General features: G+C 38.5%; 2 protein-coding genes across 3 annotated transcripts; one reads left to right on the forward strand and one right to left on the reverse strand.

Annotated features, from left to right (window-relative positions):
- The first annotated feature begins 22,186 nt into the window (after nucleotides 1-22,186).
- On the forward strand, nucleotides 22,187-23,167 carry LOC137083935 (zymogen granule membrane protein 16-like). Its single transcript, XM_067449872.1, has 3 exons — nucleotides 22,187-22,196; nucleotides 22,458-22,611; nucleotides 22,831-23,167. The coding sequence occupies exons 1-3, from the start codon at nucleotides 22,187-22,189 to the stop codon at nucleotides 23,150-23,152; spliced, it is 486 nt and encodes a 161-aa protein (XP_067305973.1). The 3' UTR covers nucleotides 23,153-23,167.
- A 9,024-nt stretch (nucleotides 23,168-32,191) lies between these two features.
- cmtm8b (CKLF-like MARVEL transmembrane domain containing 8b) lies at nucleotides 32,192-38,279 on the reverse strand. Of its 2 annotated transcripts, XM_067449785.1 has the most exons (5): nucleotides 38,074-38,279; nucleotides 33,102-33,275; nucleotides 32,828-32,947; nucleotides 32,522-32,634; nucleotides 32,192-32,444 (listed from the first exon to the last, which is right to left on the reverse strand). In XM_067449785.1, exons 1-4 carry the CDS (start codon nucleotides 38,227-38,229, stop codon nucleotides 32,548-32,550), a joined length of 537 nt encoding a protein of 178 aa, XP_067305886.1. In that variant the 5' UTR covers nucleotides 38,230-38,279; the 3' UTR covers nucleotides 32,192-32,444; nucleotides 32,522-32,547. The 2 variants fall into 2 exon arrangements, with proteins under 2 accessions (XP_067305886.1, XP_067305885.1); XM_067449784.1 differs by having other exon boundaries at nucleotides 32,192-32,634.
- Nucleotides 38,280-72,089: the final 33,810 nt, after the last annotated feature.

A 72,089-nucleotide genomic window follows, 5' to 3' on the forward strand; every position in this document is an offset into this window, starting at 1 on the left:
GAGACTGTTGTGAATCGTTGAATAAATAAGTTCTCAGCAACGAAGTTGGTGTAGTGAGACTTATTTGACACTATGGTGGTTAATCTGCGAGCTACGTCGTTGTACGGGAAACGCACCCCTGTATGACTTCAGTGAGACACAAAATAAGATGTTTTGAAGAATGTTGGCAACCAAGCCATTTTGGTTAGACTACCATTTGAATATTGTATGAACAAAAAAACCGACTCAAATCATTTTATTTTATGCTAAACAGAAATAAATTCATTTAGGTTTGGAATGACATTGGGGTGAGTAAATGATCACATTTTGGGGTTGAACGATCATATTTTTCAAGAGTTAACACATCATTTAAGTAAGACACTGATATCTATCTTTCATGAGGCTATTAAATTTCATTAAATCTATTAAAAATAAGTTAAAACTTTTAAAGAGGAAAAAAAGCTTTGTCCTTAATTCATGTGATCCAGACTTTAAAGCTGTTTTATAGACTGTAGTTTAACTGTAGGCCAGTTTAATTTAAATGTAAGATCATAGTAGTCACAGGCTAAAAAACATTTGCTCCTTATTATATGGCTATATTCTAAAATATATCAAACATATATAATAAACTGTTATATTTGTAAGTAAAACAAATGTAAACACCTGTAGAAAATATGAAAAAACCTCTATAAACATAATTTATATTCTGCAATATTAATTTAAGTAATATAGCAAAATCTTTAATAAATGTTTCTTCCAAAACACCATATCTCTTCGCTGTTAGCTGCAATGTAAATTGTGGTTGTGGTAAAGTTAAGCGTTTGTGTGTGTTGCCGTTTTCCACTTTACCTCGTCATGAATAGGCTACATGCTCGCGGCTGTTTTCAGCTGATTCTACACAGAACCTGTAATGTTTCCATATCGCACGATTGAATAAAACAAAATTCAGAGTCAAAGTGCCCTTCATAGAGCCGGATCTAAACACAAGCTCAAATACTAATAAATAAATAAATAGAAAAAAAGGGCCTAATATGGAGGGGAGGTCTCTCTCGCTTCGGCTTGTCAATTCAGAAGACAAACCAATGGGCCACTGTCGCTGCATGTTGTCAGTGGCACAAAAAAGAAAAAGAAAAAAACACCACAAAGTGTGTCGGCCCACCGGGCAAATGCCCGGTATGCCAGATTACCAGTCCAGCCCTGCTGTATACTGTTGCGTTCATCTTTCTGTGGAGTAAAGATGGTAAAGAAAGACCTCTCAATAGTTCCACACAAACCATCGCTGTCAATACATTGAATAGACAGCTTCACTATACAGGTAAACAGTAGCCTAGAAATCTAGACGCACCCTAGCGGCAGCAAATTTAATTTGCCCGCAAGTGTCGTCTAGGAACTCTCAATACCATTCTGAGCTGTGTTCCTCACAATCTGGACGGCCCAATCACATCATGTATAGAGTCGGCGGGCGGGGCCATAATGACGACGGCCGAGTTGCGTTTGCGTGCTTCTAGTTATTATTATTATTATACCTTTATTTAACCAGGCATTAACAAGGACATTTAACAAGGTTTCAGACATAAAAACATATAACATATGACATCAACATATAACAATTTGTACAAGTAATAAATAATTATATTTATTACTACTAAGTCATAAGAAATCAGAATTTCACATATTATCGCAAACAATAAACAACGGCATTGATCGTCCATCATAATTGAGTCAGTCACAACATCTACAGCCAGTATATGTAGCTTCCATGTTTTTTAAAAGTAATTTAAAAGCAATCAATGAAACTGGCTCCTTAAGATTCAACACATTTTGCAGCTGATTCCAAGTGCAGGGGGCGGCATACTTGAAAGCCCCTTTTCCCAATTCTGTCCGGACTTGAGGGACAGATAATAAAAATAAGTCCTCAGAATTAAGACAATATCTTCCTGTACCTTTCTTTTTGATGTAAGATTGGAGGTATGGGGGAAGCAGACCAAGAACTGCCTTGTAGATAAAAATGTGCCAATGATTAAGTCTACGGGTGGAAAATGCAGACCAACCAACCCGATCATACAAAGAACAGTGATGAGTAAGTGCTCTAAAGTTTGTGATAAACCTAAGAGCTCCATGATAAACAGAATCCAACAGTTTCAAGCTTGTAATGGAAGCATTCATGTATATAACATCGCCATAGTCCAGCACTGACAAGAAAGTGGCAGCAACAAGCCTCCTTTTTGCCTCAAAGGAAAAACATGACTTGTTTCTAAAATAAAAACCCAATTTCAGCTTTAGTTTTTTTACCAACTGTTGAATGTGAGGTTTAAAAGAGAGTGAATCATCAATTAGGATACCAAGATACTTGAATTTAGAGACAGACTCAATCTCGGAGCCCTGAGAAGTAGTGATGGGTAAAAGGTTCTGTGACTTTGATTTTGCATTTGAGAACAACATAAGTTTTGTTTTGTCGTTATTCAAAACAAGCTTTAAATCGAACAAGGTACGTTGTACAGTATCAAAAGCAAGTTGAAGGCGACAAAGAGCTTGGTTTGAAGTTGATGCAGAGAAGTATATCACAGTATCATCGGCATAGAAATGAAAATTTGCGTTGGAGACATTTTGATCCAGATTGTTGATATATAAAATAAATAACAGTGGTCCTAGCTGTCACGGAGACGAACCCCGTGATTCCCTCTGCTGGCCAGCAGAGGGCCCCATCTCCCGAATACTAACATACACGCACCCATTCACCCATCTACACTGACTTGCACTACATTTCCCATAAACCCCGTCCTTGGACTTTGATCACCGCCCAGCTGCAGCTTATCAGGACCATGTATTTAACAGACTGTGTTCTCTAGGCAGACGCGAAGTCTTGATTCTGCCACGGCCATCATTTCTGAGCGTTATTTTCCTGTCTGATTCCCTGTTGCTGTTGTGCTTTGTTTATCGTCTACGAACCTTTGCTGCCTGTCTACTGACCCTTTTGCCTGCCCACTGGACTGTGATTCTTTGCCTGTTATCCCGACCTGTTTGCTTGTTTACCGACCACTCTTCAGCCTGTTCTACATTGTTGTATCTGCTGTTACCGACCCCTGCCTGTACGACCAAGAGTTCATTCATTAAAGCCTGCTCATGGATCCGATGTTGAGTTCTGAGTCATTACACTAGCACTGACCCCTGGGGCACACCCTTGGTTATACTAAGAGGGCTGGAGGTTAAACCATCTAACTGTACACACTGGGATCTATCTGATAGATAATTTTCAAACCAGCAAACAGTTTTTTCTGACAACCCGACACTGAGGAGTCTTTTTTTTTTATATTGCATGATCCACAGTATCAAAAGCCTTCGATAGGTCAATGAAAAGAGCTGCACAATGTTGTTTTTTATCTAAACAGTCAATAAAATCATTTACTACTTTTAGGGCTGCTGTAGTTGTGCTGTGTTTTTGACGAAAACCTGATTGAAAATTAGACAGAATATTGTTGATAGTTAGAAACTCTTTCAATTGTTCGTTTACCAGGGTTTCCATAACCTTGGCCAGGACAGACAGTTTCGAGATGGGTCTGTAATTATTTAAATCAGTCGGATTGCCTCCTTTTAACAGAGGAAGAACAAATGCAAATTTCCATATAAGTGGAATTTCATTCGTGTCCAGAGAAAGATTAAAAAGATAAGTCAAAGGCGGTGCAATAAAATCAGATGCTAACTGTAGAAAATAAGGCTAGTAAACACAGAAACTGGCGTACGGCGGCGGTCTTTCGAATCAGCTTTGACCGCGACTCTGGAAGACTTGGAGTTAAGCTTTTCTCTGAGAAAAGAACAAAGAGCGGCACTGAAGTCATTCTTAAAAAGGGAAGATGTGTTCGTAGTTTAGCCGACCGGATACGGCGAATGTTTAATCAGTCAGCGAGCTCTGCTTCACCTTCGTTGCTCTGGTTGGTGTAGCGCTATCCTATCGCGTGCAGAGGGAGTTTGAAAGACAACCGTTTATCCCGCCCCTCGGATTGAGCCCTGTCAATGGTGAGTTTCCAGACCAAACATCTTGATGTGGGTCTGGCTTGTCAGGCTAGGTAAACAGTACAGTAAGGAACATTTTGAGGAGATATTTTGGTAGTAAAAACTATTTATGCAATAATAATGGCCCATTAATGAGCACTTAAAACATTTTGTGTGCATATATATATATATATATATATATATATATATATATATATATATATATATATATATATATATATATATATATATGTCATTTAGCTCAAGACTAAGACTAAATTTAAAAATAGGTGACAAAAATAACACTAGCGTTTGTGTTTGAATCAATTGAGAATCAATTGCTTTGACTGCAAATTGTGGTGTTTGATGGAAATATTAGCTTAGCATTGTTGGTTGACTTTCATCATAAAAAGCATATTACACACCCATGTTCTTTATGATGGAAGTCAACAATGCCAAGAAAGGCACTTGAAAGTCTAGAAATACCAGCCAAGAGCTGTGGGAAAGAAAGGTTTTCATTCCTTACGAGAAGTTTATCTTGAATCATTGCCTTTTTATAACATTGGCATCTGTTCTTTGATTTTCCTCATTGCTCTGAGCTAAATGCAGGATAGTTGCCATGAGCAGGGTTAGTTACCCCTGATTGTACTGCAAAAAGACTGTTGAGTGAAACGTCTCGGGTTATGACTATAACCTATGTTCCCTGTGAAGGAAACGAGACACTGCGTCATCACGACGACAGTTTGGGGTACGCCCCCAGCGTGGCGCGTCTGAAGCGTGAATGAAATAAGTCAATTTCTGATTGGGGCAGTCGGCACAGCACAGATAGCATTCTGCAATGAAGCGAGCGCTCTGTACCAGATTGGTGTGGTGACAAGACACAGTGTCTCGTTTCCTTCTCGGGGAACATGGGTTATAGTCATAACCGGAAACGTTCCCTTTCAAAGGGAACTTGCACTGCGCTGTTGTGACGACAATTTTGGGAATGAGTACCCACTATGCCACACCAATCACCCCCTCCTAGTGTGAAGCTGGTACCCAGGCACACTTAGGAGGCGAGCACTCTGGCGCCAGGCGTCACAGGGAGGTGCAGACTATCTTATGAAGGTCCCTCAGTGGCATCATTTCACACTCACCGCATGCCGCTCCCTCGAGAGCGGCCCGGGAGTGCTAAACGCCGAGGCACTGCACACAAAGCTACAAGACTACTAACAAAAACCAAATAAGACTCACAAACACAAAGCGCTAACGCTGAAGAGCAGAAAGCTATCTGTGCTATATGCCGGCATCCCTTTACCTTCCGTGTATGCCGTCAGGCCCGTCACATACTACATCATGACGCAACAACAATCAGAATTTGACTTATTTCATTCACACTTCAGACGCGCCAAGCTGGGGGCGTACCCCGAACTGTCGTCATGACGCAGTGCGAGTTCCTTTGAAGGGGAACCTTGTATCTATATTTTATCAATGTGATTTGTCCTCTTTTATGCCTGTGTTTGAGTTTTACAAATAATCAAGCAATGAAAAGTATTAAAAGAGCTTGTGACTAAACCACATAACTCCATTGGCTTCTTTAACTGTCTGTGAAATGTCAAAAACTCCACCCCCCTCTATCATGAATGAAGTGTTGTGCACAGTCAGACACACACACACACACACACACACACACACACACACACACACACACACACACACACACACACACACACAGTTGTGTTTTTGTGAATTGTGGAAACTCTCCATAGGCGTAATGGATGCTTTCAGAAAATGTGTGGGTAAAATGTAGAATAACGGTCATTAGTTAACATTAGTTAATGTATTAACTAATGTCATGAGCAGTACATTTGTTACTGTGTTTCTTAATCTTTGTTAACGTTAGTTACAGTTTTTACCTGTTGCTTGAACACATTTTGCAAAACTTTGCTCGTTGTGCCAAAACTCTACACACAAGTAAACATGACACAACACTGGAAAATATACCATTCACATCTGCTATCAAAACCTAACATTCCTTTGTCAAAATGTAACTCTGATGACAAAATGATACACACTTGCATCATATGAATACACTTTCAGATCAGGGGGAACACACTAGTCTACTTTATATAAAACACTGTAGTCTTTATTTTTCACTGTTTTTATTTAGTTCATCAGTTAGCATTCTATGAAGCAATGCAACACTTATAGTTTCTTTTTTTCCAACCAAAGTTTTCCCAACAACCAAAAATGAAAGTACTGAAATGTTACAAATGACATAATACTGTACATCACAGTACTATACTTCACATTACAGTACAATCTCAATGGTACAGTGGAATATACTGTACTGTATGTAACACAAAACTACCATTTTTTTGTTACTAAAGGAGAACTAGCCAACTTGCAATACAGTAATGTGATACGGTACAGTATGTAGCTAAATAGAGTCTGGAATGGAAAGTTCCTGTTCTCTTTCAGTCGGTCACGTTCGACGTACGTCAGAACTAGACCGACGAATGGGGATAATTTCTGGAGACCCTATCAGCTTCGAGATTTAGAAAACGGGCCAATGGACATTGGCGTGCGTGCTTTGCATAGCGCACCCCGCCCCGCTGCGTGGGTATAAAGCGGAGGTGCTCACCACGCACCATTGTCATTCACTTCGGAGCCAAACGGCGTTGATGAAGCATCTGACTGCCTGCTATCAAGCAAGAGAGAGAGAGAAATCGTGTGCCGGGGGAAATTGCTCTTGTGTTGGCCAGACCATCTCACTGCTGCTGAGAGAGCTGCAGTTTTCACAGCAAACTGAGCAAGTTGCACTTACACACACACACACACACACACACACACACACACACACACACACACACACACACACACCACACACACACACACACAGTTGGTTCGGTGGGGGTGTTCCTTTTTCTGGTGAGAGCAGAAAACAGGCTGCACACAATCCTGTCATTTCTGCCACGGTCGATCCCTGGGTGCTTCAACACCTAAAGGAGCAAATTTTCCTCACAAAAAGAACTACACGGAGTCCCCCTACCCATAGCTCAATCTAGGTCTATTAATCTAGGTCTCAATCTAGGTCTATCTATCAATCGGGGGTGCCCCTAGAACAGAATTCCAGGCATCCGAATGTCTCCACGGATGCCTTATCCATCGGCTGGGGTGCCACGTACAACGGGCTTGCGGTTGCGGGTCTGCGGACGGGGCCTCAACTGCAATGGCACATCTACTGCCTAGAGTTGTCAACAGTTCATCTTACCCTGATCGGTCTAGTTCTGACGTACGTCTCCGTTCCCTCCTTCAGGGAACGAGGGTTACATACGTAACCGAGACGTTTTCCAGTCTGAATGTCCCTATGACGGATGCAACTGTGAACCGACTTAGATGTGGGTGGACTCTCTGCCCAGCTTAGCTCACTGTCAGAGCCATGACTTACCACATGAACCACCAAAGTTGCTCTAATATCATCTGAAATATTGTTCTATGTATAGCCTCTTTGACCATCTCTCTCTCTCGCTTCAAGTTGTGTTACTTTAGTCTAAGCATAGGTCTACAGTGTTCAAGCAACGGGCAAAAACTGTAATAAAAATACAGCTGTTAATGGTTTGTTCATGTTAGTTCACAGTGCATTAACTAATGTTAACAAGATTTTAAAAATGTATTAGTAAATGTTAAAGTCAACATTAAGAAAGATAAATAAATGCTTTATAAGTGCAGTTCATTATTATTTCATGTTAACTAATTTTGTTAACTAATGTTCACCAATGACCATTATTCTAGTGTTACCAATGTGTGTAAAGAATCGAGAAAAACTGTTATACAGCAAAACTGTAGAAGCCATTCAACTCAAGGCCACACTGATTTTGAAAATGAAATTGTGCACATGCAATCAATCTAGTATGCCACAAAACAATGGCCTATTCAGCTACGGAGACTGCTACAACAACATCTCCATACAAGCTCAAAGACATCAAGGCAAATAAACAAGAAGGAATGTATAAACCAGTGCCCCTTAATAAAACAAAAATGTTGTACTAAATTGTTTAAATTACATACATTACTTTGTTATCTAGCAAGACAATCATTATAAAAATGCAAATATGTTGCATTTTTGTGCCTAAACCAATCCCTGACTCTTAGGGTGCTTTCACACCTACCTTGTTTGGTCCGGATTTTCGGACTTTTCAGTTTGGTACGAACCAAAATTACAGGTGTGAAACCTCCCTTGGACCATGGTCCGGACCAAACAGACAAAATTTGGTCTGACGAAAAGAGGTAGTCTCTGTCTGGATCAAACTGAACAAAGGTTCGGTTCGTTTCTTGTGTGAAAGCATTTTCTGTATAGTTCGGACTTTCAGACCATTTACAGGAATTTCTGGTGGTAGGATTATGGATGTACAGTATTATGTCATTTGTAACCTTTCAGTACTTTAATTTTTGGTTGTTGTGAAAACCTTTGTTGGAAATAAAGAAACTATATAAGTGTTGCATTGCTTCATAGAATGCTAACTGATGAACTGAATAAAAACAGTGAAAATTAAAGACTACAGTGTTTTATATAAAGTAGACTAGTGTGTTCCCCCTGATCTGAAAGTTTATTCATATGATGCAAGTGTGTATCATTTTGTCATCAGAGTTACATTTTGACAAACAAATATTGGGTTTTGATAGCAGAGTTAAGGTTTAGATAGTAGAGTTTCAATCTGACACAGATGTGAGTGGTATATTTCCCAGTGTTGTGTCATGATTACTTGTGTGTGGAGTTTTGGCATAACAAGCGAAGTTTTGCAAAATGTGTTCAAGCAACAGGCAAAAACTGTAATGATATTTGAACTCAGAGATTATTAGTAAACATTGTTTTGACAAATGTATAACATGTTTTGCAATATGCATTTTCAGTAACCAAATCGAAATGTCTTTGGTAAGTATTAGGCTGTAAAATATTTATACTTGCAAAAATGTACTACAATTTTTAAATAAAATAAGAAATTAGAAACCTTTTTTCACCTACAAATCTTTCGTTAACACTCTTAGGATTGGCTTACTCAAGGATTTCACCTTACTCTGAGTTAGTCAGGCCTGGTGACTTTCATTAAGTCTGTTGTAAGCTTCAATACATATAGCTGACAGCTTTAAAAAATAATGTTAAAACGTTATTTAAAAATAAAGTTCATAATTCACAATTCTCTATTTAAACATGCTTCAAATATTCACACAAATAAATCAGAGCTGGAAAAAAACTGGACACTTGATAGAATACAACAACAAAGTTATATTGTTCACTGTAGTAACTTCCTTAATGCAGAGCCAAAAAATTATATCATCCCCAAACAAACAGATGTCTGTGTCACACAAAAGTGTATAAACTGGTTTAAAATGGTGTATAAAGGGAACTCAACACCGTGTCAGATTGGAGCTACACTCTTAAAAATAAAGGTTCTTAAATGGTTCTTTGGCAGGGTGTATGGTTCTTTGAAGAACATTTAATATCCAAATAACCTTTCCATTTCACAAAAGGTTCTTTTTAGTGCAAAAAGGTTCTTTAGACTATAAAATGGGTAGAATTTTTTTTTCTTTAAAGAACCTTTCACAAAACGGTTCTTCGGGGAACCAAAAATGGTTCTTCTATGGCATCACTGTGAAACACCATTTTTGGTTCTTCCTGGCACATTTTTTTTTAAGGCTGTATGGGAACGGCTCTCTGTGAGTAGGTGTCTGAAGCGTGTGTGTCAATGCACCAATTAAAATGACATTGAAGTAGTCATGTGACAAACGGTAAGCAAGTCAGTAAGACTATAAATACATGCAAAAACATACGTCATCAGCTTCTTTGTCTTCAGGAAGCCACTTTGTTTGATGTATGCTTGTCATTGTTTGTCCTTAGATTCCATCAATTAGAAGTTCTTATGGTAACAATTTAAAGGATGTGCCTCTGTGCACAGAAATTCTGACAGAGGATGATACACACAATTGTGTGTACTTTATTTGGGAGTGTGAGCATTTCAGGCGGAGAAAGCTCTGCTCCTGCCAGGCTCTCTTTGATGGTGATGGGAGCCTGGCATCTGCGTCTCACGGTTCGATCCCACGGCTGCTGAGGGAGGCCGATGAATGAGTAGAGAGTGGCTTGATCGCTGATCTCCCGGTTGCCCACTCTGGATCTAGCTCAGAGGTGCGTGTGCAGACTTTATAGTTGGCACGTTCAGGTTTCAAAATGCAATTTGAAAGTTGAAAAGTTGAAAACTAAAAATATTTTACAGGAAAAAGTTTACTGTATGGCATCAAACATCTTTCTATATTCCATAACACTTGTGTTTATAATGATCTGATGTCATATAATCATTTACAGTTTTTTGGGATTGCTTATGCACTAAAATTAAAAGTAGTACACTATTAGCAAAACCTTGCACTCAACAAGCAAAACAACACTATAAGCACATTGTCAACCTCACACTTGTTGCAAAACTTTAAACACAGTGATTTGACTAAACACACTTAACATACTTTACACACAAAAATCTATCACAAAGTCACTTCCTTGCAATACCAAAGCACTGACTGTCAAATTACCGCACCGTCTAAACAATTGGTTCAACACAGTCATCCCAGGTGTGCAAACACTTGTTTGCTTAGTTTTTCTCAATCGATTTGACACATTACTCCAAATGAATGTAGTTGCTCTCAAAACTATTAACACAGCAAATTAAACACACTTATGTTGGCAAAACAGTTTAGAACAAAAACAAAACAAACAGTCAAGTATTCACTAAATAATGCAGCACTGCAGTTTTCTCCCAATAAATGACCATGATGGATGGATGGATGGATCAACATCATAGCATATTATATTTGCAGGAGTCATGCATTGTGGGACTGGATCCATCCTTGACCTTCAACAGGCCTCTTTCATTGCTTGAAGAAGACTTACTTGGTTGTTAGGGTTGCGATATTTTCATCTCCAAGAGGAGAATTTGCTGGAAGGAACATCATCCTGAAATCTGGGTGATGCTCGAACCATTCTTGCACCAGTGCTGAAAGGTGAAATTGGATATTGTCATAAACTACTCAATTTCAATCAATTTGCTCCTGAACACCCGGCGGAAAGGGGGATTTTAAAGGGGATTTCATTGAGGAAGTTTAAAAATATAGGAGTGTTGAACATCCCCAATAATATTCTGTGTTGAACATCCCCAAGACAGAGTTGTGTGCCACAAAACCAGTTGATTGCAGCCCTTGTTGTCCAGGGACATTGGCTGTGGCAAGATGTTTATATTGAGCTAAACTTTCTGTCCAGCTTCGCTCAAGTAAAGACCATAATTCATGACATGGTCAGTTAGGGTGGCTCTGATTTCATTTGAAACCTGTCTGGACCCAATCCTTCTACCTCTCCTCCTTCATGTTACATTTTGATCTCCCCTTCCGCTCTGTCCATGTCTTCTTATATTTTATTCTCTCACTCACTAATGCCATTGCCTTCCACTGTACCATCTCTTCTCCCTCTACTCCCTCTTCATATGTCCTCAGCTCTTCTTGCTTCTCCTACATCCTCAGCTCTTCTTACTCATCTCCTCTTCCTATACAAACTTTTCCTGTCCCCTAATCTCTTTTTACCTATTACTCTTCCACTATCCTCTCCAAAACCTCTCACTCTTACACCCTCCTACACTCTTCCCAATTTAGGTTTTTTATTTTAAATGTTTTGTATTATTTTGTTTATTTGATTTGTTTTTTTGTAATTGAAATAGCTGTGTTAACAATCGGGATATTTGCATTTCCTGTGTTGGGTGTATTACTAACTCATCAGATATCAATCTGGGGTTAACTGAGGACATTCTGGGCCCTATTTTAACGATCTGAAACGCAAGTGTCAAAGCGCGAAGCGCAAGTAACTTTGTGGGCGGGTCTCGGCGCTGTTGCTATTTTCCCGGCGGGATAAATGGCTCTTGCGCCCGGCGCAAATCTAAAATGGGTTGGTCTGAAGTAGCTTCATTATTCATAGGTGTGGTTTGGGCGTAACGTGAATAAACCAATCAGAGCAGCATCCAACGTTCCCTTTAAAAGCAGGTGCGCAAGTTCTATTATGGATTGCTATTATTATGGCGTATTTACCAGGCGCACGCCAGGAGCGGTTCACAGCCGAGGAGACTGATGTTCTTATAAGAGCAGTGAAAGACAGAGAAGTTGTGTTGTATGGGGATGGGAGAAACCCACCCAAAATAGCGTCGGTTAAACAGTTTTTTCAGTTTTTCAGTCAGTTTTTTTTTTCCTGGTTCTTGACAGACAAACCAATTTGTCAGATGTCCTTATATACATATATGTCTTGCCACTATTGGGCAAACAGGTCTGATCCTTAATTACTACAATTAGCCTGAATAATTTGTAAGCTAGATTTATGCCTAGTTTTTCACATCTTCGTGGCACACCACAATGACTTCTGTCATCTCATGTGTTAATATTTTTTTAGTGTAACAATTTATGATTTGCAAAAATAACTGTTGCATCTGTGTAGATTACATGAGCAAAGTGTATGCGCGTTGTGCACGCTTTACATTATGGTCAAGCATGCGCCCTTAAAATAGCATAATGAACAACGAGCAACGCGCCACTGACTTTAGACTAGGTTTTTTCTGCTCAGTGGCGCAATTGTTTAATGAAACAGCAAAATAGCACCAGGGATTGTTTGCGCCGGAACACGCCTCCTTTTTTGCGCTGAACCGCCCAGGGAGCGCAAGTTCATTCACTAGTTCAATCAATTCAATTCAATCAATTCACTCAAAAATGCAAGTTATTACCTGTTCGTGGTCATTCAATATTCAATAGCCGCATGTGGTGTTCAGGTTAGTTATTAAAAACTAAATATTTTTGTATAGTGATTTACTTAATTTTCCTTCAATTCAATACTTCAATTCATCTCCCTCTTGCTGGTGTAAATTTGGATATTGTGTGATGTCCAGTAGGGATGTCAATTTTCACAAATTCCCATGATCGATCATCGTTTAAATTAACGATCAATTAATCGATTAATCGTTAACCATAATACTGAAATATGTGTCTACAGCAGTGGCTTATAGCCGACAGCATGACAGGATGTGCAATATGCTGCTCAAAACGCCATGTTCTTCACCAAATGAATGAGAAGGACTTTTTTTATCTAAACAAAGGGCTATGGGACTGTAAAATTAGTCAATGTTATTTATAATTTAATGAAATTACTTATTTAATAACCAAATATAACATGTAGCCTAATACAACACGAACGCCGCCTCAGATCTGTTATTCAGAATTTTGTGGACGCACTTGCAAGAACAACGTGCTGAAACGTCACCTAAACCCAGTTAATTCAAAACGATTTATTAAAATATTGTTTTCATTAATGTTATGTAATGTGACAGTCCCAATCATAGTTATTATTAGTCGTGCTTTGATGTTTGAACTGCGTGAGCTGAAGCGGATGCGCTGAATCAACACTGGTAAGTTACACTGAAACTTTGCTAGCACGTTATTTAACTCAACAAAAAGCTTCCTATTGGAGATTAATCAGATTAATATAAAGTTAACAAAATATTACAAATTATATATCTTCACAAAATGATGCGAATGCACAAGTGAACTTGAATTGAGTTGCTATTCATATTCAGAATGGGAGACGCGCTCTTCCTGGAACAAGGCTCTGAACACGGCACCTAAACCCAATGACTTTACAACCATTTATTAAAATAGTGTTCTCATTTCTGTTAAATAATATGACTGTCCCAATCATCGTTATTATGCATTGCTCTGTATGCGCTAAAGCCGAAGCACTGAATGAAAAGCGGTAGCCATCACTGACTGAAGCCTTTTGTTAGTGCGTTTTATTTCGCTGAAAGAAACGCATCCTATATGATTGATCACATATATAACGTCACAAAATAAATGTAATATTACTAATTACTTCAGCACAATCTGATCCGAATGCACAAGTGAACTTTAATTAAGTTACATGCGCGAGTCAGAATGCGTGACTCATGTTGTGCATGCGCTCTTCCTGGATCAACGTAATAAAACACACGGCAAATAAACCCAAATAATTAACAATCACAATGTTTTATTACAATAGTGTTCTCATTAATGCTGTGTAATATGACAGTCCCACTCATATTCATTATTAGTTGTGCATTGCTGTTGGAGCTGCACGCTGAAGCTGATCACCGCCACACTTTTATTACCGCTCACCTCTAACGTTAATTATTAACCAAATGCATCCTTATGAGATGAATCAGCTAAAGATAGGCCTGCACAAAATAAACACAATATTACAACTTACATTTGCACAAAACAAAAGGCTGCGAATGTACATGCAAGCTTGCAGTCATGATGAAGGTGTAACTCCAGCTGTAAAATGGTTCCAAATAGAACTCGGGCACGCTCGCATCATTTTTCCTCCCGTTTCCTCACGCACGCGCATGACCCTGCTTAATCGATGATCGATAAATCTTATCGATCAAATGTCGTATCGACAATTAATCGATCATCGATTAATCGTTGACATACCTAATGTCCAGTGAAGGCGTAGGGTGCTCAGCCTCTGTGCTCGCGCTGGCCAGTGGAAAAGTTGCTAAAGAAGGTTTAAAGGCTCTGTCATTTCAAATAATAGCACAAAGGCAAGCACGTCCAAGAATGGACGAGAGACAAGGCGTGTGCTGCTGAGCCAAACTAAAGTATAAACAACACTTGGGTGAAGATGACAGAATAAGACTAGACTACTGCACACCATGACACCGTCATTTTGATTTTTTTATAGTAATGAAGTAATTTATTTCAATTAGAGAACAGGCCGTTCAAATAAAAACTGAAGGTGTCTGCTAAGCATGATCCGAATATGTCGCAGTAAACGCAGCAGGAGTCAGATCTTTAGCTGGCAGATGATCGCGGAAGATTTGGTTTCAAAGTGAAATGTAAAAGCACCTATTACAGTTTTTCTCGATTGCTTAAACACGTTTCTTAAAACTATGCCTCGTATTCTCAAAACTATAAACACAAATCCATAATGTCTCACACAGTTTCCCAAACAACCTATTTTCAGGTCAAAATGAAGCTCTACACTCAAAACCATTGACTCTTGCTGAAAAACCAAACTTTGCCCCCAGACAGGACACACAAGCCCTCAAAATCACACACACTACAACATAGTCTAACACACTGGTGCAATAAATTCAAAACAACATTTCCAAAACTGGTAAGTTATGTTACTTGTGGTTCCCCTCCTCACAAACCTTTACACATGATGAACAAAAGACACAACCAATGGATACATTGGCACATTTTTATTCATTCATGTACTACACAGTACAACAACAACAACAAAACAGATTATTCCGCCTCAGCCCCTCCCGTCTTTGGTCTGGGTCAGGCCAGAGAATCTCATCCACATCATAGGCTATATTAGCCCTAGCCAGGCAGCGGGGGTAAAATCCTTTTGCATGCCTGATTCACCCCTGGCATAGCCTGACAAGCCAGACCCACATCAAGATGTTTGGTCTGGAAACTCACCATAGACAGGGCTCAATGAGGGGCGGGATAAACGGTTGTCTTTCAAACTCCCTCTGCACGCGATAGGATAGCGCTACACCAACCAGAGCAACGAAGGTGAAACAGAGCTCGCTGATAGATTAAACATTCACCGTATCCGGTCGGCTAAACTCTGAACACATCTTCCCTTTTTAAGAATGACTTCAGTGCCGTTCTTTGTTCTTTTCTCAGAGAAAAGCTTAACTCCAAGTCTTCCAGGATCACGGTCAAAGCTGATTCCAAAGACCGCCTCCGTACACCAGTTTCTGTGTTTACTAGAAGGAAGCACGCAAACGCAACTTGGCCGTCGTCATTATGGCCCCCGCCCGCTGACTCTATACACGATGTGATTGGCCCGTCCAGATTCTGAGGAATACAGCTCAGACGTGTATTGAGAGTTCCTAGACGACACTTGCGGACAAATTAAATTTGCTGCCGCTAGGGTGCGTCTAGATTTCTAGGCTACCCCTGGCACGCATCTACTGACACATCTTGGCAGGCTTCTTCCATGGCCTGGATGAGGTGAACATGCTTATACAAGGTTCTCGATCATACACTTTCCACCGCCATGCCGAAAAAAACTCCTCTATTGGGAGAGGGAAAGGGAGAGTATGCAGGCAGAAAGAGGTTTGAAAATCTCGGGTTATTGGTAAACCAGTCTCGAACCAGAGCACCGCGATGGAAGCTGACGTTATCCCAAACAACAATGTAGTGAGGGTGCTCTGGTTGTGCTGGTTCCCTGTGGTCCAACTGGAACATATGCTCTCTTAGACCGTCAAGGAAAGCAACGAGGAGCATAGTGTTATAGGGTCCTAAAATGGCATGGTGGTGGAGTACCCCTTGTTGGCTGATGGCTGCGCACATAGTGACATTCCCTCCACGCTGACCAGGGACATTTACAATAGCCCAATGGCCAATTATGTTCCTCCCCCTTCTTCTTCTTTTGGTCAGGTTGAAACCAGCCTCCTCTACAAAGATAATTTCATGGGGAACAGGCCAGCCTTCAATCTCAAAGATTCTCTGCAAAACACATGAAACACTATGTAAATCACTATGCTGAAGCACAGTTCAAGAGGGCACAAATGGCAGCATAAACTGCTATACTCTGATGGTACACAATAATCCATGCGATATCAAAATTCATACCTGAACATATTCCACTCGTTGGTCTTTCACTCTGTCAGAGTTTCGTTCAAAAGGGACGTGGTATACCTGTTTCATCCGGAACTGGTGCTTTCGTAAGATGCGGTCAATTGTGGAGAGGCTGATGGCATTTATACCTCGAAAAATAATTATTATGTCACGGAGTGACTTAATGCGGCAGGAACCTAAAATGGCGGAAATGGTTCCGCCCGGACCGTTGTCCATGAGACACGCAACCAGTTCCGGTAACTCCGGGCAACTGAAACGGGGGATTATTGAGAAAAGGTGTGCGAATGGACATGGCGATTGGTGGTTGGGCAATTCAGAGAAAAGGAGGCATATAAATAAGGTATCCGGAGAACAGCAAAGGGCGAAGTTGATTTTGGCAAACAGGGGGTGTGTGAAGTTGATTCCGGCAAACGCTGTGGGTGAGACGGAGCGGTCGGTGTTGGAGGGACGTATTGAGGCAGATGGTACAGACTGGGCGACGTCAAAACAGAGTACTGGGCTGAAGGAAACACAGAGTTAAGTGTTTGAAGAATTCCCTTTGGAGTGATTGTGTTGATATGTATTATTACTGCCTTGAAGAGATTGTTTACACTGAGAAGTCCCCGGAAACGTATTGAAGAGAGGAAGGAGTGTGCTGAAAGGTCGTGGTCTTGACGTTCTCATATGGTCATCCTCTGTACTGACCCTTTCTACTATCCAGGATCTATTTCTCGGCCCAATGTGGTGATTCTGACCCTAATTCACCGTGAGTGTGTGTGGAGTACAGTGGGTGAGTCTTTTTGATATGTGTACACCTGAAGAATTGTAGTGTGGTGCTGTGCAAATGCTGTCAGTATCCCTCTCCAGGCCGAAGAGAAAGCCCTGCATTAGAGGAAGTGAATTGGTGACGATGGGCGATTGTTGCATATGTATATACACCCGACTGTGACTTGTCAACCTCTTTCCCCTACCTGGTGGTGGTGTGGCAACGGTATGAAGTAAGAGCTTGCAGTGAATAGTGTGTGGAGTATAACAGGAAGGGAAGTTGAATTGGCTGCTGTGTAGAAGGGGCTTATGTGCTGTCTCTGTATGATCCTATGTCTGTGAAGTGCTTTCAGGACTGAGCCAAGGGCTCTGCGTCATCGTGGGACTGTTCTACTACGTGTGGGAAGTCAACGTTAACGTGTTCCTTAGAAGTCTGTCCTAGTGAGGAAGGCTGGAAGTCCGCTGTGTGTAAATACGCACTCTCCAGCCACCCGAGACTTGAAGCGCTAAAGCCGACGTCTGTCTACCTACGGAGCCGTGAGTAAAGCTAAGAGCCCAGTTACTGTCCTGTATACTCACCTGTACGCCCAAAGCGAAGAGCCCAGTGTACTGTCCTGTATACTCACCTGCACGTCCAGAGCTAAGAGCCCAAGGTACCGCCTGTATACTCACTTGTACGCCCAAAGCTAAGAGCCCAGTGTACTGTCCTGTATACTCACCTGTACGTCCAAAGCTAAGAGCCCAGTGGACCGATCTGTATACTCACCTGCACGTCCAGAGCTAAGAGTCCAGTGTAACGCCTGTATACTCACCTGCACGTCCAAAGCTAAGAGTCCAGTGTACCGCCTGTATACTCACCTGCACGTCCAAAGCTAAGAGCCCAGTGTACCGCCTGTATTCTCACCTGTAAGCCTAGGCTCGTACGAGGAAGAGAGAGAGAGCTGGGAAGATCCGTTGAGAGTCAGAAGCGACTCAGATCCCAAGGCCCCAGTCCTAGAGGGCCGGTTCCCCTTTTTTTAGTATCCCTTTCTCCCCTTTCCTATAATCTTTTTAAATCAATAAACACTGTTTTAACCTACCTGTCCTCGTCTGTCTGGTCATTGGGGTGTTTTGGGACCAGCTCGGGGTGGAAACTTTGGGAGGAGCGAGACTCTCGCTAGTGGTGGTCCGCTCCGACCTGTGACAATTATCCTCAATCACTCTCCTTTGAATCTCTCGCAGGCGGATTACATTATTGGCAATGGCCATGTTTACAAGCTCCCTCTCTTGCTCCTCCGACAAAAGCCTTAGCCTGCCTCCACCAGGTGGTCGTCTGTGTGTCCTAAAAAAATAGAAGCACTACTGTAAGCATTACTGTAACTCTCACACATCCTTTTTACAGGAAAAAATGGAAACCTATTGAAACTATCTTTATGCAAGGCAATTTGATGCATTTCTTTATTACAGTAGTACATATTACATAGTGCAACAGTAGATGTGATGTCAAAGCACAGAGTACAGCACAAGTTACTGTACATAGCAGTCTTACTGTAAGTACACCTACCTGTTTTTCTCCCTGAAAGTTCTGATGATGGAGGCAACGGTGAAGCGACTCAAATTAGGCTGTACTCGTTGCCCAGCCTCCCTCATAGTCATGCCATGGACAAGGACATGGTCAACTAAAGTGGCTCTAATTTCATCCGAGCCTGCTTGTCTCCTTGCCCTTCCTCCTCCTCCTGCTCCTCCACCTCGTCTACCTTGTCCTTCACCACATCCCCCTCTTCCTCTTCTTACTCCTCCCTCCTCCTTCACCATGTCCTCTTCCTCTCCCTCCTCCTTCACCACGTCCTCTTCCTCCTCCTTCATCACGTCCTCTTCCTCTCCCTCCTCCTTCACCACATCCTCTTCCTCTCCCTCCTCCTTCCATGTCCTCTTCCTCTCCCTCCTCCTTCACCACGTCCTCTTCCTCTCCCTCCTCCTTCACCACGTCCTCTTGCTCTCCCTCCTCGACCTCTTCCTTCATTTCTTTGTGGATCCATCGTTCCAAAGCTCAAATGAACTGACTGTGGCACTTTTATGTATCTTGAAAGTTCTGATTGATGTGTGTGAAATTTTGACTCTTAGTGTTTTCACCAAGCGGCAACCTCCCGCAATCTCTCTTGAAGCCAATACGGAAGTAATGTAATCTGTAATTCCTTAACTGGCCACTAGAGGCAGGCTCCAGAAGGGAGTAGAATCTCATTGAGCCCCTTGTTAAAATTCTCAACTTTACAGCAGAGAAAAAACATGTTTACAGCCTGGTACAAATTGTGGTTTTGGCTTATAAGGCTAATATTTATCTTCATGACAACTGTTAGGGGGGTGAATTTTTTTATTAATAACTCATTCGTTTACGTTACATAAGTCTTAAAGTTCTGCATAATTAAGGGCGTGGTTAAAAGTGGACAGACATTTATCTGCCGTCTATAGTTATTGCGTCACCTCAGCTCCGTGCACATCCCGCCTTTTTGCCCATTTTCTGTTATCCGGGAGTGACACGCGATGACTCGCTCACAAGAGGGCAACGCCCAGCTTGACTCTACTTTAAGCTTCCGAACGGTTTATCGGCATCCTATGGGTGACGTCACGGACACTACGTCCATATTTTTTTACAGTCTATGGTTTTCACCTGGGTAATTGTGTGCTAATTGAGCTGAAACTATGCTGACTTGAGTGAAGAATATTGAATGGTAGTGCTTTCTAAATGACCACATGGTCTAGGCAATGAGAAATTAAGGGATTTGTGTGTAGAGTTTTGCATTGACAGTTCAACAAATCTGACTCATGTGTAAAAAAAGGGAATAGTGTTTATAGTTTAGTGAAATGGGTGTACTTTTTGATAAATGGCCTTATGGTTCTGAAATTTTAGTTCAAAAGCCTGGTTATAGTGTTTAAGCAATCGAGAAAAACTGTAAAGGGAATTTGTTGTGTTGTGGATTTCATTCAGAATAATAATTCTAAACCAAACATATCTGCTTGACCGCACAGAGCACGCATTTACTGACGAGCTGTCATTCACTGGCGCGTTTTCAGTTCATATGGAAGCTTAACTTTCATAGGAATTCATTGAAAGCACTCGCTTTGCATCTGCTCCCGTTATTAATGCTCAAGCGGCGGTGCGCATGTTCCTTTCAGTTAGATAGAATAGTGATTTAAAAGCCCAGTTACCAGTGTTAATTGTCACATCACACTTTGATTAACCGGTGAGAAAATGGCCCCACCGTCACATCTCTACTGTACATTCGCGAGATGGATGCGCATTGCTTCGTTTATCAGAGATAAGGACAAGAACGTAGGCTAGTCAAATGCAACCTTTGTCTAAAACTGAAATAACTATCAATGTCGCAACAATAAGAAAAGAACAAATGTGCATATTGTCATAACTTAGAGTTTTCACAGTTCTGTTGTGTCTATGAACAGACCTAAGCTATTCCCAGATATTGCAAGAGAATCACTTTACCTCTACAATACTTATAACAGAATTGGATCGTCATGATTTCTTGCATTTTCTTGAGCATTCACTTTGCTAATTCTCTATTGTTAGCCTGGATGGCCCATGTCATTATGCTTCATCATATCACCTTCTACTGGATGTCAAATTCTCTCTAGTAGCCTACATTTTAGAATGTTAAGAGCTACTTCTGTAGTTATTTTGGTGAAAGTAAATTAATAGTAATACAGGAGTAATGTAACGCATTACAATTCTGAGACAGTAATATTGTAATGTAAAGAATTACTTTTGAATAGCAATAATAAGTAATCTATAATATATTACAGTTTGGAAGTAACTTGCGCAACACTGATTATGAATGTCCATGTCAATATTTTGGGCGTGTTGAGAAAAAAATGAGTTTCTTCAATCTGCAACATAAGTCTTGTCCATGTGTAGTGTTTAGTGGATTTGCATTGTATTTGTACTTTTTTGATGGTAGCCTACTCTAATCATAGGGAAGTAGAAGTGCGAAAAGTGTTTTAGGTTTATCACAGTGGAGTGTAACTCGTGCAAACTTGTGCATTAATAGTATAGTAATGGGAAACGTGTGTTTCATGTGGTAACAAAGTGTGGTTTTTAAACAGAAGTGTATAGTTTTTACAAGTGTTTAATTATGCATAGGATCTGTATTATTTTGCTAATTAGGTGTGTGGTTGTGCTAATTGTGTGTAGTATTTTGAAAACAAGGGCCCTGTTTTGAAAATCGTGCTTAAGCAATCCAAAAAAAAATAAATAATAATAAATGTGTTCCAGAAATGTCAGGTGATTAAAGATAAACAAAAAGGAAGTTCCTTCTCAAAATATTTTTCTTCCATAAAAGCACAAGAAAAGAAAAAAAAAATGAAGAAGAGGCTGGACCAGCAAGAGTATAAATGACAGTTTGAATTGGCTGTCTTCATCACGGATCATCCAGGATTATCTACAGGTAACCGCATCAATTAACAATTACTTTACATCATGCATAAATACTCTTAAATGTTTTCATTTATCTATATGTGTATTTATTTATCTGTGGATACAGTTATATATATATATATATATATATATATATATATATATATATATATATATATATATATATATATATATATATATATATATCATTGTGATGTAATTGTCTTAAACTATTGTCATCTATGTCTTTCTATCTTCACAGTTTAATAATTCAACACCTGTTTGGTTTGTTCTAGATTTCCAGAGTGTAGTGAACAAACTAAGCATCCCAAAATGCTGTATTATCTTGTGGTATTCTCTTGCTTTTATGCCATGAGCATGGCCATGCGTGAGTATCAATAACTAATCTCAAGTGTTTTGAAGTCAGAAGTGTTGACAAATTGAATATGCAAGTGTTAGAAAAGGGCAAACACTTTTAAAAGTAGAATAAAAATAAATATCCAGGTTTTGACCTGTGTATAACTAAAACATTAAATTAAGGTTCCGATTTTTTTTTATAGAACAAAAAAGGGCTTTAGTAATATACTGTAAAAAAAAAAAAAAAAAGAGTTTTATGTTAGAGACGTATATCTGTTACTTCACTTTTCAGCTGTACCTGATTATTACTCGTACTCCCCTGCTGCTGGGGAAGGCGGTGGAACAGAATTTTCCACTGAACATGAGGGTCGCATCACTGGAGTCAGAGTTTATGAATATCCCTACAATGGATATTACAACTGGTATTCCAACTACTATATGAATGGGTAAGTTTCCTAAAACACGGCTAGTTACACATTTAGGCAATATTTGATCAATTCCAAAAGAACTTGATCTGTCATAGTTAGACTACCTGCACGTGATTCCATTTTGCAAAAAAAATATACACTTCATTTAGCATTTCCAACAATGTTTTTTTTTGTTAGTTATATGGTATTTTGCTGTGAATTATTTTAACAATAATGGCACACACTGTATCTGTTTAGGCTCCAGGTGCAATATGATGGTAACTGGACAGAACTGGTTTGCATGAACGGTTATGGCAATCTAAAGACGATGACACTCTTCGACAACGAATATTTCGTTCAGGTCTCTGGAAAGTATTACTCTGGTTACGTCTCTGAGCTTATGTTTGTCACTAATGAGGGGCGCTCTTTTAAAGTGGGGCAGCCAACTGGACTTTCATTTAACTTCTACCCAACCCATGATGGAAGCGAACTACGTTTCCTCAGCGGTCGACATAATGGCTTTGCCCTTACCTCCATTGGGGCTCACTGGGCTGTGTTCAACAATGATTTCCCAGAATAAATTAATCATAAATAATTGTGTTTATGAGGAAAATGCCGGTTAACAAGTAGTCTACTTTTTCCTGAGCTCTTGATAATAATACAATTGTCTAAACTTTCTGAGTAAAAATCAGTAAATTACTTATTTCAACACAATGGGGACTGGTTTAAACTTATTTTATTCTATTCTTTACACAATTCCTAAGACTTTAATGATTTTAGTACAAACTTGATTTGTTATCTAACAGTTATAAGATATGTTTAATACTGTTAACCAATAATAACCTAAATACACTTTTTGTTGTTGTTAATTAATGACATCACTCTGTCTAGTTAAAGTAGGAGTTAAAAGAAGGGCAACTTTATGCAATTATATGAAGATCACAATAAAACTGACATATTAAAATGTTTATGCCTTCATCATTTATTTTTGCTACTGCCATATGCCTTTTATGTTCAGATTTTGATTACCTATGATCCAGACTTTTAATCAAACTTCACAAATTCATATTAAAAATATAAATATGAATATTACATATTTAATACAATCTAAACTAGGTATGAACTCTGACAAAACATAAATCATTTCAATATTTACTGTGTGAAAACTGTTCATGGTTGTTCCGTCATTTCCATCACACCACACTTTTGTCCTAATAAAGTTTCTTTGAAATTTTGTGTCAAGTTGAGACATGTAATGTGTATAGATTTAATGGTCTTGGTCTGTTTTGGTTTTGTTTTCATTCTGTTCCCGGTGCAGGAACCAACATTGTATTTTTAAAACAGTGATATCCTATACTAAAGCTAACCTAATCTGACAAACTATACATCATTTGAAAGCTTACAATCTCTAGTTTTCTGTTTTACAAAATATATTACAAAGGGAACAGTAATTAATTAGCCTGTTGTAGTCATACTCAGATTCAAGTCAGAATATGAGTCTGATACTGCTCCATTGGGCTGTGATAATGGGGCTTGTTTCAACTAAAACAGGAAAGAAAATGTTGGATAGACTCAGTTGGATAGACAAACAACCAATCAGAGCAACGACTGACGTATTTTGCGATGTTGTCAACAGAACTCAACTACACGCACGCTGGAAGAAGTAGAAGAAGAAGATGTCTGTGTTGTAATAAAATTTTAAGGATACATGAAGTGAGTACCAACACGATCATGGTTTTTGAGAGAAATAGTAAAGGTGCATGCATTTACGAACAAGTTCTCTGTTTAGTGAACAAATTCAACCCAAGCACCCTTTGGTGACGTGGATGAATATGTTACAGTTGATCATCTGTCCATCATCGTATAAAGCCCGCTCTGACAATTTGATTGTTCCGAACAGCTCTGGTTCGAGCATAGTTGCTCCATAACGGATCAAGTCCAGATCAAACTTACTGACCTCAAATGTTGTGGGTGGGGCTAATTTTGGCTGGCATCCAGGCTTATCAATTTATCAATTTGCAACAAAAATATTTTCATACTCATACAGACCATGCACACTCTCCAAAAATGGCGCTTTAAATCTCTTGACTAAAAGATGTAAATTACATTGGTATGTATTCGAAATAAAATATACATAAATATAGATATACAGTATATATTGTACTAAATGTCACCTTGCTTATTTTACTCAAAATAAGGATTTATTAAGTCCAACAAACAAGAAACTATGCTTCTAACTACAGGATGAGACCTGTCATTCCAACCACACAATTTTGCTATGCTGTCTGCAACTATGGTTTTTGGAAAACATTGACTCGTTTTCACATTGACTAAAGTATCAATATGATAGTTTAGAAAACAAAAATCGTCATATTTCCACAACAAAATCAACAGCACCTCAGACACGCACACTTTTAAGAACTTTCAACTCTCTGCTCTGTCCCCCTCCACCACCTCCCACCACATCTCTATCTGCAGACGATCTTGCCCATTTTTTCACAGATAAAACCACAATCATCAGCAGTCAGTTCCCACCTCCACACACACACAATTTTAAATCAGCCACATCCACAGCCAAACATCTTCTCTCCTCCTTCTCTACACTCACTGAGGATGAAGTATCTAAGCTTCTCCTCTCCAGCCATGCCACTACCTGCCCTCTAGATCCCATCCCCTCACATCTTCTACAAGCCATCTCCCCTACACTCTTACCAGCACTCACACACATCATCAACACATCTATCTCCACCGGCATCTTCCCCACCACATTCAAGCAGGCTCGGGTAACCCCAGTGCTTAAAAAACCTACATTAGACACATCACTTGTAGAGAACTACAGACCTGTTTCTCTCCTACCATTCATTGCGAAAACACTTGAAAGAACCAGGTCTCATCTTTCCTCTCACAGTCTAATCAACTGGATGTAAACCAGTCAGGTTTCAAAAAGGGCCACTCAACTGAGACTGCATTATTGTCAGTTACTGAAGCCCTGCGGCTGGCTAAAGCTGCATCCAAATCATCAGTCCTCATCCTCCTTGATCTGTCTGCTGCCTTTGACACTGTGAATCATCAGATTCTTCTGTCCACCCTCTCATCACTGGGCATCACAGGGACTCCACTCCACTGGTTTGAGTCCTATCTCACAGGTAGGTCTTTTAAGGTTGCCTGGAGAGGAGAGGTTGCCTGGATGCCAGCCGAACTTAGCCCCGTCCACAAATTTTTTAGGACGGGCAGTTCGGTCTGGCATCGATCCATAGAGGAGTAATTATCTCCGAACAGAAACTGTTCGGACCAATGAAATCATCAGGGCGGGCTTTAGACAATGACGGACAGATGATAAACAGTAACGTAATCATGCACGTCATCAAAGGGGCTTGGATTATATTTACTCAAATCCTAAACGGAAAGCTTGTTTGTATGCATTCACCTTCACAATTTCTCTCAAAGATGATGATCATGTTGGGTAAGTACTCTGTGTATCATTCAATTCTTTTATTGTTTTACAACACCGGCTAAGATCGTTTATTCCAGCGCGTGTGCAGACAGGGTTGCCAAGTTTTTACAACAAAATCTGCCAACTACCCCTAAACAATAGCTTCTCGGGAAAATGGTGTTTGGGGGGTAAAATGTGTGTTATTTTGACAAGATTGCCTGCTGGGTGGAACGCAGGCAATGTAACGATCTTCTATCCTCCATACGCACGACAGAATCACTCTCTTCATTCAAAAAATTAATCTCTTCCATGAGCACTTAATCTTACATAAAAAAATTAAAAAACTCTTCCTCCGCTATTTCTCTTTTATTCTTCCCTTTTTCTGGTTTTTGCTACTCTGAGTAGTGTATAAATCTTGGTATTTGGGGCACTTTTCTTTTCTGCGTTTCTTTGCCTCTTCTTGACAGATCGCTTCCTGTACTCCTGAGTTGTAAGTCGCTTTGGATAAAAGCGTCTGCTAAATGCATAAATGTAAATGTATTGCTGAAATTGCATACATTAATAACTGTGAAACAAAACAATTTTAATGCATACAATTTCCATATTATATTATTAAAAAAAATCTATTTCAAATTACTTAAAAAAGGTAAACATAGTTCAATCTAAAACTAAACCTGCAACCAATAAACCAAAATATGTATAAGAATAATGCCTAAAAATTGTATTTATGTTGTGCAACTTAACTTTCATGTTTCATCTTCAGCTCAGGCGTGACATAAGCCTTTACTGTCTTATTTACTCTTTTACTGAAGCAAAAAATATTGGACAGGGGAACTTTAAATAAGAACAAGAGATGCACAGATCAGCTCTAACATCACCGAATCTGCTGTTAAAAAACAAACCATCCATTTGTATTTAATTCAGATAGGCTAAAGTACATCACACATGCAGATGGACATTTTGAGCTAATCATTCATCATTGTAACACAACTTGTTTTATCAAAGGGATACTTCACCTCTTTTTCACATTAAACTATGTTATTCCCTTAACTAAGACGAGTTGATGGACAAAGTTTCAAAAACTAAGTTGAACGTTTGATGGAGTATTTCTGTGTCAAAAATACTCCTTCCGGTTTCTCACAAGTTTCGGAGAGTTTTTTTTCGAGTTTGGGTCGGCTTGATGTCGACAGAGCGGAAGGTCCTTGTATGGGCCGTATGGGCTCTTCTCCCGGTAGGGTGCACGCACACGTGACTAGAGCGAGAGAGCAAATGCACACCCATAAACACTGCTCTGAAGGTGCAGATCCACTCGTCCGTGCAACACTTTTGTCACGCCGCAAAGTTTCTTTTGTCACTTTTGTCACGCCGCTCATATATGTATTAGTTGAATCTGATTGATAGCCATGGTTTATAGTAACGTTTTCTTCTCCACGCTTGAGGACGTCACCGCTTTGTGCGCTTGTCATTCTTTAGCTCGGCCCACTCGATATGCCTCCAGTCGCTCGTTTTTTTTTGTGGAAAGTCTCGGTAAAGTCTCGGTACATTTCCTTTGTAAGTATAATAAAACTAAAGACTTTTCGGAGATATGAAGGATGCAATACTACTCTATAGGTACTCAAGATTGAGTGTTTCACCCCCCACCTTAATTTTACCCTCACACACCGTCATGGCAATATCACGAGACAGCTTTTCATCTCGACGAGAAATCTAGTGCTTACTCATAGCCTTGGGCAGGATTTCCCGATAACGTTGTCTCTTAGCACGCTACGAAGACTCTAAAGGTATAACTTAACGGAAGGTATCCCATTTCTAGGTGCATTCCCCGAACTATACCTTATGAGGTTGCTTAAGGTAAACCTTCTTAAGTGCGACATTAGGAGGTGCTGTTCGTGGCGGTGGTGATGAATCGGCTTATATCGATGGCTCGAGAATAGATTATATACTCTACTTTAGTTCCACTGCATTATGTAAAAAAAAATGTTCTTTATAAAAGAAGCACTTCAGAAATAGTTGAACTTCCATTTATCATACAAAATTGCAACTAAATTTGACATAATTTTGAAATGAGTGCACAAACCAGCAATCTCATGCTCAATCGTGACATGAGTAAACCCGCTACACTAACTGGCAGTTTGAAAGAGTAATTTATATTATTACAATTATGTTCCATAGTGTCTTGATTTACTCCACAACCAGGGATGACTGCCCAGCAGCTGCATCACATTATTGTGTAAATAACTCATTTCTGTTATTAGATGGCCTACGCAATTAAAACGCAACACGCAAAACATATAATCAACTGATATGGCGGAGAAAAAAGAAAGGAAGAGGAGAGCCCCCAGCAGCTGGATTTCAGGGCTGAGGGAGTAGCTCCAGTTTCTCTCGACAAAGTTGGTCCAACAAGATCTAAAAGCTGCTGAATTTGCTGTCGTGGCAGGCAAAATTTATTTTGAATAGCAGCTTCTAAGCCTCTCCTGTCTAATGATTTGCCAGCTGATGTACCTTTGGATAATATAATTAAAAAGCCAACAACCATTAGTGTAATGACACTTTTTCAATGACAATTTTAATCCTTGTTTAAAAAAAAAAAAAAACAGCAACAACAACAACAAAAATCAATAGCCTAATTGAACACTGGGTGTATACTACAACTTTGAAATTATATTTGTATAGATTTACATTTAAAGAAGCTTTTTGCACAGTGGTGGCCACTAGTGGAATTAACTGTTAATAGTGATAAGGTATAGCTAAGAGTGGTCCAGACCAACCTTACGAAAGTATGATTTACAGAAGGTATTTTAACTAAGATCATTTCGGGAAACACATTTTAACATTTAGGGATACTGTAAGGTATAACTTAAAGGGTTACTTCACCGCTTTTTCAAATTAAACTATGTTATTCCCTTAACTAAAACGAGTTGATACATACCTCTCTCGTGTCAGTGCTTTCACTTAATCTCTCTGACGCGCGGTGATGATCTGATAGCATTTAGCTTAGCCCACTAAGCCCAGTTCATTCACTATGGTACCAAACAGAGATCAAGTTAGAAGTACCAAACACCTCCATCTTTTCCCTATTTAAATACAGTTACACGAATAGTTGAACGATCAAGTATGGTGACAAAATAAAACGTGGCACACCTCCCCCTCACTCTCTCATTTCTGTCAATAGGGAGATGTGAGGGAAGATGTTTCGGCCGGGACTTTTTTACTGCGCCGAGCCGAAGTACTCTCAGAAGTGCTATTCCGCCATACATTATAGTTCTCCTTTTTAATCCGATTAGAAACGCGCCACGTTTTATTTTGTCACCATACTTGATCGTTCAACTACTCGTGTATCTGTATTTAAATAGGGGAAACAAGGAGGTGTTTGGTACTTCTAACTTGATCTCTGTTTGGTTCCATAGTGAATGAACTGCTTAGGGAGCTAAGCTAAATGCTATCAGATCGTCACTGCGTGTCAGAGAGATTAAGTGCACACACTGAGACGAGAGAGGTATGTATCAACTCGTTTAAGTTAAGGGAATAACATAGTTTAATATGAAAAGGCAGTGAAGTATCCCTTTAAGAATGACGTAGTGTTAAGAAGGTTTCGGGAAACTTAGCCTTGCTCTTTCCAGGGCATTGCAGAGCTAGTATTTAAAGGTGCCCTAGAATTAGTTGAAACAATATGTTAAATTGTTCTCTGATAGAGCGGGAAGGGCAGCCCCCCTTGTTATAGCATCAGCCCCCCTAGTGGGGGGCTGTGGACTAAAATTATATTGTATTTAAAACATGAAATTAAATAAAATAAATTAGAATAGACTTACATAACATACTGTGTTTGATATGTGATTAAAATAACTGGCAGTGGATAAAATATAAACTAATAATTAAGTATTTTAATAATTGCTCAGGAAGTGCTAGGGTCACCGTCACGTCACCTCGCTCACTCTTGTTTGGTCATGGCTAGCAATAAGCAGCAGAAACGCATTTTTAGACTTTTTTTGAGTAATGTTACTACTAACTGGCTTCCAGCGCGCCTGCTCTGATATCTACATAGAGGGTATGTGGCTTATTTAAGGGCAAAAATTGTCAAGATACAGTTTTACAGGTCCATTTACAACCCTATAAATTGTCCCTAGGATGTAATGCTCTGTTTTTGCCTTATTTGGAAGAGTAATTCATATTAATGTTGAGCTCTGCTCTGATTGGCTTATTTCAGCAGCTCACAGCTCACAGCAGTTCAGCTATTCATCTCGTGAGTCCTGACAGAACACAGACTGGAATGACACTTTAAGCAGAACATCTCAAATGGAGATTGATTAAAATGCAGCCTACTTGTTTATTGGTGTTTTCAGATCATCCGTAGATAAAGAGCTCGCATTTTAGTAATTTAATCCCCCAAACAGTAGCCTAGAAATTTAGACGCACCCTAGCGGCAGCAAATTTTATCTGCCCGCAAGTGTCGTCTAGGAACTCTCAATACCCTTCTGAGCTGTATTCCTCACAATCTGGACGAGCCAATCACGTCGTGTATAGAGTCGGCGGGCGGGGCCATAATGACGACGGCCGAGTTGCGTTTGCGTGCTTCTAGTAAACACAGAAACTGGCGAACGGCGGCGGTCTTTCGAATCAGCTTTGACCGTGACTCTGGAAGACTTGGAGTTAAGCTTTTCTCTGAGAAAATAACAAAGAACGGCACTGAAGTCATTCTTAAAAAGGGAAGATGTGTTCAGGGTTTTGCTGACCGGATACGGTGAATGTTTAATCTATCAACAAGCTCTGTTTCACCTTCGTTGCTCTGGTTGGTGTAGCGCTATTCTATCGCGTGCAGAGGGAGTTTGAAAGACAGCCGTTTATCCCGCCCCTCGGATTGAGCCCTGTCTATGGTGAGTTTCCAGACCAAAGATCTTGATGTGGGTCTGGCTTGTCAGGCTACCCAAACAGAGCTTTTCTGTGAGAAAAAAAAATGTATACTATCCGGTGTTTTACCTAAACATGTCCACTCTGGCAACCATATACACGCAAGCTCTCTCTCGCGCGCGGATTATCTGAAAACACCAGTGCTTGAAATGGGCCGAACAAACGAACGTTTTGTTGTGGTATCCGATTATAATAAACCTTAACCATGACTGTTGACATATGACAACAGTCCCCTGCACAGCCTAAACATGACGTGTGTCATTAAGAACCTTTTTTGCTATCCTCAAGTGTCGCTTGATGATTTGGCTGCGTCATTTCCGCCTGACAATGAACATGTTTGGACAGATGCAAATGTTGGGTGCGTGCATATAAATTATCCCCAATGCTTGTGTCACGGTTGGGTTTATATTGAGAAGCACTTTTTTTCCTGTGGAGTTTTTGAAGAAGTAGGAGCCAATGGTGTTTGAGACTCCATGTACTGAACTCTTATTATTTCACTATGGCAAGGTTAATTACATTTTTCATTTTAGGGCACCATTAAGTTCCCATAGCATCAATGCCATGACACACAGCATGACAGGTTGCAGCGTCTTCTTCCCCTCTCAGGGAAACGGGAAATCTAACCTGAGGTGGTTCTTTAACCTAGGCTTAAAAAACAACAAATATTTTATTTGAAGTTATCTAAACTGAATAATCAATTGCAACATTGTTCGAACGACTGTAAAGATTAAGGGGATTAAGATTTTTTGCTTAAATCAAAATATTTTCTTATATACTCTGCATTGATTAATGCCACATTTCAATAAATAGATTACAATGTATTCTCAAAGTTGGTAATAGGCAGTATTCTGTGGTTCGTATGTTGTTAAGATTTATTGACATATTTATGAAATCAAACATTTAATACAGAAAAAAATATATATATCAAAATTGCTTAAATCACCTTTCTTTCCCATTCTGACATTCAGTTTGGAGTTCAGGAGATTGTCTTGACAAGGACCACACCCCTAAATGCATTGAAGCAACTGCCATGTGATTGGTTGATTAGATAATTGCATTGCGATGAGAAATTGAACAGGTGTTCCTAATAATCCTTTAGGTGAGTATCACACACACACACACACACACACACACACACACACACACACACACACACACACACACACACAGTATAATACATGTAAATATTTCTTAAATATATAAATTAATGTATGTATGTGTAATTATATATACATAATAATTATACACAGTACACAAACATATATTATGTAAATACGGACATTTATTTTGGATGCAATTAATCACGAATAATCGATCTGACAGCACTAATATTATGTGTTCCATTATATAATATGTAACATTGTATTTTTAGAGGCAACATAAATGCAATCCAAAGATGTGAGCATTTTTAACAACACACTGTCATTTGAACAACCAGTCAGTAACTACACTGGTTCCTTAGTTGTCATTAGATTCACTAAAAAGAACCAACTCATCAGTCATTTGAAGTGTCATTATAGCCAGACCTAGTTTTCTGTAAAGCAAACAATAAAAGATAAAGAAACCCTTAAACATCATATACATTCATAAATCATAATTCATAAATTATACCTCAAGGATCATAAAAAAAAATCTGCTTATGTATCTTCAGATTTTGATCTCCAGGGTTTGTAACTGACTACTGTATTTCCTGCATAACACACCATAGCTAGTGAGGCAAATATCTGAAAGGGAAACAGAACAAAGGAATTTGTCATTTAAACAATATACTACTAGGTATTTATTGTAATTATGACACATAATTACTCAGTACAGTAATGTCAACAAATTATTTCAGTCTGCACGGCTGCTGTATCTATTGTTCATAAGGAAACGTGCATTGCTAAACTAATCAGAGGAGTTGGAAACGTGGCATACCGTTGATGCAGCCCAGCTGATGAAGTAGTAGCGCCCCCTAACGGCCACATTCAAAGATAAAGCACTAATCACAGCTGCTGTCAGGTACAATACAGACGCGATGCCATTAAAACATATCCCCTGTGAATCGAGAGCCTTCAGTTTAATAAAAATTTGGTAAACAATAACACTTTATTATTATTATTATTATTATTATTATTATTATTATTATTATTATTATTATTATTATTATTATTTAGATAAGTTCAACTAATATTTATTCTAATTTACTCACCACAATTTTCCATGGAATCTGGGGGATCCTGGTGTGGGCCATGGTCAGGTATAAGAGGAAGAGAATGACTGTAAGCACCCAGCAAAAGACTGACAGAAACATTACCCACCCCAGTGCAGGAACATGGAGGTACTCCGTCCCACCAATTAGAGTCCACACCAGAAGCCCAAACACCTGAGATTGAAGATGGAGCAAAGATACTTATATTGGACTGAAACAGTACTGTCTTTGGATAAAGAGAAACACAATAAAAGTGATCTAAAACCAAGCGGATATATCTCATAACATGTATAACTTTAATCCATGGATAAAAGCCTCTGCCAAACTCATAGGTTTAAATCACCAACTCATATTTCAGAACTTGAAAAAAGGATTAAGCTGTAAAAACACGTTTTGAGAAAAATAAATAAAAACAATGACAATTATGTTCTCTAATCAGCAGAACAGGCCTTTCCACCACTCCTTTTTTTTAACACCATGCTATTCTCCAGAGACTTCCCACCCTCCCTTCCTGTTATATACAGCCAAAGAATTTCTAACTGTGCTTGATATTACTGGGGAAATTATTTTGGGTTTAGAAGACAGCTGGCTGTAGATTATGACAGGAAAGGGAATGCATGAATTTGACTCAGAGTATGTGGTGGAAGGAAGAAGAACAATACAAGCTGAAAGGAAGAGTTTGTTTCCCAACTGTTTTGGTTGGTCCTCTTCCTCTCTTTCCGTAGTGAGTAAGTATCTTCATGACCAAGTCTTAAGTTTTGATGTTCCTATTCAGTACACACTGTATGGTTGCAAAAAATGCCTTGTGAAAAATAAGAGTTCTTAAGTGTCTTCATATATTTAAAGTACATATAAAAACTGTACTTGCAGAAAATATAATTGTATTTACACAAAAGACGACTGAAGTGCACTTAAAAAAAGTACATTCATCACGAAAGTGTACTTTGTAATGTGAAACATAACATTTTTCCTTAAAGTACATTTTAAATCATTATGTTTTAGTAATCTTGTGAAGAAGTACACTTTTAATGTGTTTTTAAAGTTAATATATTTTAAAATGTGCTAAATTGCATCTTCATCATTACAAATGTGTAATTACAAATATATTTAATTAAAAACATGGAATTCAAGTTTCAAGTGAAATTACGTTGAAATATGTCAGTGCATTCAACAGTACTTTGATAACTAATAAAGAAACTACATATAAATACAATTGGGCAAAAAATATTTAGTCTGCCACCAATTGTACAAGTTCTCCAACTTAAAAAGATAAGAGAGGGTAATAAAGGCTGTAATTTTCATCATAGATACACTGTGACAGACAGAATGAGAGACAAAAAATCCAGGAAATCACATTGTCTGATTTTTAAAGAATTTATTTGCAAATTATGGTGGAAAATAAGTATTTGGTCAATACCAAAAGTTAATCTCCAATACTTTGTTTTATTACCCGGCTCTGTGAAATACTTGATTCTGATTGGTCAATCGCGCATTGCAGCGGTATGTTATTCCCAAATAACACCCGCTCATCCATTTACTACGAGTTATCTTGACCGGTACTACTTCTATGCTTAACGCTGGCGCCATCTTGTGGCTTAAACAGCCGTAGTTTACAATGGAAGACTTCAAGGCAGGTTTCCTTTATAACGTTTTTAATATAGATATTTTTCTTACACAAACGCATCGATTCGAATCAGAAGGCTCTAATAACCCAACGGAGTCGTATAGAGCACGTTATTTGACGGACAGCTGCATTTTTTATGTACTTCAAACACAACCATTGTTGTCTGAAGAAGAATGTCATATACACCTATAATGACTTGTGGGGGAGTAAATCATAGGCTTGGTTTCATTTTTGGGTGAACTAACCCTTTCAGCATTCATTTTCAACATTTAGCAAGGGCATATGGCAAATCTTCAGCAATAGATAAAAGCTTAAAGCAGGTTGGAACTGTTTTTCTTCTCGGAAGCTTTGCGTAAGAGCTAATAAAATGTTTAATCTCAAGACAATATTTTGTGTCTAATTTATTTGAGACTAGTAGCCGTGTAATAAGCAGGATAATGTCCTCCCCTTCGCGTCGGGGTCCTGATCACTCTGTCAGGGTTTATTCTGCGATAACAACCGGCTGGGTGTACATTATCCCTTACATATACCCTTTGTTAGCAATGACAGAGGTCAAGGATCTTCTGTAAGTATCCACAAGGTTTTTTCACACTGTTGCTGGTAGTTTGGCCCATGCAGATCTCCTCCAGAACAGTGATGTTTTGGGGCTGTCGCTGAGATCTGGAGACTCCAGGACCTTGAAATGCTTCTTATGAAGCCACTCCTTTTTTGCTCGGGCAGTGTATTTGGGATCATTGTCATGCTGAAAGACCCATCCACTTTTCATCTTCAATGTCCTTGCTGATGGGAGGTTTTTACTCAAAATCTCACGATACATGGCATCATTTTTTCCTTTACACAGATCTGTCATCCTGGTCCCTTTGCAGAAAAATAGCCCCAAAGCATGATGTTTCCACCCCCATGTTTCACAGTAGGTATAGTGTCTTTGGATGCAACTCAGCATTCTTTTTCCTCCAAACACGAAAAGTTTTGGTTTCATCTGACCATATGGAATTCTCCCAATCCTCTTCTGGATCATTCAAATGCTCTTTAGTAAACTTCAGACGGTCCTGGACATGTACTAGCTTGCAGGGGGACACGTCTGGCTCTGCGTATTGTGTTACTGCTGGTAGCCTTTGTTACTTTGGTCCCAGCTCTCTGCAGGTCATTCACTAGGTCCCCTGTGTGGTTCTGGGATTTTTGCTCACCGTTCTTGTTATTATTTTAACCCCACGGTGTGAGATCTTGTGTGGAGCCCCAGATTGAGGGAGATTATCAGGGGTCTTGTATGTCTTCCATTTTCTAATAATTGCTCCCACAGAACTGCCGTCTCTTTTGCAGCAGATCTTCACACCAAGCTGCTTACCTATTTCAGATTCAGTCTTCCCAGTCTGGTGCAGGTCTACAATCTAATTTCTGGTGTCCTTTGACAGCTCTTTGGTCTTGGCCATAGTGGAGTTGAGAGTCTGACAGTTTGAGGTTGTGAAGAGGTGTCTTTTATACTGATAATGAGTTCAAACAGGTGCCATTAATACAGGTAACGATTGGAGGTTACAAATCTTGCTTTTTTTTATTGACCAAATACTTATTTTCCACCACAATTTGCAAATAAATTATTTAAAAATCAGATAATGTGATTTTCTGGATTTCTTTTCTCATTCTGTCTCTCATAATTGAAGTGTACCTATAATGAAAATGACAGGCCTCTTTCATCTTTTTAAGAGGGAGAACTTGCACAACTGATGGCTGACTAAATACTTTTTTGCCCAACTGTATATTACAAGGTCCTACTTAAGCTCTCTTAAGTTCAGCTAATTTCATTTAAAGGGTTAATTCACCCAAAAATGAAAATTCTGTCATTAGTTATACAATACAATAATCGCTTGACAGCCGTAAGACCTCCGTTCATCTTCGGAATACAAGTGAAGATATGTTAAAATAAATAAAATCTGATGGCTCAGAAAGTCATTACAAAAAGCCCATCTCACTAGAGTGGCTCTACAATAATTTAAGGAAGCGACGAGTATAATTTTTGTGCGCAAAAAAAAAAAAACAGAAAGAAAAGAAAGAAAATCTAAATAACAACTTTATTCGACAAGTTCTTGTCTTCTGTTTGGGCCTCTGATAAATTTTATTTAAATACAGTTTGCACTCAAATAAAGCCTATTTTAAAGCCGGTCAAGATTTTTCAAACTTTATGATGCCAACCTGGACCGCCAAGATGAACCTTTTATGAAAGCTACACTGTGGGATATTTTCCCCCATCTAGCGGTGAAAAGGTATATGACCATCCAGTGAATATTATTTTCTGTTCCTCTCAATTCCGATTTCGTTTGAACTCCTACGGTGGCCGATTTAGTCCAAGATTAACATGGCAATCCCCCTCTTCACATTCGATATGGTGCCATCGAGTGTTAAAACGCGAAAGGCGAAGCTACGGGTATGTCCTCTTTGGCTAATGTACTTTCAAGATAGAGGGGCAACATGGCGACCGGCATTCGAACCCCTGACCCGTATTTTCAATGGCATATTATAAACTTACGAGAAAACTTTATTATGTGAAATAAGTAAATATACATTAATGAGCACATATTTTTGAAAGAACTACGTTTTTTTTAACAAAGATTAAAATAAAAAAGTTACAGTGTAACTTGAACGACACACTTCCTGAAATCTATATTTATTTATTTTTTTGTACGAAAAAACTTTTAAACTGTTAGATAAATAGTAAGTGTGACATTATAAATACAACATACTGTTTCCAAGCTTAAATTGGCTATATACTTAATGTTGAATGTATAAACCTGAAGAAGAACATTTTTGATATTTCTATAAGAAACTTTCACAATAAATGTAAGCAGCTTACATAGCCTACTGTATTAAGAATACTGCTCTACAAGTGAGCATAATACAATCTCACTAGAAAGATATAAAGCAAACATATACAATTCTGGAAAGTGTCCGGCAAGAAGAGAAACTTTTAGAAATGAAACAGTTAGAATGTTCGGTAGACTTTATCCATTTTTGCTTTGCTTTTTATTCTCTGACCCCTAGTTGATCAAAGTTTCAAAACCCCTAGCCTGTATTATTTCTAAAATAAGTTTTCTATGTTGTTTACATGAAATAAAAGATTTAAAATCGCAGTTTCACTTTTACCATAGCTTATACAACAATCTGATCCTTAGCTGGGGAATGGAAAGTGGAAACAACAATTTGTGACAAAACGTATTTTTTGAGTTCTTCCATTCTAATTTATATTACTGTAATTTCTGTGTTTCAAACACAATATTAGCTAGCCTATAGATAGCCCTATAACTCTGGAATTAATATTGAACTCGAGATAGCACATGCACAGTATAGCCAACTTACGATTTCTCCAGCCATAAACATACCACAGGCAGAACGAATGAAGTTCCCATCATAAGCCAACTTGGAGTGTGACAAGCCTAAACTCTCTATATTTGAGATTTTACTGGTTCCGTCAGTGCTGCTACTTTCAATGTGGGACTCGAAGTCGACCTCCATTCTTATATATATATTAAAAAAAAATCTAATTAAACAAAAATAATAATCCCTGAATCAACGCAATGATCCCTATTCCTGAAGGAAAGGAAACATACTATGGTGAAGGTTTAGCTCATTCGTGAAAGAATTGTTCTTTGGAGTCGGATCTTTTAATCTGAACCGGTTTAAAAATCCATTTGAACGATTCGTTTATCAAACGAACATTATGGCCTCAAGCGTTTCGTCCGGTTCGCGACCCAACAACACTTCACTAACCTCGCGTCTCTTCGATAAGACTAGCCTGTATTATTTCGATATGAACCGAAAACAGAGGAGTGGTTTGATAGAAATCTTTTCTAGTGCGTTCTTACGCTTTGTTTAGCCGTTACCTGTCGTTCACCAGCTGCAAATGCAGGTAGCCCAAGTTACCCTTTTTATCGGCAAACTAGGCTTGATTTATTTATTTTTATTTTTTAATGCATTAATTTATTTAGTCTATTTATTGGTAAATATTCACGTCAACCACGATGTGTATGCTCTTTGTGTTCTTATGGATAGACAAATTAGGCAAGTCCAAAGGCAAACGACTCTACGAAACGAAACGAAATTAAACGACGATTAATTTTTCACCTTAAAAAGGTGATTTATTTTAGCATTGCTTTAGCCTATTGTTTCATATAAATTACACTACATTTGTGTTAGCTGAATTAGCAACTTAATGTATTGGAGCAAAGGCAATAGGCTATGTGCTTACAATAGCATATATGTGCTTTTTTTTTCTATGCCAGGGGGTTTGAACCTTTTAGATGCCACAGACCCTCTCATATGATCATGTGAGCAAGTGACTTCCGTTCTAAAATGTATAAGGCACAGTCTGTCTTTTATTAACACTCAATGTATAGGCTACACAAATAGGCCTAATTAATATTATAAATTGAAAAATAGTTTCAGTTCAGTTAGTTTAATTAGGCTATTATATATTTTGATCTACTCAATGTAGTAATGTATTGTGTTATATGTATTTATTTCATTTTAATTGAGTTTTATTCAATTATTTTAATATTTTTTTCTATTTAATTTAATTTTAATCTAATTTAATTTATTTACTAGGTTAATAACTAACCATTTTTAATCACATTTTATTCATGTATGTATTTATTCAGATCTAATTTATTGTTTTACGCATTTATTTTAATCAAATTATTATTATTATTATTATTATTATTATTATTATTATTATTATTATTATTATTATTACTACTACAGTTTTTTTCTAGACATTTCCAAGGACTCCCTATCACTCTCTTGCGGCCCCCAGAACCACATATGTTAAATATAGCTTTCGCTATATATATATATTTTATTTAACGAATATGCTTGATATTTGTCGCTGACTAGATATATTTAATAGTGTAGGCCACTTTTTACTGGTAACATAAGACATTTGCCATTATCACTACCTACAAATATTCCCCAATGCAATGTTATACAATATACATATTCAACATTAGTAGTTCAATGTTGTACTGACACAAAAACAATTTCATCACATAGTAATTGTTCTTTAAGTGAACTATTCACAATAGCCTACATATAGTCACTATCCTCAATATATATTGTTGCAATATATTATGACATGATACATTGTTGCACCTCTACTATAAATAACTTACTTTGTCTTTAAAAGTAAAAAAGTAAGTAATGTGTTTGCCAGCTCTGAATTATTAAAATTGAATATTTTTTCAATAAAAATACTGTAAAGAATTCCTGTTAGTGATCAGTTTTTGCAAAATGTATCTCCAACTACAGAATGACTCATATGTTTCAGTTATGTCTGTATATGTTCCTGTTCTCTATATAAGTTAAAAGTTGAAATGTAGCAAAATTAATATTCACACAAGCCAGTCATTTTTCATCTGTAAGGATTAATCATTTTGATATTGTTGAAATAAAACAACGCCTCCAAGAAGACTTCATGTGGCATAAGGAGCATTTAAACTGACATCAAGGCAGTGATGTCTTGATGATGCACCCCCCCCCCCCCCCCTTAATTCCAGTAGGCCTGCGTCACAAGAGGGCAGCAAATCCAAAGAAGTTGCTTGTCAAATATGGCACTGAGAGCTTCATCTCTGAATTAGCTGAATTAAAGCCAGTATTTTTTACTGTCCAGTATTTTGCAGAAAATACAATAATAATATTAATAATAATAATAATAAAAGTTTAATTGTGTTTTATTTGTTATATCTTAATTTAACACACTATTTTGTCTCATTACTAGGATATTAAAATATTATTTCATCTAAAGAGCAACATCGAGACAATGGTTATGGTAAATCAAATTCAAATCATATGGAGAGCCACCAGTCAAATGTTATAATGTATATAACACAGTCACCATAAACCTATTATTTGATGGCTGCTAGTCCTCATCCTTTCTGCCAGCTCTCTACATCAAAGGTTTGCTTTCACTTTGTTGATCTGATTTTTTATTTATGACTAAACAAACCTGAAAATGCCATGAAAGCATCTTGCCCAGCTGTGTTGCTGTACCCGACTAATGCACTCTGTTACAGTCAATATCAGTGAATGAAATCTTGAGATCTCAGTGAAAGATATTGTATTGATTTGAGACTCAGAATACAGCTATTGAAACATTACAATCCTGGAAAGGAAACAAGGGAATCAGATTTAATTATTATTTTTATTTTTAATTTAGAAATCCAGTATTTGATTAGAAATCAAATTAGCTGATCAATCAAAATTCCACCTCAGTTAATGCTAGATTCTAAATCCATATATATATATATATATATATATATATATATATATATATATATATATATATATATATATATATATATATATATATATATATATATATATACAAATCTATTTTAATTCTTGAGCCATTCCTGGAGGAAAATAATGGTGAAATAAGATGTCCATTGCTCAGCACCCTGCGTGTGGCCTGTTCGTCTCAGTAACCTCTAATTATTAATTGTTGTTCACAGCGGTTGCCGTGTAGTCTGTTGTAAAGGTTATGCTTTCGATAAATGCACAGTTCTGCAGAATGTAATTAAGTCATCTCAGGAGGAGACGTGCTGTGAGACTCAGGCTGGGGTAATGCTTCAGTGGCAGCCATGTTTAAGATTTTTTTTATTTTTTTTTAATAGTTTAACAGAAATTAAATTAAACAATGGATGGAACAAACAGGTCAGACAGATTATATAACAACCGATCCACTAAATTGCATTCTGATATTTTTTAGGGGGTAACACTTTATTTTGCAGTGTGCTTGTAATGCTACATGGTTACCAACTTCAAGAAATTGTCCATAATTACAACATCCTAATCTTATAAGTGCATAGTTAATTATTATTGCCCAGTACTTAAATGTATTATTACATAGTTGGGTTACACTTTATTTTAATCTGTCATTGTTACAGTGTAACTATATATTTAAGTAGGCTACTTATTAATAATAATTAACTACATGTACTTACTATAGGGCTGTGGTAGGATTGGGGTTTGGTTGCATGTAATTATGCATAATGTACTGTTATTACTAAGTACATGTCACATATGTAACAAGGACACTGTAAAATAAAATGTAACCTTTTTTGGTACAACTTTATTTCACAGTATTTGTTACATAATTACATCCAACCCTCAACCAAACCCCAATCCTACACTAACCCGTAAGTACCAGTGTCCCAATGACACTGTAACAATGACACCCTAAAATAAAGTGTAACCCCTTTTTTTATTTCATCATAATGCAATGCATTTACAGAAATTATAACTTTATCCCAGACAGACAGGATTTAATCTGACGATTTAATTTTAATTTGAGAGTCTAGGCCTAGTTCGCCGTTGTATCATGTTAAATATTCTGAGACAGACTCCATAAGAGTAGCAAGGTTAAAAGTTGAATGTCACACTTTTGCTTTGTACTTTAATTGTAGCTAATGGCAAAGTCAGGACGTGCGCGTACAGCGCCGTAAAGATCATTAATTGATCATCCCTGTGTAATTCGGGTTATCATTATCAGAATATAGTAAATATTTCCCACTGTACCGGATCTTTGTAAGAAATATGATGAATTCAAGTGAGCAAATAGTTAAGCAGACGCAATAATATGTCTTTTTTTATTATTATTTACTAACCGTATTTACAATTATATTTACTAATGATGATATTTCTGCTTGTTTATCAACAAAAATAATATTAATGGAAATGTAGTTTATAATAACATGCAATCTTCAACAAAAAATGCAGTTTTCTGAATTATGGGCTGACTGTTCTTATATTTTATGAAGAAAGTCTGGCTTGTCTATGAACTCTTCAGGGACCATATACTGATAAATAAGCCTCATAATGCAGGGATTGTTGCTGAGATAATAGCCAAGACAGTCAATAGAACTGATTTTATGAGTCTTCGAATCAACAGAACTGTCTTAACCGGTGGGATTTGTTTAAATTACAAAAGTACAGTAGTCAATACTAAACTCTGAATCCATAAATCACCCTCTAATTGCCAGATGTGTGGAGTCTCAGAGTATTAAAAAGATCTAGATCAGATTATGATCTCCTAAGCCTTTAAAAAGATGAGTATCTGGGAGATTCTCAGAATAAATGCACATCAGAGAGAGAGATGGATTATCTCATCCACAATCAAACACAATTATGTTGGGTTGTCTATATATATATATATATATATATATATATATATATATATATATATATATATATATATATATATATATATATATATATATATATATATATATATATATATACTACATCCAGTCATGATGACATACTAGACTCACAACCAAACAAGCTCAAAGCAATCAGATATTCTATCTGATGGTGTTCTATCACGGGATCTCACTACAACGTCCAGTGTCAATTCACTTTGAGTTTTATCCTTTAATTCCAAGTCAAAGGGCTGTGCTTTCGCCATTGAGCCAGGGTCAAGAAGGTTCAAAGGTTAAAAGGGGGCTGTGATCAGTCACAAATGAAAACTCAAACTCTCTGCAACTTTATCCAACAATTGCAACAGTATCAACACATTTAAAGTAGAACTTTTTCGAAAGAGTCTCAGGAAAAGAAAGTCCTTCATCAAGAATTGACAGGGTAAAAGTGTCCTTTAACGCTCAGTCTCCCCATTACCTCAAACCTAATGATGACTCCTGAGGATGGTCACATTCAAGATGGAGTCCTAGAGGTAGATGAAAATCAGATCACTGCACTTTTCAGCCATGGAAATGGTTATCGTGCCACTGTACAATCCTTGAAGCCAAATTGAAAAAGAAAATTAAACTGACTGAATTATCTTTTTTTAAAATCATGAATGAAGGGTCTTTCATGGTCTCTGGAGCAAGAAGAGAGTGTGTTTGAAGGAAGAGGGGGATGGTGGGTCTGCATTAAGACATTCTCATCCCTGATGAATCTCCCTGCTGCCTTTTATTTCCTTTCCTCTTCACCCGGGCTCCGACGCGGTGGTAAGCCGCTCAGAGAATCATTGAAAGGGTGAACGCGGAGCCAACACCGAAGGGATTAATTATTTCGGTGTCTAGGACCGGGCCGGATTTACCAAACCACTCAGAGACACAGGCAAATCCTCTCACCTCTGCATGAGAACAACATACATGCAAACATTTCAATCCAAACGAGGAGCAGAGGACCATGGGAACAGACACTGCGATATGCCCATGGTTAGTTTACATCTGCTCAGCCTTGGAACTGCCGGAAATAATCAATGCTTCCATTTGTATGAAGAGTAAAAAAAATCCATTCTGACCACAAACTGACCATGAAGACAGGTGATCTGAGACTTAGTTCAATCAAAGTGGCTATAACCTGCTTGGGCAAACAAAAGAATCCATGTCTGACTGGTGGTCGCCCATATTTGCAAAGCTCTTTCTACTTAGCTTGAAAAGAACTTAGCAGTTGCAAAGAACCATTATAGCAGTGCCACTGCACAGTATCATTTATATTTCTATAATATGAATTAAATACAAATATGTCCTAAATACAAGACAGCAGAGCTGGAACTTAACATCTAATCTGCTTTTATCTAGTAAATAACTATGCTTTTTATTCTGTGGCGCAAGTGAGAACCATTTCATTATTATTATTTTTTAGATTTTTTTTGGTTACACTTTTTATTTTAGGGTCCAATTTGACCAACATGTCCTCCAACCAATACGCCTATAGGTCGTTTGTCACTTCCTTGAAATATGACCCATAGGAGATTTTACTAAAGTTGCGCCCCTATCGACAATATTTTAATTAATTAAATATGACGCACAGGAGCGTTTTCTAAAGTAGTGCTCCTACTGACAGCAGGACACTTTCATTTTAAAGCATTTTTTCCCTTTTATCTGTTTATTTTTTCAGGTTTTGCATAGCTCAGTTGGTAAAGCATTCAAAAACAACATGTGATCGTTCGATCCCAGGGAACACACGTGCTCATAAAGTGTGTATGCACTATAAATCACTGGGTAGGTTTGGGGATGGGGTGGGTGGAGTTGTAAAAGAAAAAAAAAAAATCTAAATAGAAATAATGACAAATGGTGGTTAAAAAGTCCACACATTACATTAAATTGAAAATGCATTATGATTGGTAACGACAGTCATACGTCATTTCATGACGTCAAACTGACCATTTTTATGCCAGCATGACTTTAAAACGTAAATAGGTCGTAATATGGTGCTTGAAAAACGACCTATAGAGTCATATTTTTTTTGAGGACAGGCTGAATTTTAACTATTAACTAAATATTAACTATGCCATTTGCCTCAATAAACTCTCAATTTCCACTTAATAGTTAGTAAGGTAGTTTTTTCATTTAGGTATTGGGTAGAATTAAGGGATGTGGAATATGGTCTAACCGGAATAAAGCAGAAATATGTGGTTATTAAGTAGTAATAAACAGCCAACATCTTAGCAATATGCTTCTAATAAGCAACTAGTTAATAGTGAGAACTGGATCATAAACTTAAGCATTACCGAACTGCCTTTCAATAAAATAAATAAATACATGTAAAATTACCCCCCAAAAATGTTATATACTTCAAAAAAGTATATATATATATATATATATATATATATATATATATATATATATATATATATATATATATATATATATATACTTTTTTGATATTATGAATATAGTGTAACAATGATATATATATATATATATATATATATATATATATATATATATATATATATATATATATATATATATATATATATATATATATATATATATATATATATATATAACACAATAAATTCACTGAAATCATAAAACATAGATTCTTCCATTTTATGTTTTTTTTTTCTTTTTTTTCTTTCTTTTTTTTTCATGCTACAAATAAACCATTCCTGGGAATCTCTGATTTTAGTGTCAGTGTTGTGCCTGTGTAGAAGTCAGGGCCCTCGGCTGGGGCCCATTTCACAGTGCTAATGTATTTCACCCATCTCAGTATGATCCACATCGCCGCAGGTAATCCATGTCAGCTGCCTCATTTATACTGGCCCAATACTGGGGACCTTCTCAGAACGTTACAATCACGCTGGAAAACCCTGTCAGGCCAAACTACCAATTTCAATAACATGTCGATGTTTTAATGCCAAAGCTGCATTATAACTGTACTCAATTAATTTGTTCTGTTTATTGATTGACTGCAGTTTTACTGAATTTTTCTTGATAAAATACAGGTGTTTACTGGGGAAAAGATGCTTTATAAATGTATTTATAATTTTAAACAAACACTGGAGCAGTTTCCAGCCCTACCGTCAGATATGAGAATGAACAGCAGAATGAAATATTGAAGTGAAGTTTTGATTGACAACATTCATTATACATTATTCACACACAAAGAGTTATTAAAGCATTCTGCAAGCTATTTTTGTGCGCACAGGTGTTTAATATTTCTAACGGTTTTGTATGGTGTTCATATGTGCCTATTAATTATAGATTCATATAGTATATGTTTTTGACACCGCCCTCTGCCCAACCTCTGCCCTGCTGAGCATTCAGAGCTCAAATCTATTCTACTAAATGACTCCTTGCTGCCAGAACAACATACACACACACACACACACACACACACACACACACACACACACCTTCCACCCTCCTCCGCAGTCACTTGTCAGCTAAACCAGATGTCGCCTCATAATTGGCTGATGTGGGCACCCACAAAGGCGAAGACATTATTACACGCACACACACCAGACGCCGTTGCACCCCACCCCACATCCCAGCATCTTCTTCCCTACCCAAACCCAAACAAGCTTCCTACGCTAAATAAAAAGCGTCTCACACCGGCAATTATTTAAGCCCGTATCGCTGCCAAACATCAACGTGAACGCGCGATAATCAAGCCGAATACGGTTCAATCCGAGCAAAAACAAAGCTAGGGCGAGGGGAAAAAAATGGCGGAGGTAGTTGTGGGAAACAGGGAGCAGGTCTGGTCTGTGGTAGCATTGGTGGATTACTCCCTGACACAGAGAGAGCATATCTAATCAGCATTCCTGAAACTGAGCCGGGGTGAAAAATAGATCCCAGTCTTAGTACGGCGGCCCCCCTGCTGTGCTACCTGTCAAAGCCAATATTTCCCCTTCAGCTCCCCACAACAAGACCACATTTACCTCCTTTCATATATTACCCATCATCCCACCCAACAAACTCAAGCGCATGCTTAAAATGTTTGCTAGCTGTAATTGGATAGAAGCCGAACTTGATTTGTCTTCGTTTTGATTTTGCTGTGAAGTAGAAAAGAACCCCGGCTTATTGTTGACGCGGACATGTCGGACACATCGGAAGCAAGGATTCCTAGTATGTAGCGTGTGGTACGATCTGCGGATTTGTCAAAAACAAAAGCCGGTGAGGGATATTCCAGAATGTGGCGAAAGGTTAGATTCACACACCTACATAGAAACGAGGAAAACTCACAAGCGGCAGAGAGAGAGGTGGCTAAATTTTATTATGTTTTGGCAGGATATTCCTATAACTTACTAGGGATACATTCTCTCTGTGTTATGCAGCGAAAAAATCATTTGCATTTTTTTTTCCGCAAGTGTGAAGTATCAAAGGCGGGCCCCTGCTGAGCAGCGAATAGACAGAGCTGGCAGAGGCATGAATTTTTCAGCAGCTTTCGCCCTCCCTTTCTCTCTCTTTCTCTCTTTTCCTGTCGGTTCAGTCGATACGCTGCGTGGACGAGAAGCCCAGGCTGCATGCGAACTAGCCGAGCTGCATCCCCGGAATTCCTCCAGCTTCGTGAACTGGTACCTGAATACCAAATTGAAAGTAGATGTGTAAATACAATTCTTGTGAGTGTTTCTTTACTTCCTCAGAAGTGATTATCCGTGGCAGCAGATGTGATAAATCTGGAAATCTTTCATATGTTTACCTCTCTTTCACCGCTGGGGACACACAGCATTTGCCAGTTTGTTTCAGTCGTTCACGTTAATTAGGCTTCGGTTTCAGTCAAATCCCACCCTTAAGAACAGGGTGAAGGAAATGTTTCCACTCTTCTAGAACAGACTTGAGCTTAGCTGTAGATTTTTAATCAAGCGGGATCCGAGGATGTGGCCGTGTTTTACATACAAATGCAGACGGAGGAGCTAAATTAGGATGCAAAAGAAAAACAAAAATGCCATTCAACTTTGTTTAAATTATTAATATTACCTTGCCCGTGAAATGAATGTTGTTCACAGTGTCAAATCAAACGTGGCCAGTGTTAGCATTTGGGGCTTTATGTTTTAATCTTTGTGTGTTAAGAGTCCTAACAACAAAGCTTATATAGTAAAAGTCCTGGAAAGAAAGAAATAATGACACCTATTATTATTCATATTTATTAAACAAATAAATCACTATTAAAAAATAGAATAATTAATATAAATAAATACAAATAATAGCTATAATAAAAAAGCATATTATTATTATTATTGTTTTTATTGCTGTTAGTATACATGATCAATCAATTACAGCGCCTAAAGCATTGACATTTTAAAGTGTAATACATATTAAACAATTATTCTTAGTAGTAGTAATGTTATAATGACCAAAAAAATATCAACACAAACAAATATGAGCAACTACTGTGCCAAATAATTATCAAAGTATTACATTTTAGATTGAATAAATATTAAAATAATAATATTGGCAACACTTTAGTTTAGGTCCAAATCTCACTATTAATTTGCTTATTTATTAAGCACATATTAATGCCTTATTCTACATGACCATATTCTAAATCCCTTATGCACAATACCTATAGTTGAACAGCTACCTTACTAACTATTAATAAGTAGTAATTTGGTGGTTTATTGAGGCAAAAGTTGTAGTTAATAATGAACCATAATCTAAAGTGTGACCGTAATATTAATAATAATATAATTCAGATATCTACGATAAGAAATCATCAGCAAATGAATGAATGAATGAATGAATGAATGAATGAATGAATGAATGAATGAATGAATGACTGAATGAATGAATGTATGAATGAATGAAAATGAATCACCTCCAAAATATGAGTTTGTCTTTACATATATGTGTGTGTACTGTGCATAATTAATATGTATACTGTATATACATACACACATTTTTAATTGATAAAATATCTATTTTTATATATAATACATATTATAAAATATACAGTATATACATGCAAATATTTCTTAAATATATACATGAATGAGTGTATTTATATACATAATAATTATACACACAACAAACACACAAATACATATATATATATAAAGAAAGTTTTATTTTGGATGTGATTAATCACGATTAACGGCACTAAGATGTTAAGTTTTCATAGAAAAATGTGAAGTAACACGCATGTAAAGTGTTCAGGTCATAAACGAATGATCAGTGATATGGGAGTGTTTAGGTTTCTACATAGGTTATTCATCTGCAAATGTACCATACAGCTATTTTGAGCACAACTAATGTCTTTAGGGGATCATGCTTGATCCAGCAGCCGTCTACCTGTATCTAATCAGCTGTTTTCAGCACTGCTATCAATTTGCAAGTAATGTGTTTCTGAGAAGTCTGGCAGGTTAGCTCAAAGACATTTCCATATTGTTAACTTTAGCACAGAAGCGTGCAAATTCCCATGCCTGCAAATATTGTTATTCTGAGCAAAACTGCCAGGCCTATTTATTACAGCAAATAATTGAATGGTTCTGTTTAAAAAGGGCTGGTGACTTATGCTGTAAAAAATGAAAGCCTGCAAACCAGAATTCCATGTCAGTGTCACATAGCAGGGGGGGGAATGCTTCTATATGGAAAGTCCCATTAAGAGGTAGAACATCACTGCTGCTCAGACACTATATTATTATTGCCCTTCTTCCAATACTCTAGGGGCCAAAAACGAATATTATTTTGGATCGGAGGCTAAGCACTGTATTGAGGCATCTCTTGGAAAAGCATGCCAACTCCTGATAACTCCATTTATTAAGCATGTTAGTGAGCATAACAGTAATAATCCAGAAATTGAATGTCTTCTTTTTTTCAATACAAAACTAAGATTGAACTGTAAAATAAGAATCAGCCACTTCTAGCCTCCACATATTATATTTCTATATTGCATTGCATGGTTGCTTTGGCGTATCAGACATGCCCACTTGCCTAATTGTGTGTTTTAATGCACACATATGAACTATGTGCTTGTTTTGGGCACATATCACCTTAGGCACATTGCCAGTGTGTTAGAGTGAGCTCAGGAACCAGTGATGGAGTGAGACATGAAAGAAAGAGAGCCACTTAAGATACGGATCTTCCATATCCTCTCCTGCAGCACTTATATCTGCCATTATCAACTTCTAATAGAGCCATCGACACTATCTCAGTGAGAGGAAATGTCATTTAGATGTGTTTAGAATCACATTAGGGTACACAGTGAAGGTGCAAGCATTAGGATTGAATGACTGTGTGGCTGCTCTGCTCCACTATTTACAGCCCCTAGGGAACTAAGGTGATGGTGGTATCCTTCCTCAATGTTTTAGGGTCCTAATGGGCTGTTCTGTCAGCGGGGCAGATCGACCTGCCTGCTACTGATAAGACTTCTCAAAACGGCAAAGGACCAAGGTGCCCCAAAGTATCAGGAGCTCAGGAAATTGAGCCAACCGAGCTTCTCCCAAAAGTGAAATTCTGTCATTATTTACGTATGTCGTTCCAAACCTGAAGATCTGCAGAACACAAAACAAGATATTTTGAAGAATGTTGGGTTTGGTTACCATTGACTTCCATGTGGACGAAAAAACACTATCTTTATGTTCCCCATGCACGAGGGTGAGATAATTCAAAAATGTACATTTTGGGGTGAACTATCCCTATGTTCCATTTGTTCTTTTTGGGAATGTTTGGGAACCCTTCTCTTCTGTACTTATTGTGAAAATTAAGTGAGCTTAATTGTATTGAATGTGCGCTTGCAGTGTACCTCAAATCTTAAAAGTATAAAAATCCTATTTGCAGAAAATATAATATTAATGAAATAAACAACCATATTTTAAAGAAAGAACAATTTTAAAATGGTGCAGTTTGTAATAACATAAAATTATTTTTTTACATCATAGTATATTTTAAAACATTACATTTTAATAAACTTGTCTCATGTCAATAAGTACACTTATTCAAAACATACTAATGTAAAGTACTTGATTAAAATTATAACTAGTGTTTTCTGTAATTAATTGTAATTAAAAAATGTTTTAAAAAGTTTGTTTTTATTATTTTTTATGTAATAATTTCACAGCTACGCTCCAAGTTAATGTAAAAACAACTTTTTTACATTATAACAATGTAACAACAAAACAAAACAACAAAAACAATATTTTAAATATTTGTCGTAATGTAATTATGAATGAAGGCCGGTATCACTAATACTACTACGGATTTCTCTATGACATTTATATTTAGACAGGCAACATTACAGTATAATAAAAAAATTAAATAAAAAATGTATCATGCTTTAAAAAAATTAGCTAAGTGAACTTAAAACAATCTTCACATAACCCCTTTATAAAAAAAAATTATATTTAACTGTGGGCTTCCTAACTGTTAGATGAATATAGTTATCAACACCCTTCTTAACTAAATAAATTATAAATATTAACCCTAATACATATTAAATGTAGATTAATTCTTATTAAAGCTACAATCTTTCTGTTACCTTTGTTCTTCGATTTACATGGGGGGGGGATGAAACACTAAGTTTCAGTCAATCTAATGTCAATCTTCAGTGCCTAGAGAGTAGTATTGCAGCGTTCATATCTCCGAAAAGTCTTTAGTTTTATTATATTTATAAAAGAAAGTTACGCTGTACCAAGTCTTTCCGAATAAAACCACGCGGATGGAGGCGTATGGTGTGGGCGGAGCTAAAGAATCATGAGCAGCCAGTATGAAAGCTGTGACATCCTTTAACATGGAAAAGAAAACGTTATGTTATTAACGTTATGAAGCTCCTTTTGTGTAAACGTCCCCTAGTTTTAATAAGAAATAACATTGCATGCTCCATTGATAAATTAACTATACACGATCATGTTGTTAACTAATGTGCACTTTCAATGGCCAACAAGTAGTTTACTCACACCTGCCAATTCATGACCGTGAACCTCAATCGCTGGGACTGCTCCATCTTTCAACATTAGACAAGCTACAAATCCGAAGTCAAACTGGGCTTGTTTTTTTATTTAATTTTTTAAATCAATTGTCTGCAAAATGCAGTGAAACAAACAAAAACACTTGCACAATTCCGTTGCTCCTCCGGAAAAACAAACTCCCCCTACAGTCCCATTAACGCTGGGTTCTTTGGGAAGCTGTACAGGGTTGTTATTGTTTATTCAAGCACGAAAGAGAACTCGATTCTGGCATGTGTCTTTCTGTGCGTCGTGTGTGTGTTTTGGCCTGGAATGGTTTAAAAGCATGGTTATTTCAGTCAAAGTTGCTCTTCTATCAGCTTGAATCAGTCGGCCCATTCTCCTCCGACCTCTTGCATCAACAAGGCATTTTTGCCCACAGGTCTGCTACATACTGGATGTTTTCACACCGTCTGGCACCAACAAACATGCCACGCTCAAAACTGCTTAAATCTTTCTTTCCCATTCTGACATTCAGTTTGGAGTTCAGGAGATTGTCTTGACCAGGACCACACCGCTAAATGCATTGAAGCAACTGCCATGTGATTGGTTGATTAGATAATTGCATTAATGAGAAATTGAACAGGTGTTCCTAATAATCTTTTAGGTGAGTGTATAATGTAACACTAGCCAAATTTTGACAGACAAAAAAGATGCTGCGTTATTTGTGTTAAATATTTTGAATGCTTTGAAGTCGCACAATGAATTGCATGCATTTACGCATTCATTTTGACAACTAATTTAAAGTTAATATTCTAAATGTACTAAATTGCAACTTCATCGCTACAAATATGTATGATAGCATATATTTAAATACATGACATAGGTTTGAATAGAATTTTTTAGTTTACAATAAATGCTTCAAAGACAATACAAGTACAAATTAAATTATGAAATTTTGGTTTCACTTTATTTTGATGCCTTTAACACATTCTGGGGACTTTAAGATATTGTCTACCTCTCATTAGGGTGTTAGAAGCATATTAGTAGACAGGGTTAGGGTTAGAATATGTTGACAAAGTTGCAAAGTTACTAGAATGTCTGTTGGAGGACCATTACAATAACGTGTAAAAATATATTAAAGCTGCAATGTAATTTTTCAGTCCGCTAGAGGGCGCCTATTCAAAATAAAGCCGTGCCAAGTTTGGGCTCAGAATCTTGGGACATGTGGTCTTTACCTCACAGCCGGTGGAAAATAGGACTCAGGCCGAAATCATGTTCATTTAGCAATTATTAACGTTACTGTAGTATGAAGCAGAGCAGGACCAAGTATTGTGGAGCTGAGCAAGGCCACTGGAGCGTTTGTTACGCAAACACACGGCTCGCGAGCAACAGGACTTTTATTATGATGGGACACAGCCACGGGCGCAATTTCCTGCCGGAACACGCCCCCTCAGCCGGGCCTGGGTGGCAGAAGAGCTGCTGCGAGACTGGAGTTAATAGAGGAAAACGTGAGTAGTAGAGCAAACGATTATCAGTTTAAACTAAAGGTTGTAAACTTCATTGTATTGAAGAGCGGATGTGGCCGCTTGTCAAGAATGGAAAACAAAAGTTTTATTCAAATTCTTAATATATTATAGACCTATTAATAAAAAATAAATTATAATTATATTGCCTAAACAGCACGCAAAGAGCGCTCCCTTTATAATCACTAAATGCTGTCACTCATTCAATAAATGCAATCTCACAAAGTTCCGCTATATATATCAGTGAAGCTGGTATACAGTGAATCTCTTATTTTCACAATGTCTGCACTTACAGAGGTTTGACGTGCGTGTTAACTGAACTCAGCACCAGGACAAACACTCGAGTGGTGAGTGGATTCTAAATTCAACACTGTGATTGGCCATCTGCGTTGTAGAAATCTGTGATTGGCTACATTACTCAGCAACGCGAAAACACGTTGGAAATGTAATAATTTGACGATCGCAAATACAGATACACTCTGGATATTTTGCTCCTCTTGCTAGCTCCTTTTTGCTAATAATATGTTATTATTACAAATTCTTACGGAGGATTACAGATCCTAGACAAGCAGTTATGTGCAGCTTTTCCCTCGAAAAGCAGAAGCAGCAGCAGGTGGCAGTGGTTTAAATTACAAACTATTATCAAGTCCGTCTCAAGCTCGGAACAGCGATGTCCATGGGGTCCGTGGAAAAGCCTCCCACTGCCCCCCCTCAGGCACCGGGCCGGTTTTGTGTTTTCGCTGCATTTACGCTGTAAACCAATGCTGTCTCTCAGTCTTTTTGCCACTCAGTAGGGCTTAATCGCAGTCGCTCCAGCCGACGGTGATGTCACGTGCATTCCCTTTATTTACAAATAGTTGGAAGCATTTGGGGTATTGTAAGAACTCAACTGAACAAAATATATGTACTTAAATCCTATTCTTGCATTTAAAATACGTTTAAACTACAATTTTCAATATAATTGTAAATATTATGTGTCCAAACAAATTACATTACATTTGCACTATTTGCTTCCGTTGTTTGTTTGTTTTTTTAGCTCAAAATTAAAAGTATGCTAAAGTGTACATTTTCACAAGGGAATATATATATCAAAAGCCCTATTCAGATGGTAATTGTTTCTCATGTGGACATTCTTGCAAATACATTTGCCACCTCAGTGATAAACTCGTGCATTCGGATGTTGATTTATTTATGGTGGAGAAGCGAGTTTTGTGATCCTGCGCACCAGTGAATATACTCACCGTGGTCAGTCGAATGACTGTTTGTCTGCTGTGAAAATGTCATATACTCTGAATAATAAGAATAAAATCATATTTAATTGAATAATAGGAAAGTATTAATTATTTAATTATTTAAATCTCCTGTTTAAAAAAGATGTAATTTTAAAAATGTGGAAATGACCAGAAATAAGTTAATATAATGCTGCAAATTTAACCTATATAACGTTATTTAATGCCGTAATAATGCATCATTTCAAATGTTTACGTGTTTTTCTTCTCTTCCTTTTTCGAGCAGTGATGAAAGACTCTTGTAAATACTTTCCAGCATTTCAGTAATAAAAGTCTAGGCTAGATCATTAAAATGCATCCAAATTACAGGGAAACGCAACGATACGGTGCTCTGCAGTGGTTAAAAAGGATATAAACAGTTCATTTTGGAGAAAATTTTTCTTGAAAACTCAGAGATGTGGATTCGGACGGCAATTAAATCACCACACGACCTTGGTGTTTGTCAAAAAACAGAAGGTAATTCGACCAGGGATTTTACACAGGTGGTGGGAGAACAACACTGACATTCTGGATTCGGACGGCAATAAAATCACAGACTAGCCCCTGTAAATTATGAAAATACCTTACAACCCCACGAGAAACAATTACCATCCGAATAGGGCTAAAGAGTGAAAAAGTGCTCTTATTCCAACCCAATCTCACAGCAATTCGTACGTATTTTACGAGGTGGTTAATTTTGCACTATTTACTTACCCCAAACCCCAAACCCCAAACCCCACCCCTAAAACCCGTCATTGCAGTATAGACAAATCGCAGTGAGGTCGCACTAATTCATACAAATTAGCCACCTCATACAAATACGTACAAATGGGTTCTGTCGATTTCTTTGACAGAAAGTTTCAGCCAATAGCGTAAGCTGGTGTTGGAACTGTCTGTTTGCTAACCAATGGCAGATAAGGGAATGTTTAGAACGTTTGATGAATAACAATCATTGTTTCTGCAATTCCACTTGGTGATGCTAATGGGGGAAAAATAGTTACACACAGGCTATTATTAATAATTAGTTATAATTCCAGCTCACATCACAAAGCATAAATATAAAGAAAAAAAAGACTTCTCATACTTCATTATAACATGAGAAAATGATGCTGTGGTAATTCCTGTGCACATTTTGATTTGCCCAGATATCCAGCTGAATGTCAGACTAATGCAATGGCAGTGTCTGTCAGAAACTAGACCTTTCACCACCAAAAAATGTCAAGTGTAAGTGCCAGCTGAGATTGTCTGGAAGATGATGAGTGCCTGTGTGTGTGTGTGTGTGTGTGTGTGTGTGTGTGTGTGTGTGTGTGTGTGTGTGTGTGTGTGTGTGTGTGTGTGTGTGTGTGTGTGTGTGTGTGTGTGTGTGTGTGTGTGTGTGTGTGTGTGTGTGTGTGTGTGTGTGCGTGCGTGTGTGTGTGTGTGTGTGTGTATGCTCACTCAGGGAGCTAGGAAGAAATCTCATCTTGCCATATTGACCCATTGCGACTTGGTTGCATTTACAATACACTCTTGGTCTCAATTCCACATTCTGCTGTATTGATTTCTATATTACCAAAAAAAAAAAAAAAAAAAAAATCCCTCTCCTTGATGATATTCAGTCAAACTTGCTCCAGTTTTGACAGTTCTCTGTCACCTGTTTTAAATATTTATAGACATGTTGGAAAACCTCATTTAAAAAACGAAGAGCTCTCAAGTTTATTTTTGGTTTATACAGAGGCTGTTAAATACATTAAAAGTTCAGATTACATATTTTAATGCTCAAAACTAATTGCTCTAAACTTAACAATGTCTACTGTTCATCTTGATTTTTTACTCATTTAAAAAATAAAATTCAATGGTATTGTTGGATGTTGGCGCTCATGAATCTGACACTGACCTTCGCAAGCTATCGAACACCTGTTTGTCGTTCTACATAATGATTTTTGACAAAGAGAACAATGACAGAGGACAGTCATCCTCTGAACAATGCCTGTTGTGTTCCTTTCAGCGTAAAAGCCAAAGGGTTTGTGGAGGGTTGGGGGGTGGTTTGTCCCACACTAGGAAATCACACAGGACTCCCAGGAATGGATCAAAAGGAGCGGCTGGTGCTCTGGTCAAAATCATGTCCCTTTGTGTCTTTCACTCTATATATGCAGAGAAAGGACCAGAATTGCAAATACATAGGTCACCTGAAAAAGCACATTTTATTGAGATTACTCAAATTAAAATAAAATTTACAAACACAGTTTACCTAGACTTACCAAAATATGTTATTTATTTATTTACAATACAATATTTTTTATTTTATTTTAGTACAATGGGGATAAGTTATAACATTGTTAGAAAACATGGACATTTTGTACATGTATTTTGTCTCAACTGTTATTTAATACCATCAACCGCGATGTACCCATTTAATTATAATAAGATTTTAAAGAGGTCATGAACTGAGAAATCAACTTTCCCTTGGGCCTTTGATATATAAAAGTTCATTGTGATATAAGTATATCCTGTAAGTTTTGAAGCTGAAAACTTCCTTGTTAGCCAAAGAAACGCTTTTATTGACACCAGGCTAAGAAAAATAAAAGCTCTCAAATTTGATCAATGACGTAATGGGGAAACGCTGCATCAACAGATAAATATGTACGCCTGCTTGTGTAGCTCCGTCCACCAACTCGTGGAGTTAAACCACTGTGAACTAAATGGATCGGGCAGAAGATAGCAAGTTATTGTGCTCTGCCTGGTTGTGGAAGAACACAGTCCCTGCATAAGCTTCCATCGGATTAATATTAGGAATGAATGGATGTTTGTTTGCTTCATTTCACAGCAGAATCTTTTGTAAATAAAACACAGGTCGACATATTGAGATTAAAACACAATGCTGTGCCTTATTGGATCCGACAGGAATGGTGCAACACACTTATGTGAGTAAAACATGTTTTTTTATGTGATAGTATTACATTGTGACAGATAATTTTTATTATGTGTACATGTCTAACAGAACATACCTTAGCACGCTGTCAAAGGCTGAAGAATACTTTATTTGTTGGAACATTGCGATTGGGATCAGACTCGGACATGTATGGGCAAGGGCTCGCAAAGCCCAGCGTCCCGGGGCTATGTGTTTTCCAGACCGGCTACCAAAACATAAGCCTGCTGGCAGGTCGGTGAATCTTAAATAGTGAAATAATATTCCTTTCTTGATCTTTGTTGTTCACTCTCTTGACTTGTTATTTGAAGGACGGGCTCATGTGTGTGTGTGTGTGTGTGTGTGTGTGTGTGTGTGTGTGTGTGTGTGTGTGTGTGTGTGTGTGTGTGTGTGTGTGTGTGTGTGTGTGTGTGTGTGTGTGTGTGTGTGTGTGTGTGTGTGCTCCTTGTTTGGCAATACTTGTGAGGACACAAATGTCCTCACTTATATAGTAAAACATGAAAATGACCCACTAGTGAGGACATTGGACTGGTCCTCACTAGTTAAAAAGGCTTATAAATCAGCCAAAACATGTTTTTATTTAAATCTGGTGTTCTGCACATGTTTCTGTGATGGGTAGGTTTAGGGATAGGGGTTGGGTTAGGGGATAGAAAATATAATTTACCTGATATAAAATCAATGGAAGTCTATGTAATGTCCTCACTAATATAGTGAAACAAACCTGTGTGTGTGTGTGTGTGTGTGTGGTTTGCGCTTATATCTACCAATCAGACGGACCAAGAAATACAAAAAAAAAATGTATTCCAATCAATTGCAGGTGGGTAAGAGATCATCAAATAATTGTGTTTGTTTGATAAAGACTTTTAGGAGCCCTGTGAGAGAATCATTCTGGTTGCCGCTTTCAAAAAAATCCCTCCCTTATGTGAACTGACAGAGGAGCTGAAGATCATTAAATATGCAAATCTTATCCAATCCTAGCTGTGGGTGTTTACTTCCAAGTCTCCAGTGTGTCACGCCCACTAAAACCCAGCATCAGGAGACAGCCTCAAAGCCAGTGTTGAAAATAGCTTATTACTTAATCATTATGATGTTTTTGAATGTAAAAAACACACTAACATCATTAGTTGACCTCAGACAACAGTATAAAAAACTAAAAAAGCCTGCTCATGACAACCTCAAAATATATAAATATATATTTTATAAATCGCATAGGTGAAAGAAAATAACAAACAAAACAGGAAATATGGGCATTCAATTGAAAAAAAAATGTATTGTGTGTGACTCACCTTCAGTCAAATGTTGCATATTGAATGCAGGAAATGGACAATAATATGGTTTTAATAAAAAATACGTAGAATTAATTAAGAGAATATGAACATGCATTTTGAATCAAATTAAAATAATTGAAAAGTTGATTCAGGATTCTGATTTCATTGCTATATCTAATTTATAAGTTATATTTACAATAATATTACAACTCCTCTAAAACAACCAGTCAAATGTACAGCTCTAATACCACTGGTCAGTTTGGCAGACAGACTTCAGAATTAATTTTCTTCTACTAGAACCCCTGGACTTGACAGACTGTAAGCACAGCCAGAAATCCAACTCCAGCATTATCCCCACAACTGCCAGTCTTGATACCAAGTCTACATAAATCTTATTCTAAATATCTCATGGTTTGGTCTTCCCATCATCTCTCTCTCTCTCTCTCTCTCTCTCTCTCTCTCTCTCTCTCTCTCTCTCTCTCTCTCTCTCTCTCTCTCTCTCTCTCTCTCTCTCTCTCTCTCTCTCTCTCTCTCTCTCTTGTCTCTTTCCACAAAGGGACATAATGGAAGAGTAGCACTGCTTTTCTGTATTGATCAGAGTGAGTCAGGTTGGGCTGTCAAGGCAAAGAGTTCTCTAGCTGCTGACAGGCTTGAGATAGAGCCAATCTGACAGTCCATATAGTTACCTTCAATAAAGTAGGAGGGGGGAAGCAGGATTTGGATTGTTGGGGCCGAAATAGCAGTCACAATCACCTTCTGTGCCCATTTCCTTCTATGTCTCAACATAGCCAACAGCTCGAGCTCCATCAAAGCCCAACTTGCATTGATTTCCAATAGGGAAGGACTGACGAATTTAATTGTACCATCTTTGAGTTTTAGGACAGGGTGCTTTTGATAGCTACAATCAATATGTGTACTTTAACAGTGAATTTATCAACATGCCATGGCCTGGACAAAACAATCACCACCTGCATTAGGGGACTTGGGGATTAAACTTGGGGTAACTTGGGGATTAAAGTGTTATTTAACGTGTTTTTCAGTAAAGGGAAAGATGCTGTTAGTTAAAGTTAGTGTCTGTCTGTAATGTTTTTGAATTTTGTGGTTACCCTTATGCAGAAGAGTTTCTTATTTGTTCATTATGTACATTGTATATTGTATTATTATTATTTATGAGTTGGGGCTGGTCTCAATTATGCGATTATGTGCCACAGAAGCTTTCTGGAGAGTTTTTACTTTACAGTAAATAATTATAGTACGCTTGTTCCCTTTCGAAAGGGAACTCGCGCTGCGTCAGCTGACGCTACGGGGAACGTCAGCTGACGCAGCATCTCGTTCCCTGTTCTCAGGGAACTAAGGTTACATACGTAACCGGGGACGTTCCCTTTCGAAAAGGGAACTCGCGCTGCGTCAGCTGACGTTCCCCGTAGCGTCAGCTGACGCAGCACGAGTTCCCTGTTCTCAGGGAACTAAGGTTACATACGTAACCGGGGACGTTTTCATTACCTAGTATTTCACATATTAAATCATGCAATTGAAAACCATTATGTGGAGAAAAAACCTGGAATGTTTTCCTCAAAAAAAAATTTGTCAAGTTTTTTAATATAAATTTCACATATGGAATTAAGTAAACTCTTCTTAACTAAGTCAAATTAACAAAGAAAACAAGTAACTTGGCCAGTTAAAAAGTTGAGTTGAACTAGGTTGAAGAAATAATTTTTACTCAAACAATATAACACTGAATTAAACCACGCTTTAAAAGGTTATGCTCAATACAATAACTCAATAGTGACACCATATCCTCATAATAACGTGGCACCTGAACACGGAGACCTCAATACTTGGTACACAATACACAACGGTATAACATTTGATGGATCGTTTTAAGTATGATTGTTTTTTTTTTTTAAAGATAAAATTAACTCTGTCACAAAATAACTTTAGTAACTCTGTCACAAGTTACTAAACAACAAAAGCAATAACAGTGTAAATACAGCTAGAAAACAGCAACAACAACAAAAAATCGACCTTTTTAATTATTCATGCCCCAGAAGCCTACATGACGGGATCCAGTGATGCGCGGGTCAATGTATAAACAACCCACACCCGACCAACGTTTTCAGCTAACCTGCCCGCAAATCGGACCGCAAAAAAGAAAATATTGTAATGTTACCCGACCCGCTTCCTGACCTGCATTTTTTAAAAGTAGTAAATGCTCCCTGGCATAATATCCATTAATCCAGCCTGTGGAGGAGAAATGTTTCAGGCCCTGTCGTGCGCTCAGAAGTGCAGCGGCGAGAGCAGGCAGTTCTTGAGGCGGCCCATCATTTTCCATTTCAGCTGTCTCTAGATGCATATTATTAATGAACGCGATTTGTTTATGTTACCACCCTGCTTGGAGAATTCATCAGCAGGTCAACTGAGATAGAGCTCAGTAAAAACTGCGTAGCATATGCACGCCAAAACTCATTTTGGTATATAAATTCCACAAGATTGCACACTCATCCTCTTGATATACGCATTACCATGTGATCGTGTTGGACATTACTAAGCTAGGCTCTTTGTGTTTAAAAAAGGATTGCCTATTAAAAAGGTACAATTGCTCAGTTCAACGTGTTAGAAAATTGGGCATTTTGTCCTGCGTCATCTTTTTTTCAAACGACCCGACTGACCGTGACCTGAATATCATTAAACATATTTTTGGATGACTCGTAAACCCCGCGGGTGACCGCATGCACCCGCTCGTTTTGAATTAACCCGCGTATCACTGATGGGAACACCAGTTCGGCAAGAAAGAATCGGGAGAATAAATACTGTGACAATTATCCATTTATTAAAGGGGGGTGACTAGAGCGAGAGAGGAAATGCACACCAGTAAACACTGCTCTCAGGTGCCGATCCAGTCGTCCGTTATAGTCCGCGCCGTGCTCCACTTTATTCCTATGGGTGACGTCGAGCGACTTCAACGCTTCAGCACAGCATTCCGGGAAGGCAACGCTGCATTTGAACCGATTTGAACGCAGAAATGACGGGAAGCTTCACAACATCGCTTCAGTCGCGTCTCAAAGTGGACTTCCACGCCACTGCTGTCACAGGACTTCACCAAATCATACCAAAGAAGTGTGTTTTTGACGGAGCAGTCCCAGCGATAAAGGTTTGGTCCTGCTTTGGAAGCAGCTGGTGAGTAAAACTGCTTCAAATGTCTCTGCTGTTGGCTCGTCGCGTGAGTAAACATCAGTAAACGACACGATCGCGTGCTTCGTCATTCAAATGCGCTAACGGTTACTCCATTGTTGTTCTATGTATAACGTTACACTAGTCTGACGTGCAAAACCGTTTTGCTTGCTACTGCTAAGGTCTAGTCGCCGCATACAATAGTCCATAAACCGAATCATGTCCTCATAAACTGCGAGTAAAGACACACAAATGTTGACAGGCCACTAAATACAGTACATACCACAGAGACGGACGTCCTGCTGTTGCTGTTTCTCCTGTTCAATTTATTTCTGCCTCAGATTTGATTCTGGATCATATCTGTATTAGCTGAGATAGCCATGGGTTTCTCCACGCTTGAGGACGGCTTTGGGTGTGCTCGTCATTCTTTAGCTCCGCCCTCACGATACGCCTCCAGGCTCTCGTTTTTTTCAGGAAAGACTCGGTACAGCCTATATTTCTTTTATAAATATAATAAAACTAAAGACTGTTCGGAGATATGAAGGATGCAATACTACTCTATAGGTACTCAAGATTGACATGAGATTGACTGAAACTGAGTGTTTCACCCCCCATTTAACAACCCAGCAAGCAATAAAGTACTTTTGCATAGGCCCTGTCCGTAGCTCGCAATCTGAGGGTCCGGACTCTGCATATTCTGTCTGAAGACGAAGGCAGAGGCGCAGCCAACCCCCCCTGGAGGTATGGAAGGGATTATCCCAGTGGTGGTGGGGTGGATGTAGGGAAGGATTTGACTGGAGGTGGTTGGGAGGATGGCGGTGAATTGGAGCGTCAGCATCTGCGAACTCAAACATGAGTAAGTACCAATCTTAATGTGATTGGATAGATACAAAAGTGGAAGTGACGTAACAATTAAGTCTTCCCGGCAGAACTTATGCTAAAGCTTTCCTTATCACAAAAGTTGAGTAGTTTAACTTGACATTATAATGTTGATATTTACGCTTTAATTTCTACAAACTTGAATTGAGAACAAATATAGAATTTACTTAGTGTTTTGAATTCTGAATCCCTGAACTTTTTCATGTAGACATTACATTTGTTTGTTCTTTAGTATTTACTTCATTGAAGAATATTTTTATCGGTGTATATATTAATTAAATGAAATGTATCTATACTGGAAGAATATATGTGAGGCAGCAATGTGGTGTTTATAAAAGTTAACTGTAATTTGGAGTTATTTCAGGCTATCAGACATCCGGAGAAGCTTCCCTACTGAGAGAGGAGAGCCTAGCAGCTCTGTTCTTCTGTTCCACTGATATCTGAATAACTGTCTGTCATGCATAACAGTGGAGTGACAGAGAAAGGAAAATCACCTGTTTTGTTTTGCATAGATAACTGTCACTCTGATAGAGCTGTCTTCATCTGACAGCTCAGGCTGACTGCAGTGCAAATATCAAACGTCACTGGGGTCACTTCTCACTATGAAAGCAATTAGCCTCAGTCTGATTCCAGCGGCGCCCTCGCTATAAACTTGTTGTGCTTTGTGCTCTGTGACAGTCTAAACCAAAGAGTGACATATTGCATTAAAATTACTCGGAGAAAAAGGAACGTGTTGCTAAATTTCACATTACGGTAAACTAATAATTTGCAACAAACTACAGACTCTATCTATCAGTAACGTATCAATGTTTCAATGGTCATCTTATAGACACAGATCCAGTTATAAACACAAACACTATTTCCCCAATTAAAACTTTTTATTGGGGATCTAAAAATGGTAAATTATTCATTTCCCCCCGTTCCTTCAATTATTGGGGAGAACTGCTTTTCAGCAGCATCAGTCATCTTATCTAGAATAGATATATATCAGTAAAACGGCAGAGAGGGAGCGGATTAGGCAGATATGAGATTCCATTGAGTGAAAGTCCTGACTCTTCTCTTCCTTTCAGTGCTCTATAGTTTCTGCTTAATGAAGCTCAGATATGTGTAGCTCAAACTCATTGAGTTTCCATTCAGTCCTGGAGGCCAGTGCGTGTCCTTGCCTTTGACATTGAAAACTGAGTGGGCTTGCGGATTAAAGACAAAGAACCATTTCACACAATGATAAGAGTTATCATTGAGTAACATTTTTGGTGGCAACTTGTGAAAGGAAGAGAAAAAAAGAGTGAAATTCCGTTCCTATTGTGCACAAGGTGATTAAAAAATTCTGTGAATTTAGATAATATGGGAAAAATGGAAACCTTGCATGCAACACGTACAAGTAAGGCAAGGTGGTTCAATAAAAAAAAAATGGGTTGCAATTTATTTAAATTTGTCCCTGTTACAGTGTAATTATACATTTAAGTAAAATTCTTTTTTATAACTGTTTTAGTTTACCTTTGGTTTTTTTCTTTGATTATCATAATTTTATTATTTTGAATTCTCTTTACATTGTATTCTTTTTCTTATGCATTTTTTATCCCTATTTTAATTTCTTTCTAGGTAAAGCACTTTGAATTGCCATTGTGTATGAAATGTGCTATATAAATAAACATGCCTTGCCTTGCCTACTGGGTAATATTAGTTTACTGCATGCACTATAGGATCAGGGTTTGGTTTAGGGTTAGTTGCATGTAATTATGACTAATTTATACTTAGTATAGTAAATATATCTAATGCGTAACCCCAAAATGAGTTGCAGGTTTGTTCGACGAGTGGACCGCAACAAATGCATCAAATTCAATTCTACAGTATTTTGCTGTAATTTCTTCTGTCACTTGATAAAATATAGCCAAATTAAGCAGATGCCATCATGAACTACACAAGATTAACTACCTAACTAAAAAATTAACTAACTAAATTAATAAATGACCCCAACTACGTTAAACAACAAGGATAATCATAACTTGTGCTGACCATAATTAGTTTTGTATGGTGAATTATTGTTGGGTCAGAGATTAATAGTATTTTAATTTATTTATTTAAAACACTTTTTACTTTCATAAAAAAAAAAAAAAAAAAAAAATGGAACACGGTACTCTTGTAAATCTGAGTCCTGAAGCGAAACCAGTTGAGAATCACTGCTCTATAGCACCGACTCTAGTCCTCCCCCTCATATAAAATAAATATTTGTTAAACACACTCCTCCTCAAAGCTCATAAAATTTGTACAGAGGCTATGCAATGGCCTTGGCTCTCAGACTACTGGATCAAGTTCATGTCAAGAAATTTAAATTTTCAAAACACTGCGAAGATGAACATCTCGCTCAGAAACATTTGCGGGTATACAAACATCGGCAGAGCTGGCCCATGGGGCTTGCTGCTCGAGCTTTCATGGGTCCAGGGTTCCGGGCTGCTTGACACGCAGGAGAGCGAATCACGGTAAGCTGCGGAGACGGGGAGAGGCGGAGGTCAGTTCGCGCCTCCAGGCAAGCTCATTTGCATGCGTTTAGGGGCGGGACCTGATGGTGCTCTGTTGCAGGCACACTCAGCAGGACATCGTTTACATAATTGATGAAATATGATAATAATGCAAGCTGGCGTTGGCTTGGCAGGCTGGAGCAGCTCCCAAGGAGCCGGGCCTGGGCGAGCCTTAGGATGTGTGGCAGAGAGAAACGGAGTGAGAGTGAGAGAGAGAGAGTCAGAGACTGAAGCCTGGAGCAGAGTTTTTTGGGAGGTCTTGTTTGTGGATTGACATTCCTCTAAAGACCACAGTGGCATCGCCAGTGGTGGCCTGGTTGCCTTTGTGTGGTTAGTATCATGAATATTTAACACACTGCTGTAAGGCACCCTGAGCCTAAGACGTATTCGTGTGGTAAAGCAATACAAATATTACAAAAAAAATTATGCCTTGTCCTTATATACAGTCATTGTCATAATGTATTTAGAGAACAACCCTGGAAAACCAGTCTAAGTCAAAATGAATTTATCAATACTTACTCAGATAAGTAATGCAAGTTCCTTTGTTTTCCAATTCATTAACTGACACCCCTGTCTAAATGTTGAGAGTTCTAGACTAAATGTGAGCAGGCATTTACTCATCTCACTTTTACAAAAACAGACTCTGTATTCCTTAAAATGAAAACAGTGAAATGCAAACTGCAAAAATTAAATATATAGCACAAATATACTTTATGTTAAGTTAATTTCACTTTATGTTAATGACCTTATATGATGCAATTCAACCATATGAAAAAGCAAAACATTACTATGATAAAAATGACTAATGATAATATTTGAAAATGTTCAAATATTAAGTGTTTGAAAAACATTTTGTTGTTTTTATTGCTGGAGAGTGTTGACCATTCTCCTCCTAAAATATTTGTTTGAGCTGTGCCCTCTACTGTACAGGCAGGAATTTGCATTTCCTTCTGCCTGAGGCTTATTCATTTCACTTTTGGTGTGAAAGGGCCTTTACATTTTCAAAAAAAAAAAAACACATATATATATATATATATATATATATATATATATATATATATATATATATATATATATATATATATATATATATATATATATATATGCTATTAAATTCAAATAAGAATCCCCAAGCCAGATCAGAAAAAGTAACGTAAAAGTTACAGAAGCATCTTCTGATGTCACTGGGTGTTTCGGGTCTTGCAACAGACACCCTCGTCCTGGTGACCCAACCGAGGCTGATCAGACCCCAGCCTGTGTCCAAGTGGCATTCAACTGCCCCCACTGGTCACCCCTCTTCAACCAAAGCCATCTGGATGCTTTTTCTGCTGTCTCATCGTTGTTGCCTATGGCTCTTCTTCGGTTGGCACCTGTTATGCCCAGCGTTCCATAGGCCTTTCTCAGCGAGTGACTGGCAAATCCCCTCCTGCCCACCTCAACTGGCATACATCTGGTCCTCCATCCATTCTTCCGACAATCCTCCACCAGCTCTTGATATTTCTCCCTCTTTCTCTCTAGAGCCTCCTCCATCCTCTCCTCCTAGGGCACTGTCAGCTCCAACAATAACAGTTGTTTTGTGGCCTCGGAGACCAAGATCTGTCAGGACTCAATTTAGACAGGGTGATGTGTGCTGGAATTTTCTGTCATCGCCCAGTCCCGGGCCGTGGAGAGCAAACCTAAAGAGCAGTTTTTCAGTACTTTCCCTGGCTTTTGTCCTTCCTTGATTAAGTGAATGGCTTTAGCTATGGCTTGGGTGTGTCGGCAGTCCTTGATCCACTTGCTGACAGGACCTGGTCGTGCCTCCATTGAAATCGACCCTCACCCCATGCCTTGGAGCAGCTAATCAGGATATGTTCCAAAGTCCCCACTTTGGAGCAAAGGGGGCATGCAGGTGTTTCTATTTTGCCCCATGTGCACAGATTGGATGGACTTGGAAGGACATCATAGACCCCCTGAATCAAGAACTTGATCCTCTGAGGGTTCCACTTCCAGATGTCCTTCCAGGTGACACTCCGATTCATTGCCTGCTCCCACTTCATCCAGGCACTCTGTTGCTGCATGGCCACTGCTCTGGTGGTTCGCTCTTCCTCGACTGAGCTCGCACCTCCTCCTGTACCAGCCTCTGTCTTTCCTTTCCGCTGGCAGAGTCATAACGGGTCGCTGTTAGGCTCCCAAGTCTGGCTCTTCCTTGCGCCACTGTTCCTAGGATGGCCTTATGCTTCAGCCTAGTCTCTGCTTGCTGGACTGCCTCTGCTGCCCTCCACTTCCTCCCTGTTCTTACTACAATCCCTGCACCGGACACTTTGGCATCTCTGGATTTAGCTAGGTGTTCCCGTGTCCGTTCAACGATGAACTCCTGCCTGACTGAGCTAAAGGGGAGCCTGAGCATATTGGTATTCCCATATAGCCCGATGTTACATAGGCTACGTGGTAGACCCAGCCATTTACATAAATAGCTGCTCACCTTTTTCTCAAAACCTTCCACCACAGTCATGGGGACCTCATAGATGAGCAAAGGCCAGAGGATTCTTAGGAGGATTCCATGCTGGTAGACCCAGGTCTTGAATCTTCCAGGGAGCCTAGATTAATCCACTGATCTCAACCATGCCTCCAAGTCAGTAAGGCTCTTAACTGGTCTCTCTGTGACTGATGGGATCAGGTCTTCTCCCAGCCTAAAGCGGAATCTATCTGTAACCTTCCCTTTCTTTAAAACCAATGACCTGGACTTTGCAGGTTTGAAGCTCATGCATGCCCATGACATGAGTCTCTCCAACCCCTGAAGGATCCACCTGGCTCCTGGTACTACCGTTGTTGTCACTGTGAGGTCCTCCATGAAGGCTCTTATGGGAGGTTGCCTTACTCCAGACTTGCTGAGGGGGCCTCTGCACTCTGGTTCAGCTGCCTTGACTAGCATATTCATTGCCAGCGCAAAGAGAGTCACAGAAATGGTACAACCAGTGATTATCCCCACCTCCAGCTGGTGCCAATCAGATGTTAGCTGGCCAGTGGAGACTCTCAAGCTGAACTTGCTGTAATAGTCCAGGATAAGGTCTCTCACCTTCTGTGGTACATGGTGTATCTCCAGTGCAACCTCCACCAGCCGGTGGGGTATTGAGCCATAGGCATTAGTAAGGTCCAGCCACAGTACAGCAAGGTCCCCTCTGACTTCTCTTGCTTCCCTAATGAGCTGGGTTACCACGCCTGAATGTTCCAGACAACCGGGAACTCCTGGTATATGTCCTTTTTGCACAGACGTGTCGATGTACTTATTGCTTAACAGGAAATTGGAGAGCCACGATGCTGAAGAAGATTACTCTCCACACTCAGCAAGGAGATGACTCGAAATTGATCGATGTTCTCAGACTTCTCCTCTTTCGGTATGCACACTCCCTCAGCATATCGAGTTCGATCTTCCCTCTCCTCCAGATAACCTTCAGGGCCCTCCAAAGCCGATGTAACAACTTTGGGCAGTTCTTGTATACTTTGTAGGGCACTCCACTTGGACCTGGTGCTGAACTCGATCTTGCTCTCTTCACCACTTCTTCCACTTCCCTTAGGTAGGGCTCCTTCAGGTCGAAATCTGCCAAAGGCTCATCTGGTGTTATCAGCGCATCACATGGACCCAGCGGTTGTTCTCTGCTGGAGTCACTGTAGGTGGCCTTGAGGTGGTCATTTATGACATCCTTGGAGCAGGTTAGGCGGCCAGCCCTCTTTTGACCAAGGAGCTGCCAAGGAGCACAGCCAGTCATAATGGCTGCAGCTTGCTGGCTTTGGAGGCCCTGTGGATTGTCGGGAGATGGTGTCTCTTGGGTTATGTTGCCCGGTGAGCTGCTGGCAGCAGGTATTGGCAACACTAGAAGGCTCTGGGCACTGTGGGTTGCCTACGGGCCTGGCTCCTATATAAGTTATATAATGCATTACTTACTAACGCAATTCGCTAAATTTAGGAAGTAATGCAATATTGCAACGCATTATACTTTTAGCTTTCCCCAACACTGGATACTGCCAGCATAATTATAAGATTAGATTCAACTTTATTGTCACTGAGTACAGTGAAAATCCAGTCAGTCAGTCACCTTCATTTAGAGCTTTTACAATATAGATTTTTTCAAATCAGTTTTACAGTGATAATAGGAAATTAATGGAAGATACACTGTTTTGACTATACATCACTTCTAGAACAACGTTTTTGCCCAGCTAAAGTAAGTTTTTGATTGATTCATTCCCATTGTAGGATATTATTTGCTTTTTACTTTGAGGCTACTTAGACAACACCTCAATTCAAGAAAGAAATGTTTTAGCCGCTTATATGCATGGCTGCTAGAGAGCATAGACCTTGAAACAGGTGTTGAAATAGTGTTGAAGTGATACCATTTTCATTATTGAAAAGCCAATGAAATACAGAAGTATTAGAAGTGCAAATAGCAATCTAAGTCTATATACAAAAGTATTATTTAATTTATGTTAAAGTGCATTTAAGGTGAAGATGGTAGAGCAGTCAGTACTGGTAAAAGCAGGGGTGAGGAATTGAGGAATCAACTTTTCCTTGAGCTTTTGATAATATAAAAGGTCATGGTAATATAAGATTATCCTCTTAATTTCAGAGCTGAAAACTTACTTGTTAGTCAAAGATAAGCTTTTATAGACACCATGCTCAGGAAATGGTCCTGTACTTCATACTGACATCAGTGCACAACGAAACCTCGCCTCTACAGAATCTACAGCGTGTCTAATCCAGTAGCCTCACCCACTGACTCATGGAGGGCTCATGCTAGCTGGTCAACAACAATAAACATGCAGAGGAAGATTAAGATATTGCACTATTCCTGGTTGTGGAAGAACACAGTCGCTGCATAAGCTTCCTGCAGATCCTAATATTAGGAATGTGTGGTTGAAGTTTATTTTTAATGAAGTTCCAGCTTACATGGGGAAGACATGTCCACTTCATTTCACTGCGGATTCGTTTGTAAACAAATTTCCAGTTGATGCTGGATTTGGATCCAACAGGAATGGTGCAACACACTTACGTGAGTAAAACGTTTTTTTTTATATGTAATGTGTTATAGATCGTTTTGCTTATGTGTACGTGTCTAACAGAGCATACATTTAGCACGCTGGACTCAGACACGTATGAGCCAGACCTCGCAAAGTCCGACAGGCCGATGAATCTCATTATATTCCATTCTTGTTCTGCTATTCTCTCTCTCTCTCTTGACATCTGAAGGGCGGTGCGCACACCGAACGTGTATGTGTCTGCGAGTGGTTCGTGCTTATATTGTCCGATCATGCAGGCAATGTATAATATAAAAATAATAGTCCAATCAATTGCGGGTCGATGAAAAATAAATCGTGTTTGTTTGATAAAGACGTTTACGAGCCCTGTGATCGAGATAATCATTCTGGTTGCAGCTTCTCCCTCATTCTCTCCTTCCGTCTTTTGAACTGATAGGGGAGTTTAAGCTCATTATATATGCAAATCTTCTCCAATCCTAGCCGTGGGCGTTTACTTCCAAGTCTCCAGTGCTGCACGCCCATCAAAACCCAGCGTTTTGGAGAGAGCCTCAAAACCAGTGTAGAAAATAGCCTATTATTTATTAGTTATGATGTTTTTGAATGTAAAAACCACACTAACATCATTAGTTGACCTCAGACAACAGTATATATATATTTTTTTAAAAACGCCAGTTCATGACACCTTTAAGATGCTCTAGTTGTGAAGGGTGTAGAAACGGTAGATGATTGTCACAGTGCAAAAGATTGTGTACAGTGCAAACAGAAACAGGGTGTTTTATTGGTCACCATAATTTTGGTCTTTCTAGCATACATTTAAAAAAATTGCATCCACCTTACGCGTAAGTTGATGTTAAAACAAAGGGCAAAGTGGATCTAACACAATATTTTTTAACACCTTATTTACAGTGTCCCTGTTACACATCTTATATGTACATACTACATTAATAACTGGTTATTTGTATAATTACACTGTAACAAGGGCATCTTAAAATACACTGTAACCTAGAATGTCTAAAACATAAGTTTACCTAAAACTTTTTATTTTTTGCATCCACACAAACACTGCTACTTCCTTCAGGAAATTCCATTCTAGTTACCATTGTTATTAATCATAACATTGTAACATTGCACACATTCTTGCAACAAAAGAACAAGTCACTAATTGGTATTCGTTCTTTCTCTCTTAAAGCTCCTTAGCTGTCTACAGAATTTTTTTTCTGTCATTCCCACAGAGACACATAGTCATGCACACTCGTCCTCTCTCCCCACGCACTAGGTCACGTTGTCTGCGCCCTGCTCTCTTCACACCCCGGCATATGTTGCAGCAGAGGCTGGATCAGTGCCACATGCTAGCCTGCTACCCCAGCTCCTCTCCCTGCTCTCCGCCACCTGTGCTCCCTCCCTCAGCGCCTGGCTCCAGGCTCTCTGGCTCTGACACACACCTGTGACTGGGAATGAAGCTCCAGCCGAAACCTCCCCTCCACCTCCGAGCTGTCACTCATCCAACTCTTCCACAACACAAGTTTTATAGACAACCCCCATGGAAACACTGCAATCTCCTCAAATTAAGCACATCAACCCATTCCTGTCAACGGACAGAAAATTCAGAACAGTGGTTAAAGTAGGACAGCAGAGCTTTATTTTCATTAGAATGTTATCCAACTCACCCACATGTATTTAACTTTCTTTGTGTTTTGAAGAATCCTCTTTCTGC

This window comes from Pseudorasbora parva, chromosome 7, assembly GCF_024679245.1.
Source record: "Pseudorasbora parva isolate DD20220531a chromosome 7, ASM2467924v1, whole genome shotgun sequence".
NCBI lineage: Eukaryota > Metazoa > Chordata > Actinopteri > Cypriniformes > Gobionidae > Pseudorasbora > Pseudorasbora parva.

Bases quoted from the DNA above. Each gene is read 5' to 3' on its own strand.
- LOC137083935 (XM_067449872.1), top strand. The intron at 22,612-22,830 runs GTAAGTTTCCTA...GTATCTGTTTAG, and splicing joins TCCAACTACTATATGAATGG to GCTCCAGGTGCAATATGATG.
- cmtm8b (XM_067449785.1), bottom strand. From the start codon at position 38,229: ATGGAGGTCGACTTCGAGTCCCACATTGAAAGTAGCAGCACTGACGGA. The intron at 33,276-38,073 runs GTAAGTTGGCTA...CTTCAATCTCAG, and splicing joins TGTTTATGGCTGGAGAAATC to GTGTTTGGGCTTCTGGTGTG. The intron at 32,635-32,827 runs GTATGCCACGTT...TTTCCCTTTCAG, and splicing joins TCAGCTGGGCTGCATCAACG to ATATTTGCCTCACTAGCTAT.